The sequence below is a fragment of the Indicator indicator genome, chromosome 12 (genome assembly GCF_027791375.1).
Source record: "Indicator indicator isolate 239-I01 chromosome 12, UM_Iind_1.1, whole genome shotgun sequence".
Classification (NCBI taxonomy): domain Eukaryota; kingdom Metazoa; phylum Chordata; class Aves; order Piciformes; family Indicatoridae; genus Indicator; species Indicator indicator.
The window spans coordinates 23,332,008-23,402,672 of NC_072021.1; the positions used below are offsets into that span (position 1 = coordinate 23,332,008).

Sequence of the window (70,665 nt, forward strand, 5' to 3'; positions counted from 1 at the left end):
GAACAGGTCAGGAGAAGACTGTTTGCTATTGATAGCACAAGAAGAATGAAACTTGCAGCACAGATGGTGGCTTTCCTCTCTCTGTCTAATGTCATTCTCTTCAAGCCCACTCAAAAAGAGCAAGGTACCTGCGTGTTCCATCATTCCTTTCTGCAGGGCTGAGTTTCCCTAAGCTCATGAAGGGAAACAAAAAGCAAAGGCAGATTGATGTGGCTGAGCAAGCGCTCCAGAGCTAATATCATCCAACAATAATTTTGGCTGGCTCATCTAATTAGAAAGCAAAGAGATGCTTCCACTAATGGCAATCTACACACATGCCTATATATAAACATATATATCTGCCCATGAAAGGAAGCAGCTCTTAATTTTAATTAACAGCCTGGTTCTCCTGGCCGTGCTCCAGGTTGAACTGACAGATGGTGTCAAGCCACTTTCTTTCTATCCTCCCTTTAATAATGTCCTAACCAAGAGCAAATGCTTCCTCCCTTCAATGCAGAATTGCCTGAACTCATGGCCAGACCTTCTACTGGATTTTCATTAAGTCATGAGTATGTGGACTCTGGCTCATTAATGCACAGGTTGTTGAAGGCCTCTAGTGACATTAAGTCTTTGACTGGCAGCAGCTTTGTCTGGCAAAGCTAAATCAGGACTGACTCATGATGAAAGCTTGTGAAGAGTGAAATGAAAGGACAGCTGCAAAGTCCTCACTGACCATATTCACATCTCTACCTCAAGAAGGGTAGAGGACAAGAAGGAAATTCTTTCTCCCTCACTATTAGCTCCTTGGCTTCTCATCTTAGAGTAATTCTGCTTGCTTCCACTGGGCTGGCATGGAGATGCTCCCTGATTCAGTTCTGGTGGACTTCACATCTGAAGTACATTCAAGATGAGGAAGGCACACAGTGCATTGGGCTAAACATTTCCTCATGAACAGTCATGTGGATAAAAGTTTTGAAAGGATAAAAAGGCAGATTTCTACCTTGCTATGAAGCACAGATACCTGAGATAATGTGTCAAGTTGAGCCTAGTATTGGAACCAGTATGGCCTTACCTCTTACCTGCTGAAGGTATTCCAGAATGGTTCCTATATATATATGCCCTCACTGGATTTTTTTTCCCACTTTTTATTTGTTCTGTCAGTCTTTCTCCAGTTGGTTTGGGTGAGGCTAGGATGCTTCCCATCACAGAATCACAGAAATCCAGTTTTGGCCCCTGAAACATCATGAAGCCACAAAGCCACAGGTAGGCAAAATTAGGGAGATATTGTGAGAGAAAACAACCTTTTCTGGCTTTTTCTCTTAGAATCTTTCCCTGTACAACCACTAAAGGTCAATGTCAGAGGCAGCACATGAGCCAGATGGACGCTTTGGTCCGACTGGGGACAGCTGTTCTCCCCTTCCTAAGCAGCAGAAGCCCCACAACTTCCCTGGGTAGTTCTCTCTGATGCCTAATCAGTCCTGCTGCTAAAAATAGCCATTGCTTATTCATACTAAAATTATGCCAGTAATTAACAGAAAATTAATTCAAGCCAGGCTGCTATACCCCTGAGAGTATACGACCTTGATTTGTGCAGTGAAGAAGAATTAGCCAAGGTCCATCCAATGTGAACCATCAAAACAGGAGAAACAGACCATCCCAGGACTCACAACTCTTTTTTTTCTCTTCTGCACAAGGTTGGTGGACCACAAGGAAGGCACATCACCTGTTGTCTTTTCTATTATCTCTTTGTCTATTTCCTTGCCAGCAACGATTTTGCATCATCTTTAACATTTTCTTGAAATATTGGCATTTTCTTTGGTAATTTTGTCCCTTTTCTAGGAACATTTTTCATCTCTGGATGCTGTTTTACAACTCCACAAATCTTATCCTGGCCTGTGGAAATATGGCTGATGCAGTTGCATTGCTTGTCTGTCCCTCTAACTATCCACCTTGCTGCCCATGTACCTGACTATCATCTTAGGATCATAGAAATGTTTCAGTTGGAAAAGATCTCTTAGATGATTCAAGTCCAACCGTTACCTAACTCTACAAAGGTGATTTTTTTTTTATCTATAATCTGTAGTTGGTTATCCAAATCATAGAATCATTTTGGTTGGAAGACCATTGAGTCTAAACATCAACCTAGCAGAGCCATGTCCCTCAGCACCACATCTGCACAGCTTTTTAATACCTCCAGGGATGGTCACTCAATCATCCCCTTGGGCAGCCTGTTCCAGTGTGTCACAACACTTCCAGCAAAGAAATGTTCCCTAATATCCAATCTAAACCTCCCCTGGCACAAGTTGAGGCCATTTTCCCTGCTCCTATCACATGTCATTAGGGAGAAGAGATTAACACCCATCCTGCCTAAGTTCAAGCAAATTCAACAAGGATAAAGTTCTCAAAGGCCTAGACCCACTTGGTTTTGAGAAAATTGGTCAGAAACATCAAAATTAGTGATCCCATCAAAGGAATCTCAGCTCCTCAACCACTCTCAGAAGCAGCAACCAGAAGTGATCCAGAAAATCCATACCCTGACCATGATGCCTTTTGCACAGCAAAAAGGAAAGGGTAATGGGATGGACTCAAAGGGTAAGTGATGATAGACAAATGGAGAACTGGGAGCTTAGAGGACTCAGGGTACATGTACATGGGAAATAAAGCTTCCTGATAACCTTTGCAGCTCATCAGAAATCCTCCTTCATGAAAACTGCACCTTTTGGCTGTGCTCAAGCTGCAAAGGCTATAAATCTATTTTCTCTATTTGGGCCCCATCAGATCTGTGTCTTAATCCCAGGCACATTCCCATCTCTATCCTTTGACACCATAGCTTTTGCTGAAGAGACTGAGAAGACAAGTGTTAAGCACAGGGCTGTGTTATTGACTACAAAAAATCTATGCTTGGGGTCATTGGCACCTCTGAAAAGGTTATGATGAAGCAGGATGTGCAATTTCTAAAGGTCAAGTAGCAAAAGGGATCTCTGACTCCTGCCTCTGGATGTGTGAAGGATGTTTTCATCCCAGAGACAAAACCAAAAATGTAACTCCTGGAAGAGCTATGAGTCACACCACATGAACACAGTCAATGATCTCTAGAGGTCCCTTCCACCCTCTGACATTCTGTGACTCTGTAACCTTCTTTTTTGTCCTTTTAGTTGTGCATTTCTTGTTGAGCATCAGACAAAACATAGAATCACGGAATTGTTTTGGTTGGAAGAGATCTTTAAGATCATCAAGTCCAACCATTAACCCAACACTGCCAGATCACCACTGAACAATGTCCCTTAGCACCATATCTACATGGCTTCACAGGCCCTCCAGGGATGGGGGATGAAGTTTTTTTTCCTAATATCCAACCTAAAATCCCTCAGCACAACTTGAGGCTGTTTTCTCTTGTCTTATCTCTTGCCCCCTCTGAGTACTGGCAGGTGTCCCTGGAGCCTTCTCTTCTCCAGGCTGAACAACCCCAGCTCCCTCAGAGGAGATGCTCCAGCCCCCTGAAAATCTTCATGGCCTCTTCTGGACTCATTCCAACAGCTCCATGTCTTTCTTGTGTTGAAGACTCCAGAGCTGGACACAGCATTGCAGATGAAGTCTAAACAGAGAGGAGCAGAAGGTTGTAATCATCTCCCTTGACCTTCTGGCCATGCTGCTCTTTGCTTCCCAGGTTGCATCACCTATCGTGCATTACTGAAACAGTGGTCAGGCATTGGAACAGACTGCCCAGGGAGGTGGTGGAGTCACCATCTCTGGAGGTGTTAAAAAACATGTAGACATGGTAGTCTGGGACATGGTTTAGTGGCCATGGTGGTGTTGGGTTGACAGTTGGAATGAATGATCTTAGAGACCTTCTCCAACAGAAATAATTCTATGATTCCATGATTCTATGTACACGCATTCAGATAAAATCATAGAATCATATATACCCTTCTTAGCAAAATTACTTCTTTTTTTTTCACAATGACTCCAATTAACTGTGGGTTGATTTTTCATATCAGCTTAAACAGTTAAAACAGGAGGAAATGACTGATACTCATCAGAATTCCCATTATCTCTCCTGGTTTGCAACACTCCTCGTCTGCTGGCCTAAAAGCTTTGCAGCATTTGAGAAAGCAGGAAAAAACAAAACAAAACAAACAAAACAAAACAAAACTTTTTAAAATGAAATAGTTTTTGTCAGACTTTGCCAGTTCATCAAATCAAATTGCTTCACAACGCTGCATCTCTCCGGCCCAATTAGCTTATAATTAGTTAACACAAAGTAGAACAGTTCTAAGAGCAGGGATATAGACAGGCACAATCTGAATTCCAGCATCTGTGGGTAGAGCATCTGCTCAAGCAAAAGGAAATATGACTTCAAAGGACTGATCCTGTATCTCCTGCATCTTAATTGCATCTCCTAAGCAGCGGAGTTTGGTTATTCTGCATTGATCCTGAGTTTTCTACCTAGCTTTGATTGCAAAATCCATCCTGGAATTCACCTCGCTTTATTATTTCTGCAGAACGTTTCCTTATCAACAAAATAATATTTTCCAACCCAGAAAACAATTTGCCAAGAATTCACAAACAAGTCACAGAACAGAACTGAACAAATATGTTCTCTCAAGCAAATGTTTTCAGCCATATGTAAGGTGACCACATGAGCTGGGCTCCTGTGCTGAGTGCTGTGTTAAAGTGGAGTTAAGACAGGCCACCCATGAGTACTGGCTTCAGACTAGGGCCAGACTCTTTTCCATGGTGCCCACTGATAGGGCAAGGGGCAATGGGCACAAACTAGAAGACAGGAGGTTCCACCTAAACATAAGGAAAAATTTCTTCACTTCTTCACGCAAAACACTAGAGCAGACTGCCCGGAGAAGTTAGAGAGTCTCCTTCTCTGGAGGCTTTCAAAACCCACCTGGATGTGGTCAGAGGCAGCAGCACCTGCAAGGAGGAGCAGAGAGAGCAGGTGGCCCCAAACTGACCAACAAGGGATTCCATTCCAAATACAGCATATTCATTGTAAAACTGAGGGAACGTGAGGATTAAGTCATCTTCTCCAATGCCTGGCATATCAAGAGCATTCTGGCTATTCTGCTTTCAGTCACAATCCATGTGCTCCTGAATCCAGTTCTAGAATCCAGCTCCTGAATATGGTTCCCATCTGCTGCTGAGTCAGTCTGGGACTTCCCCAGTGACTTCCCACAGCATCAGTGGTGATGCTGATTGTCATTTGAGTTTGGCTCCATATTGGTTTGTATCCCTTTGTATCTATCTCATTTGCTTGTTCTTCTTTCCAGCCCAGCTGGTTTCATTTCTTTCCCAACCCATCAGTTTCTCTCTCTTATACCCTTTCTCTTCCCTTTGGGAACAGAGAGAGCTTAATAGAGAGTCTCTGTAATTGGTCTAGTGGCCAGCTCAGCCCTAACCCTTGGCATGAGGCCAAAATAATTAAATCATTTGCCTGGTGGAAGGAAAAGGACATAATCTAGGAAGCAGCTCAGGTGCTGGAGGCCCTGTTGTTCGATCTCAAGAGAGTCATATTTTCTGCCTGCATTTCGATGTAGCTTTTGCTTCATCTGTCCACAGGAAACCACCATGTCTGGTATGTTAGGGAGTCACAAAGTGTTTTGTGATGGAACAGAACTGCTTTGTGGTCCCAGGACAAAGCTACTCTCCCCACACTCCCCCCTCCCCAGCACTATAGCGTAGGCATAGGAAAATGCACCCCTTTCTTCCTGCAAACATCTCAGAGATGCACAAGGCATCACCAGCAGAAGCTGGCAGGGATCCCACACCCCGAGTCTTTCACAACTAAAAGAGCTCAGCAATTAGCAAAATAACAAAAAGAGGGGGGAAAAAAAAAAAAAGCCAAATGCATTTTCGATGCTCTGAAGTCGCTGGGGTTTTAAACAAACAGTCTGGGCTGCTCCCACACACCGAGAGGTTTGTCCACCAGCGACGTAGCAACAGCACCACCCTATGGGGATCTCCAACCCTACAGCCCTCAGAGCCTTGGCCGTCTGCGGTTTGCTCTGCTGAGATTAGCACCAGGGTGGGATTAATTTCCATCAATGCATTGATTTCATGGTTGTCAGCAATAGCGTGTGTGATGTGAAGGTGAAATTTTCTCCAAGGCTGGCCAGGCTAGCTTCTGAAATTTGAAATCATTGATGGGAATAGCTGGAGGTTTGGGTCTGTGCCTGAAACCTTGCAGAAATACTCAAGGTCAAACAGGCTCCTTGCTTGTTAAACCTTGGTAATGCTCACTGCTTGTACTTGTTTGCACTCTCAGACCTCGAAACATGCCCCTTTTAATGCAGGGGTCACAAGCCCTCCTTGCCATTAAGAGGAAGAAGAGGCACAAAGAAAATAAGGCATGTGCTAAAGGTCCCTCAGCAGCCCAGTGACAGAGAACTAAAGACCTTTCTGTCTTTACCCAATGCTTTGCTACTGGACTCTGTAAGGTGTCTCAGGCAGCCTAATCTTGCCTCCATGTGCTCTGAAGCTTACTGGACCAGTAAAGCTAAGTGTAAATCCCTGTAGTGTGAGCTAGACTGTGACATCCAAAAGGGTTAAGCATCTCTAGAGGTAGCACCTGGACCCTATCTCTACTGGCAGTCAAGGGCAGCCCTGGAGCATCAGGAATCTTGTTTCCTGTTGCTAGGCCAGTGTCATGCCTGTCCATCCCAAGGCAGGTGCATGGAAGAGTGGAATATAGTTGGGACCTTAGTAAAAACATTTTGGGCTGAGATAGGGGACATGGACTTCAGGACATCCCAAAAAGATGCTGCAAGCCACACTTTTGCTCAGCAAGTAATGCTGTGACCTTTGGAGTGACCTCTCTTCAGAGCTGGGCAGCCTTGGGCAGCAGGTCCTCTTGTTCTTACCATGAATTCTGGCTTGAATTTAGGCACCCAAGAAGGTGTCTCCAGAGGCTGGAGACTGCAGGATCCTCTGATGATCCAGCTCTTTCAAGAACTATTAATTCAATCAGGAGCTTGGATGAATATGTGGAACTCTGCCTTAGCTTCCTTTTTGCTGACTTGTTTTTTGTTTGGTTTGCTTTGGTTTTTCTCTTCTGCTCAGAAAAGACATCCCCACAAAAAATAGGAAAAACAAATACAGACAGTCCCCAACTGAAGCCCTCATACATCACCTCTGTGATCTTGCAGACTTCCCTAAAGCTTCTTCAGATCACAGATGGTTGGTACAGTACAGGAAATTGGACTAACTTTTTTTTTTTTTTTCTTTCAGAGACACTTGGTTTCTCTATTCAGATTTCCCAGGCATCACTTTACCTTTCTTGTCCTCAGATCTCCATCTCATGCCTACCACTGCTGCCCAGCTCCTCCTCAGTGTGATCTGTGACACCATGCTTTGTACCCATGATCCATCACCACTTTCCCAGCCTGACACAAGGCAGGTAGATCAGGATGCAGCAAATCAAGCCCTCTGCCCCTCCTTCCTCAACAGAAAGCTTAAGATCTGTGCATAGACCTGTATCTATCTTGCCCAGAAGGATGGAAGAAGCCCCATCCCTGGAAACATTCCAAGTCACACTGGACATGGCAACCTGATCTAGTTGGAGCCATCCCTGCTCGCTGCAGGGGGGTTGGATTAGATGACCTTTAAAGGTCACTTCCCACTCAAAGCATTCTATGATTCTGTGATCTACCAGGACTTTGCTTTGGCAACATAAAACAGTATTAAAAAAAAAAAATCTAAAGGATTGGTAGACATCCTTAGATTCCCAGGGGAAAGAGATGGTCTTCTTTGTGCAGTTAGATGATCTTGGGATTTTGTAACACCAGGAAAATTAAAAAATGCCATGAACACAGAATGCTATGGACAACTGCATGCTAAGGACTGTATAATACTTCCAACAGGACACGTTTGCCATCTTCAGGAGTGGAGCAGGAACTGCACACAAACCACCTTAAATCAGTGAGAAGCAACAACTGATGTGAGGATAGAGGAATTACCAGGTTCTCACACAGCCTTGGGCTACAGCCAGGCAGGGGCTGTGCTGGGGCACGGACAAGCTCTCAGCTGCGTTCATCTCTTTTACACCATCATGAGCCCCTGGGTTTCACTGGCAGCCCTGCTGAGGTTAAAAACAATAAACAAAACAAGAACAAAAAGAAATAAAAGTCCTAGGAAGACGTGACTGGCAGCAAGTCATGCTGCTGAGGATGAAAAGAGCACTGCCTCCTGCTTGTCGAGGACTTGCTTGAAGGAAGGAAGATGTCACTCAAGACCTGGGGTGGATTTGCTGGGGTGACCAGGTTAAGCTCTGCTTTTGGCTGTTATTCTTCCCTGTCACAAGGAACCAAACCCTGCAGGGACAATCAAAAAGGGTTGGGAAAAACAAAAAAGGAAAAAAAAAAAAGAAAAAGAGCTTTCAATATCTCTGAATAAGTAACACAAATCTGAGAACATGCTGCCATTATTTTATCCAGATAGTTCATAACAGCTGGCTATGAATCATAGAAATCATAGAATTCTTTTGGCCAGAAAAGACCTTTCAGATCATCAAGCCCAACCATGAACCCAGCACTTCCAAGCTGACCACTAAACCATGTCCCTCAGCACCACATCTGGGCAGCTTTTCAATCCCCTGAGGGATGGGGACTCTACCACCTCCTTGGGCAGCCTGGTCCAGGCCTTGACAACCCTTTCATGAAGAAATGTTTTCTAATATCCAACCTAAATCTCCCATGGTGCAACCTGAGGCCATTTCCTCTTGTTCTATCACTTATGCCTTGTGAGGAGAGACTGACTCCCACCTCACCACAGCCTCCTTTCAGGGAGTTGTAAAGAGCAAGGTCTACCCTCAGCCTTCTTTTTGTCCATGCTGAACAACCCCAGTTCCCTCAGTTGCTCCTCATAAGACTTGTCCTCTAGACCCTTCATCAGCTTTGTTGTTCTTCTCTGGAGACACTCCAGCCCCCCAATGTCCTTCTCAGAGTGAGGGGCCCAAAACTGAACCCAGTATTCAAGGTGTGACCTCACCAGTGCCTACTCCAGGGCTACAATCCCTGCCCTGCTCCACTGGCCACAGTCTTGCTGATCCAAGCCAGAATGCTGGTGGCCTTCTTGGACACCTGGACACACTACTGGCTCATGTTCAGACATGTGTCAACAAATACTCCCAGTCTTTCTCTGCTGGGCAGTTTTCCAGGCACTCTTCCCCAAGCCTGCAGCACTGCCTGGGGTTGCTGTGACCCAAGTGTTGGTCTTGTTGTAGCTCACCCTCTTGACTTCAGCCCTTGAATGAGAGAGTCTGCAAAAATACAATGAAGAAAAAGTCCACAGGCACAGAAACAAGGTGTTTGGTTGGCTTGCATGGTGCTTTTTTGTTTATATACAGAAGATCAGGAGTCCAAGGGAAATACTTAAGATCTCCACAGATGAGAGAGCATTTCCAAAATCCTTCCTTGTACTGTATTCTCCACTGGTGTAAATCAGGACGGTGCCATTAACTTCAGCAAGCTTAGGCTGGTTGACCTTCCATCACTCATCCCACACCAGAGATCTGCCAACGGTCCAGCACGTTTTCTTTCCATTAAAAAAAGTGCCTGGTGCCCTAAGAGCTCAGCTGCAGGAGAGCAAATCCTGGGGAGCTATTACTGCAAACCTTGAAGCTACTGAGACCTAAGAAAGCCCCTAAATAAAGTGAGAAACCATGACAAATTGAACTCAGCAGAAAGACCTTGTTTTCCTGTTACACCAAGAAGTGGTCAAAGGATGTGAAGGATGGGAGGGGCCTCCAAACAACCCACCAAAGCAAACATTTGCACTTCAGTTTGGAATGTAGCTGAACTGACTCTCCTCTCTGTTGAGAAGTGGCATTTTTTCCACAAGCCTGAATTGTTTGCAGTACACACTGACGAGTTCACAGGTCAAAACCGTATCCAGCCTATGCTAGACAGAGAGGCTGGCCAGCAAAAAGAAGCATGCCACAGAGCAGACGTGGCAGATGATGCCAAACAAAGCCATCACAAAGCCTCTTTGCTTTCAACACACATTACCAACTGACCAACCAAACAAAACATCTAAATTGGCTTTTGTCTTCTCCTTGACTCCAGACAACACATAGAAATAAGGGCATGTGGACAAAATCTTGAAATCTGAATTGGCCATTGTCTTCTCCTGGACTCCAGGCACTACATAGAAATAAGGACCTGAGCACTTGGACACCTGCAAGAGGCTGACACACTGCCCACATACCTTGCCACCACATGCCACGAGTGTCACAGACACACTCATACATGCAGATAAATAGCTGGAGGTCTTTCTTAAAAGAACATTTTATCCTTGATCTGAACACAATAACTCCACTCAGGAGGGTAATGAGGGTGGAGAGCCTTGTTCTCAGCCTCCTTGGCTCTGAGAAAATGCATAAGGCCAGCCTTGTTCTGAAAGAATTTGGGTGTTTTTCCACTTGTGTGAACACTTGGCCCAAGGGTAGGAGGAAAGTTGAGGGCGTAGCGGTGGAGAGGAGCTGCTGGTGGCTCCAAGAGTCACAGTGACAAAGGAGAGGCACCTAATGCAAATATCACCACCACAAACCAAACCCTCCCTTGGTCCAACGAGCAGCCTTGCTCAGGTGCCTCCACAAGGTAACCTTCTGGGCATGCCCAATTGCTGCTTTCCACAGTATATAAACTATCCCAGGAGGAAACAACCCACATTCAGCACAAGAAAGGCTATCCCAAAATGAAGGCTTTCCTTGTCCTCCTGCTGGGAGCAGTCCTGTGCTTGGACTCAGGTAAGACAACATGGACAATCTGTCCTGCATCACCTTCAGCAGAGCTTCAGTTAGGAGAAAAAGACTTGTGATGGGATTTGGCAGTGAGGGAAGAAATGTTGACACAGTTGTCAACCCATGCCTGGGTGTTGCATGGAAAAAGTGCTGATATTGTGATCCTAGTGCTGAGCACAGCAGCTTCCAAGAAAGAGAAATCCTGTGTAAAACTCCATTTAATAGAAGTCAAAGTTATTTAAGGAAGGCCATATATTTATGTATGTGGGAGGGTGGTTTATGTGGGGTGGGAAGATGATTTTTCTTCTTCCAGGGTTTTCAAACCCACAACATTTCTGCCAAAGTGAGTTTAGCCCCAACTTGTTTTCTGACTCATCATTTCAAGCATGGTCTCTGCTGCTGCAGAATTTTAATGGGACAGAAAAAGGGAGAAGGTCATGGTATGTTATTTTTATGAACTGGCTGGGTGAGATTTGGATGCTGACAGTTTTTTCCTAGCCTCACTGTGGGGAAAAGAAATGGCTTTAAACCAGTTTGTCCCTTTTCCCAAAGAACGGAAGTAGCAGATAAAAGCAGAAACATTTTTCAATCAGCTCAAGGAATAGGCTGAGATGGGACTTGGACAATGCTAGCCAGACATTCTCCTCTACCTCAGAGTTTCCCTCAGAGGGCTCTGAAATTGGACTTTCATTACATTAGAACTCAGATAAATGTAAGAGCACTGCAGGCAAACTGAGGTTTGGCTCTTTCCCCATATGGTTGCAAAAGTCATTTATACCAGGATGGTTTGGACAGAGGGAGACCCAGTGTCTGGAATCACATCTTATTCCTGACCTGAATAACACTTCTGTTTAAACTGGGCTTTTCTCTGTCCTAAAAGAGTATTTCAGGCATTGGGGTCTTGACTTGATGGACTATTCACAGAAGCTTGGTGGTCATGGGGTCACTGTATATATATCTATACCTATATCTATATCTCCATATCTCCATATATCTATATCTATATCTACATCTCCATATATCCATATATCTATATCTATATCTCCATATCTCCATATATCTATATCTATATATCTATATATCCATATACCTATATCTATATCTATATATCATATATCCATATACCTATATCCATATATCTATACAACTATATCTATACCTCCATATATCCATATACCTATATCTATATCTATATATCCATATATCCATATATCTATATCTGTATCTCCATATATCCATATACCTACATCTATATATCCATATATCTCTATATCTATATCTAAATCTAAATCTAAATCTATCCATACATCAACCCTCACACTTGCAAGGCTCCAGTGATGTCCTGAGGCACCAGAAGGTAATGGGAACAGGTAATTGCTCTGTTCACTCCCTCCTCTAGAGACTATTTTTCATCAGGGCTGGACACTTGTAAGCTGCACTGCTTGTTCTGCCTTTGCTTGATGCACAGACCAGCACTACAGATGTTAACATCACTGGCTTGCAGCCCCCCTGGAATGGAATGTCCATCAGGGGGTGGAAGCACATGCTGATACGGTTTTCAGAAGGAGGTGAAATCTGTGCTTGCACTTTGCTTTCTAAGAGATGGTGATGGAGAGGACATGTCACAAGTTGACTCAGTGGGTTGAAGGACACCTTGCAAATTGTTCCATCCCTCCCTCACTATCTCTTCCCTCTGGGCTTCCCCTTTTCCATCCAACCCTGGCAATGTCTCAGCTAAAGGTCATGAGCCCAGCTGGTAAAATGGTAGACAAATAATATTGACCTCTCCTTCTGGGGACTTCATAGAATTATTTTGGTTGGAAGAGACCTTTAAGATCATTTTGTCCATGAACCATGAACCCAGCACTGCCAGGTCCCCCACTAAACCGTGTTCTTCAGCACCACATCTACACAGCTTTTGAATCCCTTCAGGGGTGGTGACTTCACCACTTCCCTGTGTTATCTATTCCAGGTATTGATAAGCTTTTCAGAGAATTCCTAATATCCCACCCGAACCTTCTCTGGTGCAACTTGAGGCTGCTTCCTCTTGTCCTAGCACATGTTATTTGGACACCCACCTTGCTACACCCTCCAGTAGTCATAGAGAGCAAGGTCTCTCCTCAGCCTCCTTTGCTCCAGACCATAAGCAATCCCAATTTCCTCAACTCCTTCTTTTAAAACTTGTGCTTTAGACCCTTCACCTATTTCATTGTCCTTTGGACACATTCCAGCACCATAATATCCCTCTTGTAGTGAGGGGCTCATCCATCCCAGCTCAGGAGGTAGGAATATCATAAATATCCTGTTCCAGACAGGAACTGAGTTAGGCATCCCATATGCAGAGGAAGAAACATTTAGGAAGCACTTCCCATTAACTGATGAAATCAGACTTGAAAATCAAGATCAATGAGACTAGCTATCCACCTGGGTTTTTTTTTTTTTCTCCCTCATTGCACTGACTACAACTGAAACATCTTCAACACCTGCAAAACTTGACTTTCACTTCAGGTGTACAAAATATTCTGCACCACAAATGGGAAACAGATTGTTTTCCCAATAGCATACTTTCTGTCTTCCTTTGAGGACCCACTAGAATGCACTTAGTTGCATTCCCTGGAGAGCTTCAGATAGATTTGTCTTATAACCCCTCTTGGTCTCTTGCAGGTTCGTCACTGAAATGCTACAGCTGCAAGTCACAGCTCAGCAACTCCAACTGTAAGGTGGAAAAGGAATGCAAGAACAATGAAATGTGCAAGACAGATGTGATCAGTAAGGATAAATGGGGATGAGTATTGTCTTAGTTGAGATGTTGGAGCCAAGCATTATCCCAGCCTCAGATTGTCTGAGCCAACCTCATTTATTCTAGATACACCAGCTGGTGTAGACCAGCAAAGCTTAGTGAGCAACAGGGAGGGAAGGTAACTGGAGAGAAAAGGTGATATAAAAGCTTTCAGATGACATTTATGTAACATAGAAATGACAGAAGAAAAATATTTATTCCTTGGCAGATAACTGGTCCCTTGGTAGTGGTGCTGGTCCTCTCCCCACGCTGGCAGGTACATGCTGTACCCTATAAATCCCTTAGTGTTTGCCAATAAATGAGGATAAAAGCTGAGCAAGTATGGCCAGTACAATGCCAGTACCTGGAATGAAGGTTGAGTGCAGCTCAGGAGGGTGTAGCTGCACTGGACATTGTAAACACCTGCCAGTGTCTCTCAGCAGCACAGTACTGGCGTCATAAAATCATGGAACTGTTTCAGTTGGAAAAGACCTCTAAGATCATTGAGTCAAACTCTCAACCCAACACCACCATGGCCATTAAACCCTATCCCAATGTGCCATGTCTACAGGTTTTTTAACACCTCCAGGGATAGTGACTCCACTATCTAATCACAGAATTGCCTGGTTAGAAAAGACCTTAAGGTCATTTGGTCTATCCTAATGTCTCCCTGTCTGCCATCTCACTGGGCAGCCTGCTCCAATGACTGAGTACTCTTTCAGTAAAGAAATTTTTCTTAATATCCAACCTAAACCTCTCTTGGCAGAACTTGAGACAGTTTCCTCTTGTCCTATCATTTGCTACTAGGGAAAAGAGACCAACACTCATCTGCCTGCAACTTCCTTTCACAGAGCTGTAGAGTGCAGGAAAGTCTCCTCCAAGCCTCCTTTTCTCCAGACTAAACAACCCCAGTGCCTTCATCCACTCCTCAAGAGACTTCTTCTCCAGACCCTTCACCAGTTTCATTCCCCTTCTCTGAACCCCTCCTATAAGAGATTTATTTTTCTCTAATAACACCTAAAAATATTTGTTTAGTTGAAGTTATGGTTTCAAATAATTTTGAAGATTAATTAAAATGTGAGGATCAGAGTCTGGTGAAATTGAGTCACAAAGCTGGAAGAAGAACACAATGATAGAGCTGACTTTAGATGAATTCAGGGAAAACAATGGATTTTCAACTAGGTCCACCTACAGCCAGCTCTGAAGCAGCCCTCTGTGTGTAAGCTCCTTTGGCAGATGATGATTTAATTCTTCCACTCCAGGCCTGGCAAAAAAATCCCAACAGAACAACTTCCCAGTCTGTGGCAACATCTCAGTTACTCTTAGACCTGGAGCACAAATCCCCAGTTAGTGACATGTTCAGACTCATCTCTGTCAGGATGTAAATTTAATGCCTCTAGTAGGCATGGTCTTTGCAGTTAACATGCAAACCCATGGCCACACATTTAAATGCACGTTGCACACCCCACTATGTCAGCATATAGTGAAGATGTGGTTCCCAGAACAGATTGTGCAAGATCAGGAGATCTCATGCAGACCATAATCTACTGCTAACCAGCAGTGGCCATCTGTTAAATGGGAATAGATCTTGCTCCATAACTTCCCTAGGTGTTATAATCTCATAATCCCAGCAGGGTGGGTGTTGGATCATCTAGTCCAACTCCCCTCTTAATGCAGGCTCACCCAGGGCAGGTTGCCTAGGATCACAATGTCCAGGCAGGTTTGGAATCTTTCCAGAGAAGGAGACTCTGCAAAATATCTGGGCTGGAGCTCCAGGGCTCCAGCACCCTCCCAGGAAAGAAGTTCTTTCTTATGTTTAGATGAAAGTTCCTGTGTTACCATTTGTGCCCATTGTCCCTTGTCACTGGGCACCACTCAAGAGACTGGCCCCACCCTCTTTTAGATATTGATAAGCATTGAGAAGATCCCATGTTGAGAGGCAACAAAAATGAGTGGGGTGTGAGAAGAGATTTCCCCACATTCTTGTTCTCCTCAGCAGTGGTGTTTATGGTTACTTGCATTATTAATTACGTGATTAAAATTTCTGTAGTTGATGCTGGTTTAGAAACACCTGGGAACTCTCCTGTGGATTACACTGCCTTAAGCAAACACTTGGGGATTGAAACTCTTCCTTCCTCCTTGCTGACAAACTGACACCCCCAGGATATAACCTGCCACAGTAGAACATGAAGCAGTTTGAAAACTCATTTTTGTTTTCAAGAAGTGAGCTCAGACAGAGATAGCATCTTGTTTTCCAGTTCATAGAGTCACAGAATGGTTTGGGTTGGAAGGGATCTTTCAAGGTCATCTAGTACAACCCCCCTGCAGTCATCAGGGACATCTTCAACTAGAGTAGGATGCTCAGAGCCCTAAACAATCTGACTTGGAATGTTTCCAAGGATAGGACATCTACCACCTCCCAGGATAACCTGGGCCAACGTTTCACCTCCCTTATCATAACAAATTTCTTCCTTCTCTCTAGCCTGAACATCTCTTTTTTTAGTCTAAAAACATCACCCCTTGTCCTGCCACAACAGGCCATGCCAAAAGCCCTGTATCCATCTTTCTTATAGGCCCTCTTTAAGTACTGGAAGGCCACAAGAAGGTCTCCCAGAAGCCTTGTCTTCTCCAGGCTGAACAACCCCAGTGAGGTTGCATGAGGCTTGGCTTGGTTTGCCTTGTGGTAATGGTCCTGCTTTCCTTCCAGGGATCATAGGGCTCTTCAATGTCATCAGCAAGGACTGTGATGCATCATGTGCAGCAGACTATCAGGACTTCAGCGTGGGCAACAGGAATGTCTCCTGCTGCAGCAGCAATCTCTGCAACGTCAATGCAGCAGGCAATGTCAGGTCCAGCTATGGGCTGGCAGCAGGTCTAGCAGGCAGTGTGCTCTGGACCTTCCTGAACAGCAGACTGTGAGGAGAAAAGAGGACTTCCATGACCACACAAAGTCTTGGAGCAATCCTCTTATGACAAGAATTGTATCCAGGAGCAGTGTGGTGTGGGGGGTACACAGCATCCTTGGAGCTGATGGCTGACCTTTGCTGTATGACAGCTTCTTAATTTCTGTTGTTGTATTGCTGCAGTGCCACCAGATAAGAAAATGTGCCCAGGCTATCTCCATAACATCTAAAATATACTTATTTGTGATTTAAATATGAGTGTGTGACCTTTAATCACTTAGTCATGTATTTCTTTCTCCAGCAACTGCAAGGTGTTGCATATCTGGCCAACAGCCTTAGTCATTCCTGTGCTGCTTCCAGTAAGCTTTGTCCTCATTGGAAACATGCAAATCCAAGGCTGTGTATTCACATGCAAGAGAGCCAACACTTTGTATAAGCCACTGTCCTTATACACTAAATTTGTATATATATCAAAGATGTGGTGCCCAGAACAGGTTGTGCAAGATCAGGAGATGTCATGCAGACCATAACCTGCTGATAATCAAAAGTTACTATCCACTGGCCATCTGTGAAAAAATAGCCATTTTACTTCCCTGAGTATTACAAAATCACAGAAATATGGGGTTTGGAAGGGATCTCTGGGGCTCATCTAATCCATCTCCCTGCTAAAGCAGGGTCACCCAGGGCAGGTTGCACAGGAACACGTCCAGGTAGGTTTGGAATCTCCCCAGAGAAGGAGACACCACAGCCGCTCTCGGCAGCCTGATCCAGGAGTCTGGTACCCTCACAAAAAAGAATTTTCTCCCAGATAGAACCTTCTGGATTCTACTTTGTGCTTGTTGTGTCTTTTCCTGTCACTGGGCACCACTGAAAAGAGTCTGGGCCAAAATTCTTGTCCCATGCCCTTTAGCTCTTGCTGAGCACTGATCAGATCCCCTCTCAGGCTGCTCTTCTCCAGGCTAAACAGCCCCAGGGCTCTCAGCCTTTCCTCCTCACAGAGATGCTGCAGGTCCCTCAGCATCTTCATAGCCTCAGGACTCTCTCCAGTAGTTCCCTGTATCTCTTGAGCTGGGGAGCCAGAACTGGACCCAGGACTCCAGCTGTGTCCTGACTAGTGCAGAGTAGAGAGGGAGGATAACCTCCCTCAACCTTCTGGCTACACTCTTCTTCATGCACTCTGGTAGACCACTGGCTTTCTTGAACACAAGGGCACATTGCTGGCTCATGGTGAATTTGTCGTCCACCAGCAGAGGGTGAAGGACTGAAAGAAGAGGGAGATTGGCCAAGAGCCCAATTTTCCTCTCTCACACTCTAAGAACTCTTGGAGATGCAAAGATGTGTGGAGCCACAGGTTGAAATAACAAAGATGCATTTACCTGGTAGAGATAAGTCATCTGGATGATCCACAGCCATGGGACAAGGGCCAGCATCAAATTTTGGACGAAGTCAATGAGATATCAGAAGATAATGCCACTGTCTGCTGTTGTGAAAGAGGAAAATACATAAACCTTTGAAATTCAAGACATTAACAAGCTTCTAATTGCAGGAAGCATGGAAGGGGTTTCCCCTGAAGGGAAATCCAGAATGAACCACCCTCCTCATGAGTCATGTCTGGCTATTGGCAGAGGCAGGATATGGGACATGCAGGGTGATTTATTCTACCTTTTGGGAACCTTCTAGGTCTTAGTCACTGAAAATGTGGCTCATTCAGGTGTTCATCTCCCAGCCAGGTTGCTTTTGTCATGGGTGGCCAGCTCCATGCCCTCTCCAGTCCATCGACTCATCTTGCACTGTAAGAAGCAAACTGGATCACCTGTCTTATGACGGCAGGCTGAAAGACTTGTGGCTGTTCAGTCTGGAGAGGAGAAGGCTCTGGGGAGATCTTATTGCTGCCTTCTAGTACCTGAAAGGGGCCCACAGGAAAGCTGGAGAGGGACTATTTATAAGGGCCTGTGGTGACAGGATGAGGGGGAAGGTTTTTAAACTAGAGCAGGTAGCTTTAGATGGGACATTAGGAAGAAGTTCTTTACTGGGAGGAGACACTAGAATGGGTTGCCCAGAGAAGTTTTGGCCTCCTCATCTCTGGAAGTGTTTAAGACCAGGCTGGATGAGGCTTTGAGCAACCTGGTCTAGTGGGAGGTTGCCCTGTCCATGGCAGAGGTGTTGGAACTAGATATCTTTAAGGTCCTTTCCAGCTCAAGCCATTCTGTGACCCTGTGAAGAAGGTCCCCAACATGCCACTGCCCTGTGCCCACTTTCTGAAGCAATTCTCAGGCAGTCAGGCAGGTCTACATCCAATGATCTTTCTCAATCTGACTACAATGGTCTTTTCTGGACACTGGGTGTTTCTTCCATATGGAAATGGCCAAAACATGCTAACCAGCACCAAAGCCACCAGATATACTCTGGAGAGATCAAACACATTCAGCTCTGAGAATTCTGGTGTCAGAAGCCCTTAGCATGGATGTGAGCACTTTACCTGTGTTCTGGCATATTTGTCCCATGTGGCAATGACACTTCCTTGCTGGAGCACCATGTTTAGGAGTTTCTTACTGGTGCCAGGTAAGGACTTTCTCATACCCTGGTGCTGAAACCTGATGTCTAGATCCTCACAAGCTGAAGGAACAACTTCTCCTCCCAGGTTCTTCTCTGTACACTTGTGGAAGGAGTCCATGACCAAGCACTGCATGACTCTTCTCTGGATATATCTGAAGATACATCCTCTCTGTGGATATATCTGAAGGTTTTGCATGCAGTGAAGAGGTGCTGGGGATTAGACAGTTTTGAGAAGATGCAACTGGACCATGACTGGGACAGACATAGTAAAGAGCAGGGCAGGAAGGCCCTGTGGACATGATGTGAGACTAACTGGTGGAACTCACTGCTGCTTGATGGATGCTTGGCACTTGCAGTAACACAAAACCACATTCTCCATTCAGGTCACCTCCAAAACAACCCTCTAAATTCTGGGAAGGATTAAGAGGTGGCAAATTGGGGCAGATAAATTACTGCACCATGGGTCAGAACTTGGGCTGGGCCAGGGCAGGACCAGGAAGATGGCTGTTTTCCCAAGTACTGCAACCCCACATTGGCAGAAAGTCTGGATTCTCCTCCTGCCTTGCAACCACCTAACAACAAACACAAACAGCACTTAGTCCCTCCTGCTCTGCTCTGCATCTTCTGCCAGCAGCATTTTCTGTTGGTGCAGAAGATCTGGCATCAAGCTAGTAGGCAAGCCCTGGCTGAAGGTTGATTTATTCTCTGGATGCTGAGAAAAACGTGTAAGAGTCACCTTAGGAGTCACCTTGCTGGTGACAAACAAACATAACATTTATTTGAAAAACAAGGCTATTTTTTTATGCCCAAACAAGTTGCTTCTTGGCATTTTTGGCTGAGAGGCTTTATCAGCTCTTCTGCTACCTTTTCCACACTTATCAAAAGGCCTACAGTTGAAGAGAAGCTCTTTAAATGACTCAATCTATCTTGCATGGAAGAGATTTCTCTTTCTCCAGGATCAAACTGAGGCTCATTTATTTAAATAATAAATACGTGGACAATAAAATGGTCAGTTTCTTCTTTTCAAGGGCAGCAGCTGCACTTTTCCAAAGGCTGCATTGTGGGTTAGATGTCCACAGTTCTCCAGTGAGATTACTTCTTACAAAAGGAAAAAGTAAAGCAACATTGGTCTGAAGTAATTACTCCAATATGACTTGGGGTAGGAAACATTGCAGACATAGCTTCAGAGGAAAAGAAAATTGTGGTTTACATTATTGTTATGTTGTTGGATTTACTTCTGGTAGTATTAGCCTAGTGTCCATTATCTCTGTGGGTAGGTACCAGGATGTTCATTATTTCTTACAGTCCAGTAGAAGCTGAGTGATTGAGGGAGCTGGGATGTTTTAATCTGGAGAAAAGAAGGTTGAAGGGAGACTATCTTCCTCCTTACAACTACCTGGTTGGAGCCAGGTTAGTGTTGGTCTCTTCTCTCATGCAACTGGTGATAGGACAAGAGGAAATGGCCTCAAGCTGCACCAGGGGAAGTTTCTGTTGGACACGAGGATAAATGCCTTTACTGGAAGAGTGGTCAGGCATTGGAACAGGCTGGTGGTGGATTCACCATCCCTGGAGGGGTTCAAAAAATGTGTAGATATGGCACTTTGGGACATGGTTTAGTGCTCATCGTGGTGTTGGGTTGACAGTTGGACTTGAGGATCTTGGAGGTCTTTTTCAACCTTAATGATTCTATCACTGTACAAGTTACAGCCAGTACCTGTACCTGGTAGGAAAAATGTCCCCAGGGTCACCTGAGTTCTACACAATCTCTGGGAATTCGTTAAAAAGATTTGATAGCACTGGAGAAAGGCTCTGGGGTGGAGAGGTCAGATGAGCTGGCACCTAAGGACCAGCATCTCCTTGCTGTACTCCACATTTCTTTCATGTCCTGAGGCAAATTATGCAGCATCTCCATACCTCTGCCTTGTACAGATGTTATCAGGGCCAGTACATGGAAAGATGCTCAGATAGTGACTTTAATGGGGCCAGAAGAGAGACTTAGGCTAAAAATAAGCTTGAATAGCCAGTGAACATAACAGAGCTGGAGAAGGATTACCACTACCAACCCACCCTGCACAGCCACATTCCTGCCCTGAGTTACACACCTGCTGTTGTGCAACGAGGCTTTTTGTGGACCAAACAAACCACAGAGAGAACCTGCAGTAAGCTCTGCTCTGCCAGCTGCTAAGCTACTGGGTAGTCACTAAAAACAATCCAAAGACCTGCCCTTTGATTGCAGATCAACCCCAAAGTAATTGTACTAGCCACGTTGAGTAGACAAGGTGTGTGAAGACAAGCCTGGTCCTGTTGGGGATGGCCCTGCTGACTGCAGGGGGGATGGACTAGATGACCTCTGGAAGTGCCTTCTGCCCAGACCATTCTATGATTCTATAAAAGATGGTCCCATGCCACCTTGACTAACCCTCAGTCCCATCCTGCCACCTGAAAACTCTGTATGGCAGAAAAAGCCATCACTAGATCATTTCTGACCTTCCCTTGAGCCCTACTAGTGTCTTTCTGAGCTAAATCACAGGACTCCTCATGAAACAGGTGCTGCACCCATGGCTGCCCTGGTGATGCTTTCATTGAATCACAGAATTATAGAATGGTAGGAGACAGTAAGGACCTCTGGAGAGCATCCAGTCCAACAGCCTACTAAAGCAGGTCACAGGAACCCAAGCAGGTTTTGAAAGTCTCTAGAGAAGGAGACTCCAAGACTGGGCAGCCTCTTCCAGAGCACAATCAGCCCTACAAGTAAAGAAGTTTTCCTTCTTGTTGAGGTGGAACTTCCTGTGTTCCAGTTTGGATCTGTTGTCCCTTGTCCTATCACATAGCAGCATTGAAAAGGGACTGGCCCCTTCTTCTTGGCACCTACCCTTCAGATGTTTATAAACATTAATAAGATCTCCTCTCAGTCGTCTCTTTTCCAGACTAAACAGCCTGAGGTCTGTCAGCTTCTGACCCAAACTGTTCTTCTACATGTCAAATGAGCTTTAGAGAAACATATGAAGGGTAAACCTGACATAAGAATTTTGTTTGTTCTGAGTTTAAACATGAAAACTGAAAATTATGAAGAAAACAGCCTTCTCTGCTCTCTCCTGCATGTCCTAAAGGCAGAGACTGGCTACCCTGTGCCATGAGTGTGGTGCTCATGTGCAGGCACTTCTTTTGGCCCAGCTCCCATTGCCTTGTGGTGAAATGACTGAACATTTCATAACAGTTTTCATACCCATGAAAGAAAGCCATTTCCCCGCCCTTCATAATCTCATGCAATTCATTTCTCTTCCTTACTGGTTTAGCAGCAAATATTCTGCTACAAGGTGCTCTTCAGATGCAGAAGTTCTATCCTGCTTCTCCTCATCCTTCACCCAGGAGGATGGGGGGAAAAAAGTGTTTGCCTTTGCCACAGAGATCTACTGATGATCTTGCAGTGTTCATGGGAAGCCAGGACTCTGAAGCCAGCTACAGTCTGGAGTGCTACATGAGCCACTTTGCAAACTTGAAGTGATGATCTGAACAGCAGACACAAAGGCAATGAAATAGAACAATCCTGGCAGGAAGAAACACCCAACAAACAAAATCTATTCCTCCCAGAGAGCTGGGGGACTCACCAGGTGAATGGAAAATCATGCCAAATTCCCAGCTCTGGAAGTTTGAGGACATCCCTTATACAATGTGCTCTGAAAGTTTATTTATTTTTTATTTATTTTTATTTATTTCAAGAAGGCTGGAAGAGACCTCAAAGATCATCGAGTCCAACCTGTCACCCTAAACCTCATGACTATCTAAACCATGGCACCAAGTGCCACGTCCAATCCCCTCTGTTTGAGGACAACCCTTGCTCAGTGTGCCCTTGTGACCAAGAAGGCCAATGGTCTCGTGGGGTGCATGAAGAAGAGTGTGACCAGCAAGTTGAGGAAGGTTCTCCTTTCTCTCTACTCTGCCCTAGGGAAGCCATATCTGGAATACTGGATCCAGTTCTGGGCTCCCCAGTTGAAGAGAGACAGGGAACTACTGAAGACAGTCCAGTGAAGGACCATGAAGATTCTGAGGGGTTGGAAACATCTCTGACAGAAGGAAAGGCTCCTTGGAGTTGTTTAGCCTGGGGGCTCTTCTCCCTGGGATCTAGTGATAGGACACATGGGAATGGGTCACATCTGCAACAAGGGAGGCGTAGGCTGAGCTTTAGGAAGCATTTCTTTAATGAGAGGGTGGTCAAACACTGGAACAGGCTTCCAAGAGAGATGGTCGATGTCCCAAGTCTGTCAGTGTTTAAGAAGTGTTTGCCCTTAAGAACATGCTTTAATTTTTGGTCAACTCTGAAGTGGTCAGGCAGCTGGACTAGATGATGGTTGTAGGTCCCTTCTAAGTGAGAACTCAAATCCTCCTCTTCATCTTCTCTTCTCTTCTCTTCTCTTCTCTTCTCTTCTCTTCTCTTCTCTTCTCTTCTCTTCTCTTCTCTTCTCTTCTCTTCTCTTCTCTTCTCTTCTCTTCTCTTCTCTTCTCTCTTCTCTCCTCTTCTTTCTCTTCCTATGTTACTCCATTCCATTCCATTCCATTCCATTCCATTCCATTCCATTCCATTCCATTCCAATCCATCCCATCCCATCTAGATGTCCTGGCTGTTTTCCTGTACACATTTCACCATACTTTCCACGAAGAACTCTGAAATGTAAAGGGTGGAGTAGAAATACACAGGAAGAAAATCCACAACACTCTGTAGATACTTCAAGGTATATTTCTTATCCTCACCACTCTGGTGATTCACCATGATATAAAAAAAAAAAACAAACAGTGGACACTCCTGCATCGCAGAAATTACATGGAATCATTTGCTTCCATGCTTCTGTCTTGGGGATTAAAATATTGCCACAAACAAGGCCAAAGTCTTCAGGCTAAAGTAGAACATAGAGCTGCCTCTTTCCTGCTGAATGATGTGACAAGAAGCAGACACCATCCTGAAGACAGCCAAAGACACAGGAGGCAAAATGACTGTGTGGACAGTCTCTGAAGATGGTTGGTGAAGTGAGGCTGTGCTGATCTACCTCCCATATGATGCTGATTGCCCAAGAAGAGCCTAAGAGGAGGGTCTTATTTATTCAACATCTTCAGTAGGATACTAAAGCAAACACAGAGTTGAGGAACACCACTGTCCCAAAACAGACCTCACACATCACAACCAAATGGGCACACATTTCTTATTTACAGCCTTAATATTTTGTGGCCACCTAAGTGTCTGGTGTCGCCATCTTTCACCAGAGAGGCCTTCCCTTCTAAGTTGCCTGCTGATGAGTATGCCCTTAGTTGGGAATCTCTTCTCTTTCTGCTAAGAAATCCCAGCTCTTTTAGCCTGGTATAGGCTGTTCAGTCTGGAGGAAAGAAGGCTCCGAGGTGACCTTCTTGTGGCCTTCCAGTATCTGAAGGGGGCTACAAGAAAGCTGGGGAGGGACTTTTTAGGCTATCAGGTAGTGGTAGGACTAGGGGGAGTGGAATAAAGCTGGAAGTGGGGAGATTCAGGCTGGACATGAGGAAGAAGTTCTTCCCCATGAGAGTGGTGAGAGCCTGGAATGGGTTGTCCAGGGAGGTGGTTGAGGCCCCATCCCTGGAGGTGTTTAAGGCCAGGCTGGATGAGGCTCTGGCCAGCCTGATGTAGTGTGAGGTGTCCCTGCCCATGGCAGGGGGGTTGGAACTGGATGAGCCTTGTGGTCCCTTCCAACCCTGACTGATTCTATGATTCTATGATTGTCATCTTCATACTACCCTTTGTCTGGGTGGTGAGAAATGCACAGAGTGTTGCAAGTGTGGTCTTGTTGGTACCTTACACAACGACCTGAGCCATGCTGTGTCCTCACTGACACAGCCCCCAGTCATGACAGCTTTCTTCACGCTTCATCAGGTGTTTGACATTTACTCAGCCTGTGATCAACCGATACTCTGATGTCTTTCATCTCTCCAGTCATCTACAGGTGACCTCCTAGTTTACCATGTAACTTACTTATTACACTGTATGATCTTATTAATATCTGGCTTACATCCCAGCCACCTGGTTGTTTACAATATCCTGATCCTTCTTGGCCTGGCAGATGCTTCCCAAATTTATATCATCAGTTCATTTCATTGACACCATCCTATGTAGCATCTTTGAAAGTCTTTACATAAAATATTAATCAAGAAGATGCCAAGACATTATATTAATCAAGAGGACATCAAACTACTGGAGCAGCCCAGAGAAGGACCACAAAGATGATTGAAGGCTAGAGAACCACCCCTATGGTGACAGGCTGAGAGGGTTGAAGCTGTTCAGCCTGGAAAAGAGAAGGCTCTGAAGAGACCTTATAGCAACCTGCCAGCACCTGAAAGGCAATACAGGAGACCTGGGGAGGAACTTTTCACTAGGGCTTGTAGTGATAGGATGAGAAGAAATGGATTGAAGCTTGAAGAGTGCAGATTTAAACTGGATATTAGAAAGAAATTCTTTATAGTGAGGATGGTGAGACACTGGAACAGGTTGCCTAGGGAGGTCATGGATGTCTCCTCCCTGAAGGTGTTCAATGCCAGGTTGGATGAGGCCTTGAGCAGTCTGGTCTAGTGGAAGGTGTCCCTGCCCATGGCAGGGGTGAGGTGGACCTAGATGATCTTTAAGGTCCCTTCTAACTCAGGACATTCTCTGTTTCTATGAATCTATGAATCTATGAATCTATGAATCTATGAATCTATGAATCTATGAATCTATGAATCTATGAACAAGACCAGTTCCTAACTAAGTGCACTACTGACCTCCTCCATGCTCATAGCCTCCTCCTCCTCACACTTCAAAACACTTTCACCCCTTCTACTTCCAACCCTTTAAAAAGACCTCACCCAGATTAAAATGATTTAATTTTCCACCCATGTCATCTTAATAAATATTCTCATAGTCCATTGTTTTATTACTTTGAAGAACTCTTAAAAATCAGACTTTCTTAACATGAAATTAAGTCAGGTCATCATCTTGTTTTTTAATCTTTTTCATGTTTTTCATTATTGTCTCCTTCAAAAATGGTTCTTAATCCTGGCATGTTATCAAGGTGAGGAAAATTACTTCTGCTCCTCTCTTTCATTTGGGTGTTAAATTCTAACCACTTGATAATATCTAGAACTTCATCAATTTGTGACTCACATTTGGGAGTGGACCTGTTTTTCCATATGCCAATTCTCTAAGAGTTCTGGGATGGAAAAACGTCCTGTCCTACTTTGTCCCAACTTTAAAATATCATTCTTTCTTATTCCACCTCAGATGTGGTTTCTTCTATTTCTGGACACCTGTCTCTCCCCTCAAAGTCAAAAGTACTTCCTCTACTGAATATGTAAGTGGTTTCATTTAACATTCAGTTTTCATCCATCACACCTTCATGACTCTCAATAGAAGGTCTGAATAATTTTAGCATTTCATGTCTTTCCTGAGATCTAAGAGTATTGTAAATTTTCACTTTATATATTTCTTAGCTTTTGTCATGTAATGTTGTCTGCTCTTCAGTTTTGCTTCCATCCTTTTAGGCTTCCTTCTCATTCCTGTTATAATCTTTGAAGTGATTATTCATCCATTTCAGGCCACAGTCATCCTTCTGTAGATGGTTTTCCTCCACTTTTCCTCTCTGTTAGGGAAACAAATTCCAGACAGGTTCCTGAATCTTTGATTTCAAGGAACCACAATCTTCATGCCTTCCATCCACATCTTTGACCTCTCAGTTCCCTCACCCTTTCTACAGACACTCTTTATCAACATTTATTATGTCTAGAGCATTTCCAGAGAAGGGCAACAAAGCTGGTGAAGGATCTAGAGAATAAATCATGTGAGGACTGGGTAAGGGAACTAGGATTGTTCAGTCTGGAGAAGAAGACATTGAGGGGAGACCTCATTGCTCTCCACAAGTACCTAAAAGGAGGATGTAGTGAGGTGGGGATTGGTCTCTTCTCTCTACTATCTGGTAACAGAAAAAAGGAAATGGCCTGAAATTGTGCCAGGGGAGCTTTAGGTTGGATATTTGGAAAAAAATTCTTTCCTGCAAGAGTGGTCAGGCACTGGAACAGGCTGCCCAGGGAGGTGATGGAGTTACAGTCTCTGGAGGTGTTCAAGAAATGTGTGGACATGGCAGTGTGGGACGTGGTTTAGTGGGAATGGTGGTGTTGTTGGAGGTCTTTTCCACCTGAAACATTTCTGTGATTCCATGATTCATGCCTTCTATCCACATCCTTGAACTCACAGTTTACTCACCCTTTCTCCAGCCACCACACATCAAAATTCATCATTGATAGCTGTTCACCCTAAACTGAATCAATCCAAACCTCAGCTGTATCAGGGGCAAATAGTGTTCCAAGTGGGTTAGACACCAGAGCCCAACAAAGTCACAAAACAGCTCTGAAGAGAAGGGAGAGATGGGGAAATGGAAGAGCCATTTGGTCTCTGTTGTAGGTGGCTAAATGAAGCTGAAGCTAGATTAGATCAAAATTAATTTGAACAGCTAAATGCTGGCCAGGCAGCTGGGCTCTGGAAACATGCAGGATACTCAGAGGAAAACCACCTACTGAAGATAAACAAAGAGAGCAGGGGCATTTCAGCTGGACACATGGATGAATTGAAACAAGCTGTCCTATGGAAAAAAAAAAAACTGAGAGAGTTGGGGTTGTTCAGTGTGGAGAAGGCTCCAGGGAGACCTTATTGCAGCCTTTCAGAACTTAAAAGGGATCTATAACAAATATAGGAACAGATGTTTTAGCAGGACCTGTTGTGACAGGATGATTTTCAACTACAAGAGGGAAGACTTAGACTGGAGAGGAGGAAGAAATTTTTGACACTGAGGGTCCAGTCACCCAGGGAGGTGGTAGATGCCCCATCCCTGAAACCATTCTAGGTGAGATTGTTTGGGGCTCTGAGCAACCTGCTGTAATTGCAGATGTCCCTGCTGACTGCAGAGGGGTTGGACTAGAAGACCTTTAAAGGTCCCTTTCACCTCAAACCATTCTGTGAATGAGGAAGGAGCTTAGTCCTACTGGGAAGGATTGGCATAGTTCTGTATGAGCATGGAATCTTTTTCTCTAGTGTGAGCAAGAATCTCTTCTCAGTTGAGACACTGACTCAAATTCAGGGAATGGCAAAAAGGAGATTCATGAAAAAAACCTATTTGGGGAGCATTGTCCTGCTCAGCTGTCATTTGCAAGAATGTCCCAAAGGTACGTGCTCTTCATGAAGTGGGAGGGTGAAGAATATTAATGAGAAGGTTGGACACCATACATCAAAGCCATCCTCATTCTGCAACTCCAGGACCATCCCAAGCCTTACTCATAACCAGTGTAACAGATTTTTAATGGTCGACCCTTTGTTATTAAAATCACAACAGATGGATTAAGCTGCAAGTTTTCCACGTGCCAGGGTGAGAATTGGGGGCAGCCCATGAGTATTTTCTAATTGCTCACTGTTCTTCTTGGCAAAGAAGTCCTGGTGATGTCCCATCCAACTTATTCTGCAACCACATTCAGTCACTGTTATTCATGCAGTAGTACCTTCAAAATCCACCGTCCCTCAACTCTGCCTCCTCCTCCCCCTACCCCCCTTTTGTCTTTAGCAACTCTTTTTGTCTTCCAAACTATCCATGGAAGTACCCTCCTCAGGAAAACATGCAGCAGATACCCAACAGGTTTTTAGTTCAATATGGCACTCGTGAAGCCATACCTCGAATACTGGGTTCAGTTTTGGGCTCCTCACTCCAAGAAGGACATTGAGGTGCTGGAGCATGCCCAGAGGAGAACAATGAAGCTGGTGAAGTGTCTGGAGAACAAGTCTTGTGAGAAGCAGCTGAGGGAACTGGGGTTGTTCGGCCTGGATAAAAGGATGCTGAGGGGAGTCCTTCTCACTCTCTACAAAACCCTGGAAGGATGTTGTGGTGAGCTGGGGTTCAATCTCTTCTCCCTGCAATCAATAGAATGAGAGGAAATGTTCTGAAGTTGCACCAGGGGAGGTTTAAATTGGATGTTAGGAAAAATTTCCAAAGTGAAAAAGTGGTCAGACATTGGAACAGTCTGGCCAGGTGGGTGGTGGCATCACCACCCCTGGAGGTGTTCAAAAAACATGTAGACATGGCACTTTGGCTCATGGCTTAATAGCCATGGTGGTGTTAGGTCAACAGTTGGGCTGGGTGAGCTTAAGAGTTTTTCCCAACTGAAGTGATTCTGTGATTCTATGATTCTAAGATTCTAATGTCCGGATGTTAGGTGAAAGAAGGACACAGATTTGGAACACAGCCAGAAGTGCTGATCACTATGTCACATCAAAGAAAATGTGTTTGCTAGTGGGAAAACCTTTCTAGTGCTTGGGAAAGCAAAGCAGCATCTCCACATCTGTAGCCTGAACCTATCAGACCCAGCTTCTCCCTTCAGTCATTTACCTAGTAGAGCTCCACCCTATCAGCAATGATGAGAATGTGGGTAGAAAGAGGCCAGAGGAATGTTTCCATGACCATAACATGAGCTGTTGTTACTGCTCCACCAGCAAAATCCTCTCACAGTCCCACAAACCAGACCTCTCATGTATGACCTAACAATATCTATATCCATCCACCTCCTCAGAGGTTGTTGATCTGTTCTCACAACCTGAAGATACTTTTGAATGCAGCAGTCTCCAAAAAAACATGCAGCCCAACAGAAGTATCTGAGCCACTTCAGTGTCCTGCCAACATCTTGAGCATAATCTCAAAGACGTATGGAGTGAGCTGCTTACCTGAGACCTTCTTCTCTGTGTCCTTTTAAAACCCATCCCTGGAGGTGTTCAAGACCAGGTTGGATGATGCCTTGAACAATCCAATTTAGTTCAGAGGCAGCCCTGCCCATGGCATGGAGGCTGGAATAGATGATCTCTGAGGTGCCTTCCAACTTAAGCCATTCTCTGACAAGGGTTTGTGTACCTTTGCTATGAAGAACTGCAGGTGACCTAGCCCTCACTTTTGAAAGGTTCCTTTCAAAGCCAGTGAAGGGAAGCAGGTTCCATGGTGCCATTCATTTTTTGATGAGGCTTTTGTCTGAAGCAGTTGTGATGAATTGTGCATGTGCCTGCCTGACTGCAAAAAGAAAGGTGTGCGGTGATTCACCCAGGAGACATCTGTGTTCTGGAAGACAGGTTGTACTTAACTCTGATGACACCTGCTTGGGATTTTGTGGCTTGCTAAAGTCTGTTTGTGACTCAGCAAAATCTGGGGGGTTTCTGTGCTTCCACAACTTTTGTCCCTGGATCTGTGTGGCCAGAGAAGTTGTCAATGCACCATCGTTGGAAGTGTTCAAAGCCAGCTTGGATGGGGCTTTGATGAACCTGGTCTAGTGCAAGGTGTTCTTGCCCGTGGCAGGGGGGTTGGAACTAGGTGATCTTTAAGGTCCCTTCCAATCCAAACCAGTCTATAACTCTTTGATTCTATTAGCATTCTCAAACACTGGGGCTCCCCAGGGAGGTGGTTGAATCCTCATCCCTGGAGGTATGTAAAAGATGCAGAAGTGTGGTCCTGAGGGACATGGTTTAGCATCAGACTTCATAGAGTTAGATACTGAGTTGGACTCAATGATCTCAAAGGTCTTTTCCAACCACAGTGAATCTATGATCATATGCTTCTATTCTATTGTAAAGAGGAAAAATGTCCTTGCTAAGAGAGGGAGGAACCAGGGCCTTTAATTGGCAAGTCTTTGCATGTTCTCCAGTCCTGCAGAAGGTTACTCAGAGACCAACACTGCCATCAGCTGATTAAAGTATGGACCAAGACCTTAGAGACTCCCAGCCTACAGCAGCCCCCACAAATATTCCCAGCACCCCCTCAGTGTTCACTCTAAATCATCCAACTTTCAAATGGAAAACCACATGGTCACAGGAGACTCTGGATTTCTCTTTGATACTTCCCTATGAGGAGACACCTGTGTTTTACATCTTAGATAATGGTTGGACTCAAAGATCTTCAAGGTCTTCTCCAAAGAAAACAATTCAATGATTGTATGAAACAGCCCCAGGAAGAAAGACCTCAAGAGCTCCTAGGGGAAGGCTGCACACCAAGTCATGCTCACACTTTCACCCTTCTCCAGCCTAATGAAACCTGCATTCCTTTCTGCCCAGTGGCAGAGTTTCATCAGGAGGGTGGAGAGCAGCTCCACCCTGACAAGCTTATATTCTTGTTATTAGAGCACACCCGTGAGACGGGGAAGCTTCGGTTAGCTGAACACATCACCGAGCACCACTGCAGCGGGGTGCTGGATGGCATGGCTTCCTGCTCCTGAGTCACAGCTCAAGGTGGCAGAGCCCACACAGCCAGCCAAATGGTTTCCAGTAAAAACCTGCCCCCTTTGAATCACAGCAGCTGAACTTGGGCTGACTCAATGCCCTGATCGGTAGTCTCTGTTTTCCTCTACTGCGTCCATCACCATGGTATCTGGAAACCTGATAGCAGACTCCATCCTGCAAAGCAGCTCCCAAGAAAGACACTGACATCAAGTGGACTGATGCCATGGCTACAATGCCATGAGAGTGGTGAGAGCCTGGAATGGGTTGTCCAGGGAGGTGGTTGAGGCCCCGTCCCTGGAGGTGTTTAAGGCCAGGCTGGATGAGGCTCTGGCCAGCCTGATGTAGTGTGAGGTGTCCCTGCCCATGGCAGGGGAGTTGGAACTGGATGATCCTTGTGGTCCCTTCCAACCCTGACTCATTCTGTGATTCTATGATTCTAAATATAGTTGTTTGATACTCATCTCTTAGAGTCATCATAGAACACCAGGTTGGAAGGGACTAAAGGGATTAAAGCCCTGGAGGACAGACCTTGCAGAGAATCACAGAATGGTTTGGGATGGAAGGGAACTTTAAAACACATCTAGTCCAACCCCCCTGCAATGAGCACATACATCTTCAATTAGATCAGGTTGGTCACATCCCCATCTAACCTGACTTGGAAAGTTTCCAGGGATGGGAGCATCTACCACATCTCTGGGCAGCCTGGGACAGTATTTCACCACTCAGTGTGAAAAATGTCTTCCTTCTCTCTAGTCTTAACCTCCCTCTTTTAGTTTCAAACCAGCACCCCTTGTCCTATCACAAGCCCTGATAAAAAGTCTGTCCCCACCTGTCTTATCAGCCTCTTTAAGTACTGAAAGGCCACAAGGTCTCCCTGGAGCCTTCTCTTCTCTAGGATGTACAACCCCAGCTCTCTCAGCCTGACCTCACATCAGAGGAGCTCCAACTCTCACATCATCTTTGTGGCCTCCTCTGGCCCCATTCCAATGGGTCCATGTCTCTCCTGTGCTGAAGACTGCAGAGCTGACCCCATCACTGTAGGTGGAATCTCAGCAGAGCAGAGGGACAAAATTCCCTCTCTCCACCTTCTGTCCACACTGCTGTGGATCAGCACAGGATGCAGCTGGCTCTGGGGTGGGAGCATGCCATGCCAGCTCATATCCAGCTTTTCAGTCACCAGTATATCAAAGTCCTGCTCTCAATCCCATTACCCTCTATCCTGTATTGATATTCCCATGTGCAGAACCTTGACCTTGGTCTTGTTGAACCTCATGAGGTTCACCTGGGCCCACTTCTCCAGGCTGTCCACGTCCTTCTGGATGATAAGGGAGTTAAAGATCTCACCAAAGTCTGCTAAAGTGTTATCCTGGACAAAATGCATCTCCATGGGGGACAGGAAAAATCACAACTGCAAGCAATTAAGTTTAGTAGAGGAGTGCAATGAGAAGCACTGGTCAGAAGCTGCACAAATCAGAGCAGAAATTATTTACACAGAAATTATTTTACTGGTAACCAGTTACTGGAACAGCTTAGCAAAGCTTGGTCACAGGACATCTCTATAAAACTTGGTTTCTGTTTCATTCAAAGAAGAACCAACTGTAACAGAAGTCAGATCAGATATTTTATGAACCACGTGGACTTCTTGCCTGTGAACACTTCCTTTACGTCATCTGCCTTTCCTTATGGATGTGATAAGCAGGGAGAGATGATATCTGCTTAGGTGAACTTACAAAGAAGGCCAGTCTCTCAGGGACAGGCTGGGACTGCTTTGGGATTGATAGCACTGAAGATTCAGAGAGTCTTTTTGGCACACATATCTTCCTCCCTGCACACCACATCTCATTTATATTCTCAGATCTTCAGGCTGGAATGACATTTGGACTGAAGTCCCTTATGGCTCCTCTTAGGCAGAGTTCAAAACCTTGCTCAGGCTTTCTTCCACCACTGATACAGACAGATGGGAATTTAGGTCCTCTTGAGTCCTACAAGCTGTCTAAGGCTGTGTGAACTTTTGTCTCAAACCACTTCTTCCTCATATTTATCAAGCTCCATCTTAAAGCAAGTGGGATTTCTACCCTGCCTTTGTTTTTAGGAAGAACTCATTTCTAACTGATGTTTCCTCAGACTGCCAGCCTCATTTAACTCATAGAATCATTCAGGCTGGGAAAGACCTCTAAGATCATCAAGTCCAACCATCAACCTAGCACCACCACAGCTGCTAGACCATGTCTCACAGGGCCACATCTATACCATTTCTGAACACCTTCAGGGACTGGGATTCCACCACCTCTGTGGGCAGCCTGCTCTAAAGCTTGATCCCAATCACATTAATTCAGCTCTAGCCCAGAGTGATCTTCCAGCTCCCACTGTAGCTCTGTTTTCATGGTTTCTGGCATTTCTGGGAGGAAAAGAAAAAAAGGAAAAAGAAAAAAAGAAAAAAAGAAAAAAATCTGTTCTGAATCTGTTCTAAGCTAATATGGGACAATGATTTTCACTGATATCTTTGGGGTGGATCATGTTCCCCCAGTCTTCCCTTTTCTTTCTTTTTTTTTCCCCATCAGGACTCCATGTTTTCTCAATAGAAGCAGTAAAACTCCAGGTGAGGAGCCACCAGAGCTTCATGTCAGGGTTGACACTTCCATAGTTAGCCTTATAATAGCCTTTCTTGCACCCCAACATGTGTGATGATTTGGCATCAACCATGTTTGTGTGTGTTTGGGGTTTTTTCCGGGGTTTCATCTCACTGGAGCCTCCTCATTACCTTTAGTTTAACTAATATCAGTGGGTCTTCCCTTTCCTCCACAATTTTCCTGGCACAATCCCAGCTCCTCTCTCCCCATGAAGTCTGGCACTCCTGCACACTCAGCCCATCTGCAGGAGCTTTAACAACCTCAGCTCAGGTGGTTTCCCAAAGCTCTGCCTCATGGCAGATCTCAAAGCTTTCCAAGCCACTAGAGGGTAAAGTGACTTTACACTGGTCAGAACCAAACAATCATAGAACTGTTTAGGTTGCAAAAGGCCTTTAAGATCATCAAGTCCAGCTGTTAACCCAGCACTGCCAGGTCAGCACTGAGCCCTGTCCCTCAGCAACACATTCACAGCTATTCAATCCCACCAGGAATGGTGTCTCCACCACTTCCTTGGGCAGCCTGATCCAAGGCTGACAACCATTTTGGTGAAGAAATTGCTTCTAACATCCAACCTAACCCTTCCCTGGTACAGCCTGAGGCCATTTCCCTTGATGATCTTAGAGGTTTTTTCAAACCAAAACAATTCCATGCTTCTGTGATTCTCTGTCCCCAGTGGTGCATTGGTTTTCTCCGTGTATCTGGTTTCTGACAGCACAAGATAAAATATAGATGATGTTTTTCACTCTCACAGCAAAGCAAACATTAGGATTCACATCTCTCCCTCCCTTTCCCACAGCACAGTTCTGATCCTGCCATCCCAGCTCATTTGGCTTTGTGTCATGCATGACTGTGGAAATTTTCATTAGTAATGCTTCTCAAGTTACTGAGAACCCTTCAAGGAGCAGCACTTTCCCAAAAAGCCCCATTCCCACGTTAAGAAGAGTGTGACCAGCAGGTGGATGCTATAATGAGGCCACAGCTGCAGTACAGTTATGGGCTTAGGGGCCTGGAGCATCTCTGTGAGGAGGAAAGGCTGAGACAGCTGGAGCTGTTGAGCCTGGAGAAGAGCTTGAGAGGGGATCTGATCCATGTTCAGCAGAGTTAAAGTGCAGGGGACAAGAGGATGGGGCCAGACTCTTTTCAGTGGTGCCCAGTGAAAGGACAAAGGGCAATGGGCATAAAATAGAATATGTGAGATTCCACCTAAACAGAGAAAATCTTCTTTTTGTGAAGGTGCCAGAACACTGGACCTAGCTGCCCAGACAGGTTGTGGAGTCTCCCTCTCTAGAGAGCTTCCAAACTTGCCTAAACATTCTGATTCTGGGCAACCTGCTTTAGCAGAATTGATCTAGGTTATCTTCATAGGTCCTTTCCAGGTCCCACCATGTTGGGATTCTATGTTTTGGTGAGTCCATGCCCAGCAGCTCAGCCCCAGTGCTCAGTAATTAAGTCCCTGGTATCCAGACCTCCAGCTTTATTTTGCACCAGAGTTGGGAAAATGAACATGTTTGAGGCAATCACAGGCACAGCACCTTCCCACCCTCCAGTCCAGAGATCAGTCAGCAGGAAAACACTGCACAGGGTTTGCTGAGGCTGAGCAGACATCACACGTGGAAGCAGCCTGCTGCTGCTTGCATCTAGCTTGCTGTTGCCCAACGCAACACACATGACACAACCCAGCTCTCGGCTGATGGAGCCAGACTGGAAGCCACAAACACACCTTGTCACATTCCCCATCCCAGCAGCAGCGTGGGGCCACCCTTTGCAGTACAGGCTGTGTTTTGCATCTGCCATGGGACCAGCCCCAGGACACAAACCTGAGGAAGAGATGACGTATGGCCAGGAGGCTTCTCCTTCTGCTGATGTCACCTCCTCGGGGAACTTGTTCCTCTACACATCCCAATCCAGACTGGAGCTGAGCGTTTCCCTGATCACTCCGAGGGAATCCGCCCACCAGATCAACAGGAGGTGGAGGGTGGGAAAACATATAAAGCTCCCTGGGAGCAGCTCTCCTTGACTGTCCCTGCTGCACGGATCTGCTCTCAGCATGAAGACACTTCTGGTTGGGTTCCTCCTTGGCCTGGCATACGTGGAGTTGGGTAAGACCGCTGCATTCCCAACATTTCATGGACCCCTGGGAAATGCCTGGGAAGGGAGGGGAAAGGCATGAAAGCATAAAGACCTGGCAAGCACTAGGTAGGGGAAATAGAGACTTTATGTATTTAAGAGGGTCAGTGGAGAGGGTGAGTGGAGAAAAGGGACATGCATTCCTGGTGGGAGAGCCATGACGCCTGATGGAGAGCAAGGCATATTGTTTGGATGCACAGCTGGCCAGCTGTCACCCAACCCTGCTCACATCAAACCCTAGGATGGAGCTGACCACCACACTGCTAAGATGTCTAAGGTGTGAATGACAGCCACATGGCACAGGGTTCTCTAAGCATGGGCAAGAACTTGAGCCAACAGCCTCTACTTAAAGATGCCAGCTCATCCCCTCAGAGATGAAATATGTTCATCCTGAGCTCCTGCCATCCCTAAGACCTCCTGCCTGGCTGCTTGACACTTTGAAAACCAGAGAATGAGGCTTCAGTATAGGTGAGGATATGAAAAGTAGCATCAAGGAGTTGGAACTGTTCATTAAACCACCATCTCCAAGGCGTTCACTTATTTCTACAGATGAGGGGATAGGTGGAGATTCAGAATGTCTTGGGTCTGTTTGGGTTTGGTCTCTGATGGGTCTGGATCTTGGATAAGCTGGCAGCAGGAGCTGCGTTCTTATTCCATCTGTTTGTGACCCACTGCAAATACATCATTGGCTTGGAACAGAGTCATCCTTGGGGTGATACCAAACCCAAGGTTTTAACCTACAGCCCATGGGTCCCAGAGCCCCTCAGGCTGCTTTCATGGGATTCTAAAAGATCTCAGAGGAATGACAGCCTGGATAGGGGTCAAACACCTCCACCTGGAGGTATGGCTACTCGGTTGCAAGAAGGTGGCTGAAAGGTGTACACCGTTCAATTTCTTAGGCATGGAAGGGTTTTGGATCTCTTCTTCAGGCTGCATTGTGTTTTTTAATCCCCTTAATCTCATTCCTCCTTCCATCTACCAGACGGGCAGAGCTAGATAATGGTTGGACTTGGTGATCTTAAAGGTTTTTTTCAACCAAACTGATTTGATGATTCAATGACCTGTCCTGAAAGCAAACCCAACTGCTGGCTGAAGGAAATGCTCTGGGTCAAACCCATCACAGGACAGGTGCATTTACTTCCATCTAGTACCTGCTGGGGTTTTTTTCCCTTTCTTTCAAAATATTTCACAGGTGGTGTATTACCAGTTTCTTTTCCTCCTTCTGGATCCATTTCTCTGCAGGGTTGCTGAGGACCTGCCAGAGCAGGTTCTGGCTCACAGGTCTCAGAGCACTTTATGGAAACACAGATGTATCACCACCCTTTGCTTTGTAGATGAGATGGAGGCAGAAATTACTTTTCTGGGATGATCCAGTGGGAGGCATCTGGTCTAGGCACAATGCTTGTAGCTGAGAAATATTGGCTGTGACCATTCATCTTCCAGAGTTTTGATACCACAGGGTAGAAGATACCACTGGACAGTGATAAATGGCAAATGATTGGCCACAAATCAGCACATAGCACTGTTCTCTGTGGTCACTTCCTCTGTTGCAGTCCTTATGGTCCTGGGCTTTCCTCTTCCACTGCAACCTTTCTCCAAACCCAGTGTCCTCTAAGTGAAAGATAAGGAGGTTATGGATTTTCTTCTTTAAAGCTGCTCTTAACTGGAAGCAGCTCCCCCAGAGCCCACAACACTGCCCTGCTCACCCATTAAAATGGGGACATTTGGAAACCAGCTCAACCCAAAGGCTGCAAATCAGTTTCTCAGAGTCTTTAAGCTAGCACTGCTCCATCCATCCATCCATCCATCCACCTGGCAGTCCCACAGAGTCACAGACATGCTTGTCACATTGACTGTGTTGTTTCCTCTCTCACTGGACACTGAGTGTTAAAATGTCCAGGCTGGATGTGTCTTTGCACAACCTGGTCATAGTGGGAGGTGTGCCCTGCTCGTGACAGGTGGGTTGGAACTAGATGATCTTTAAGGTCCCTTCCAACCAAAACCATTTGATGATTCTATAATTACATGAAAATATAAAAAAACAACCTCTCATGAGGCATTTTGGAAGGGATCTGCTGAGGTCCTCAGCTTGAGGAAACAGAGATGACTTCACTGCCCCTGTTTACAAAGGAGATGGCCACAAGAACACCACCACTGCTCGCTTTGAAAAGTCCTTCTTAACTCTGCACAAAGTCCTTTTCAACTCCTGCTGCCAGGATAAATAACTCTGCAAATAAAGTGTTTTGCATCGTGTAGGCTCTTTTGACAGCTGAATTTTCCAAAGGAGGTGATAAGAGAAGTAGATGCCCTCAAAATTCTTCCTGGAGTCAGGCGCTCAGACAACTGCCCTTGAAAATATTTTTCCTTATCACAAAAGTCCCAGAAATTTCTCTCTACCAGCAGATCCTGCAGAACTGTGACAAAACAAACAAACAAACAAAAAAATAGCACCACTGTCTCTCTCCAACGTTACCAGTAGATGGCAGTGGACACATTTGGGTGGTTCTTAGCTGGCAGAAGGCTGGAAAAGAAACAAACCAAGCTGGTTTCTGTCATCGAGCCACAGCAGCACGACTCCAAAAAAATATGCACACTCGGTATCTGCTCCCTGTGGACAGAAAGCTCTCACACCACTGCTTTGGAGCAACTGCTGTGTTCAATGCTTGCATATGCAAAGGTGTCCCTCCATCAACAGGCAGCCAGCAACAGCTTGAGAGCATCAACTCCTTTAAAAAGCAGCAGTAGCCCCTGAGGAAAGTGGGTTTGAGGCCACGTTCAGCCCTTAGGATCGCTGGCACAGCTCTGAAATTGACATTCTGCTCCTGGTTGCTAAGTTCTGCAGGTATCACTCTAAAGAAGCAGGAAGAGGCTGTCACTGTGGGTGGAGGGATGGGGGAGCTGCCAGTCTTTCAGTGCTGCTCTCAGCAGAAGGAGCTGTTTTGCTCTGTGACAGCATTTCTTCAAAGATCTTATCAAAGCTGCCCAAGAGATCCCTCTAGATCCCTCTTCTTTTGGCCTACTGACCCCACAAGGTAGCAATCACACTCAATTCCCTGCAAAGCCCCCATCATCTGTTGCTGCTGGGGTTTAGTCTTTCCCTCCTGTCAGATCCAAGCTTTGCCATTGCCTCCAGATGCTCTTAATAGCTGAGATCACTGGATCTTGGTCAAGGAGGGATGAAGCACTGACCATCACACAGTTCCCACCACAGAGCAGAGAAGCTGCAGAGCTGCTGTCTTGTCTTTGCTGTTGTAGCCACCTCAGACTCATTCTGTTCCTCTCTGCAGCCCAGTCCTTACGATGTTACACCTGCAAGGAGCCAACAGACATTGCAAAGTGCAGAACACCCACCCTGTGCCCCCCAAAAGCCACTGTGTGCACCACAACGCTGCACTCTGTAGACTCAGGTAAGTTTGGTTGATGGCTGTGAGTGCCCATGTGGAGAGATCATAGGATCATAGACTGGTTTGGTTTGGAAGGGACCTTAAAGATCATCTAGTTCCACACCTGCTGTCATGGACAGGAACACCTTCTACTAGAGCAGGTTGTTCAGAGCCCCAAACAACCTTGGACACTTCCAGGAATGGGGCATCCACCACCCTGGGCAACCTGGGCCAGTGTTTCAGCAACTTTGCCATGAAAGATTTCTTCCCAATATCTAATCTAAATCCCCCTCTTTTAGTTTAAAACCATCACCTCTCATTCTATCACAGCATTCCCTGATAAAAAGTCCATCCCTATCAATCTGATAAGCCCCTTTAAATATTGGAAGGCCACTGTAAGATCTCCTTAGAGCCTTTCTTCTCCAGGCTGAACAACCCCAACTCTCTCAGTCTGTCCACACAGCAGAGGGGCTCCAGCCCTTGTATCATTTTTGTGGCCTCCTCTGGACCTTTCCAACAGTTCTGCGTCTTTCTGAGCCAAACAGGGATTTGTGTCTCTTTTTGATGCTGAAATACATATAGAAGGAGCAGGATGGAGAGAGGGAGTCATCCTCTCCATCACAGGAGAAGTGGTGGACCTGTTCCTACAAAGAGTAGTCTTGATGCCAGGCCTCTACACCTTCCTTTATGATTTCTTTCTCTTATGTTTCTCCCCCTCTCCAATCTGCCTCTTCCAGGTTACCCCTTTTTTGGCAACATCACTGTGACCAGAGGCTGTGAGGAGGAATGTCTTGCCTATAATGGGATAGGATCAAACAAACCCAAGTCATGTTGCTACACCGACCTCTGCACCGATGACACCAAGAGCAGCAATGGGATAGGAAGCAGCTCTCCAGCACTAGGTCTGATGGCCATGGTTGTTGGCACAGTCCTCCAGTGTGCTCTGTAATGTCACAGGTGTCCATGCTGCAGCCAAAGCATTCTCACCTTTTCCCCAAGCTCCTTCGCCTTGGGAATAATCTTTGCTGATGTGCAGCATCACCCATCTTCAGCTGTCAATTCAAGTGAATTCAAGCCAAGAGTTTGGGCACCTGGACCTAAACCCCTCCAATTACTACTCGTTTTCAGCTGCTAATCAGATGTGCTCCTGGTCCTCAGGATCCACAGCTCCCCCTACAGCTTCCTTTCGTGGGGAGCAGCAGTGAATGAAGCTCTTCGGCTCTCTGCAGCAGGATGACCTAAGCAATGCCATCAAGGCTGATGTTTTGGCATCATCCTTGGCAAGAGTAAAGGCTGTATGTACACTGGATATGGACAATGCTTTTTTCCAGGTCTCCTCAAGCTTTCACACAACTTGTGGCTGTGTGCATGTATTAAATTCCTGTGCACAACCTCTCTCCCTTCCCCCCCCCCACCCCCCCCAAAAAAAAAAAAATCCTGCAACCCTCTGTTAGAAACTTAGTTTATTTTCTTTCCACTTTTTGGAGTCATCTCAAGTCAGAGCAGCAGATGGATGTTGATCCCCTCTCACTATCTGCTCAGCAATTGCAGAGAGCTGGCACTTAATTCTATCTAGAGCAAGGTATAGAATGAGTTCAGAAGGGCTCAGCCTTCATGTGTTGAGATGGGATGTATTTCTGGAAGTTTCAAAACAGGTTGGACCCACAATAGTGAATTTGGGAGTTTGGCTAAGCCAAACCCTTCCTCAGCCTTATTTTCTGAGCTCAGGTTGCAGGCAGAGCTCTTGGATTTCCCTTCCCAGATGTTTTACAGATCCTTTCAAGTAACTTCTGTTACTCTTCCCTCCCCCTTTCCTTCACAGCAGGGACTGCAGGAGGAGAAAAGTGATGGTTATCCCAGACCTTCCACTCTGAGATGAGTCAATGGGCTCCACTCACACCTCTCTTGAAGCTCTGTCTTGGAGCAACTGTAAGACTGATTTTCATCCTCTTATCTGCTGCAAAGCAAGATGGAATGGAAGTGGGGAAAAGTAAGGCAAGAGTGCCCAGCACTCAGCCTTCTCTGGTGGAGGAGAGCTGGATGCCTTGCCGTTTACTCTGTTCCTATTGTCAGGGCTCATCCAGGGAACAACCTGCAAAAGTAAGGGTAGAGTACAGCCCATGCACCATCCTTGGGTGTTCATGAAATCCCTGAAACCTCCTCCTGGGCAAAGTATATTTTTTTTTTCACCATTTTTTTCCTCCATTTTTTTTCCCATTTTCCACTCTATTTCCAGACAGGAAACCACAGGAACAATCAGAGGAGCTCTTATTTTTCATTGCACAGAGGTAATTGTTTCTCAAGGTCTGTCTCATCACCACTTCCAAGCAAACTTTGACAAGGCATTGCACTCCTTGGCAGAGGGTCCTGTGCAAGCCTGGGGTTCAGGAGGATGATGAGTCCCTTTGTTCTGGAGATGAACTGCTCCTTGCTTCACTAAAACAGTGACAGCTTCCCTGAAATACCCTTTCAATGCTGAGATCTACAGGGAGAAAAATTCCATTGAGAGGACAATGATTGGGAGCTACTTAGTCACCAATATCACACCCACCCTTGCAGACACAGAGCATCAGCTTCTGCTTCCTACTCCTCTGTTTCCCAGCTTAAAAAACAGTCTGATGTGTCAGGCCAGAAGGAAACCCCTAGGACTTTCATCCTTAGACCAATTCCTCTTTCCAGTCCTCTTTTCTACTCTGGGTTCAAGCTCTGGAGTAAGTCACTACCCCCACTGGAGTTTCCATGCTGGCTGCAAGGTCCTCTGCTGGTGGGCTGAACTTTTCTCCATCTATTGCACGTGCAGATGGGGCAGGGTCTGGATACAGAAGGACTGGGAGGGTGAGGGTTCCATTCTGGGTGAGAATCTAGTAAATAAAGTTGGATTCTCCGGTTTTCAGCCTGTAGCATCTTTTTTTTTTGTGTGCCCAGGGAGAGAGGATGGGGCAGCACAGACTGCAGGGGGAAGTTGTCTTTGGATGGTTGTGCAGCTTCCAAACTGCCCTGTGCCAGAAAGAGGGAAAGCTACAGGTAGGAACAAGCAATGGACTGTAAAAGTATTCCTTAGAAGAGGTAGATGTAAGGCTATCCCTGCTGAAAGAAGAGGAGGAGAGGGTGGCAGGAGGGTAAAATGCCGTCCAGTGGCTACAGGAACATGTACTGGAGGAAATGGTGGGGGTTTTTTTTTGTATGAAAGAGTAACTGAGAAAGGAGAGCAAGAGGCCAGGAGCAACCCCTCAGGGTCCATTCAGCACTGCAAAGATGCTGTGGATGGAGGTCACTGCTGCTGGCTGTCAGCATCCTGCACACTGCAGGACCTGCTTGTTCTGGTGACTCCATCACCAGAGCAGGAAGCTTCTGCTGTAACTAAAACAGAGCCAAAGGCAGGATTTAGCTTTAAGGGATTTTTAATATGTTCCTAAATTAGGCAAGGTGAGAAACCCTTCACAGAGAGTGTCAGGGGTATAAAAATCTCCCTCTTTTTTTTTTTTTTTTGGATTAATATTTTTCTCTTCAAATGGCCACAGAATGAACAATGATCACTGGGAGCCCTTATTGCTGCTTTTATTTAGTCTTGTTATTTTAGAGTTAAACCCAGGCAAACCCTACTGCCCCAGCAAATGCAGGACAATGCCAGGGGATTCAAAGGACTTGGCAGACTTCTTTTGCGTCACAGGGTCGAGTGGACATGCAGAGGAAGAAGGTTAAATATAGGCTGAATAAAATAGAACAGAGAAAGATGTGTCTCTAAAGGGTCCTAAAAAGACTTGCAGCCTCTCAGCCCTGCAAGACAAGGCTTTGCAGCAGGCAGCATCCAGAGCTGCTGTTGTGTTGAAGGATTTCAGCTGACCCTCTGGGAGCTGCTTCTTCCCAGTAGCCATTCTGTGCAGGTCCAGAAGATTTATCTCCAGAGTTGAGGACACTCCTGGGAGCTTTATGCTTTACCAAGCCAAGAAGTTGCCTTTTCCATCACCTTTCAGCCCTTCTACAAATGCACAGCCCTACAGATGTGCAGCCCTACAGGTCAGAGAATCATATGAATCACAGCATGACAGAATGCACGGGGCTGGAAGTGACCTCTAGAGGTCATCTAGTCCAACACCACTGCAGCAAGCAGGGACAACCCTGACTAGATCAGGTTCCTCAGAGCCCCATCAAGGCTGGCTTTGCATATCTTCAGGGATGGGACATCTACCACCTCCCTGGGCAACCTGTTAGAGCCTTCTGCCACCCTCATAGTAAAGAACTTCCTCCTAATGTCAGATCTAAATCTGCCCTTCTCTAGCTTCAAACCACTGCCCCTTGTCCTATTGCTACATAGCTTTAGAGAATGCAGCCCTGATCTGCATTCCCCATCTCCAGTTGTAAACATGAAAAGCTTTCATCCACCTGAAAGTTAAATAATAAAGCACAACAGAAACCAAACTTTCAGGGAGGTGTTTGCAGACCCACACTGATGAGGAAATTCAAACCAGTATGCCTTGCTGAGTCCCACATCCAGGCAACCTTCAGGGTGATAGATCTGCCTTGTGAGACCTTTCCTCATGAGCTCCATGAGTCTTGAAGGTGGAATGGGTATTTCAAAGGATAGTTCATCCTCTGGAAAAAACATGGAAAAGCAACCTTGGCTTGGGATGGATCAGAACAAGGCTCAAATCTACTGCTTTGATTTCAGCAGGTTTTGGGCCTCTCACGTCAAGAAGGACATTGAGGTTCTGGAGCATGTCCAGAGAAGAGCAATTAAGCTTCTGAAGGGTCTAGATCACAAGTCTTGTGTGAAGCAGCTGAGGGAACTGGGCTTGTTAGCTTGGAGAAAAGTAAGCTCAAAATAGAACTTCTCAGCCTCTACAACCACCTGAAAGGACGTTGGAGCCAAGTGGGAGTCAATCTCTTCTCCCAGGTCACAAGCAACAGAAAAAGAGGAAATGGCCTCAAGTTGTGCCACAGGAGGTTTAGGTTGGACTTTGGGAAAATTTTCTTCCCCTTGAGGGTTGGCAAGCCCTGGACCAAGCTGTCAAGGGCAGTGGTGGAGTCCCCATCCCTGGAGGGGTTCCAAAGCCATGTAGATGTAGTGCTGAGGGACATGGATGGTTAAGTGGTGACCTATCAGTGTTGAGTTAACAACTGGATTTGATGACATTAAAGTTATCTTCCAACCAAAACAATTCTATGATCCTAAGATTCCCACAAAGACATCTCTGGTGCTGTGGAGGAATCGAAGCTACACAAACACCAGGATTAATACTTAGAGGACTGGAGTTTCCAGCAGGTTCTTTCCAAAGCAGGCCAATGATTATCATGTGGAGCCATGAGTGGTGGTAGTTATCCTGGCATGACCTGATTGCAGGTTGGCTCAAACTGCAAGGTTGGTGTTTTGAATTAAGGGATTAACATCAGCAGCTGTGTGGTTGCTTGATTTCTTTTAGGTTTATATATTTTGCTTTCTTTGGGAGGGAGAGGAGTGAAAAAAAGAAAGAAAAAGAAAGAAAGAAAGAAAGAAAGAAAGAAAGAAAGAAAGAAAGAAAGAAAGAAAGAAAGAAAGAAAGAAAGAAAGAAAGAAAGAAAGAAAGAAAGAAAGAAAGAAAGAAAGAAAGAAAGAAAGAAAGAAAGAGAAAGAAAGAAAGAGAAAGAGAGAAAGAAAGAAAGAAAGAAAGAAAGAAAGAAAGAAAGAGAGAAAGAAAGAAAGAAAGAAAGAGAAAGAGAGAAAGAAAGAAAGAAAGAAAGAGAAAGAGAGAAAGAAAGAAAGAGAGAAAGAAAGAAAGAGAGAATGAAAGAGAGAATGAAAGAGAGAAAGAAAGAAAGAAAGAAAGAAAGAAAGAAAGAAAGAAAGAAAGAAAGAAAGAAAGAAAGAAAGAAAGAAAGAAAGAAAGAAAGAAAGAAAGAAAGAAAGAAAGAAAGAAAGAAAGAAAGAAAGAAAGAAAGAAAGAAAGAAAGAAAGAAAGAAAGAAAGAAAGAAAGAAAGAAAGAAAGAAAGAAAGAAAGAGAAAAAAAAAAAATAATCCAGGTGAACATGAAAGATAAAGAGATGAGACAAGGGCAGAAATTATTACAGAACTCCAAGAGAAGAAAAAAAGCCAAAACTATTAAGGGGATATTTTTACAGCCCAGACATTTAATGTGAAACAGAGCTCTGATGAAATCAAATACAGAAAGAACTTGCAGTTCCTGCTAAAAATACCTATCTGGATATATAAATATACATTAGCATGGAGTTGCAAGGCTCATGGAGATATCTGCCACCGTCTCATATTTACAGAGAAGGACCTAAATGTTTAATATTGCAGACTCAGAAGAAAGTCCCTTCATCTGAAGTAATTAATGATAGAACATGCATGGCAGGGCTGAAGTGCAGCAAGAGTGATATCACTTGCAATATCACTCCCAAATTATTTCTCATCTAAAACCTATTATGTGCTCTTTTTTTTTCCTCCTTCTTCTTCTTAAAATAGATTATTTCTTCCATATTAGGCCATGGATGACTTGGAACAGCTGTTTCTGACACACTGGCATATCCTCTCCTGGATATATTCATTGCTCTCCTGTACAACTCTCACATCCCTAATTCCAGGAGAACATAAATCTGAAGCCTCTTTATTCAGTACAGTCCCAGGTCTGAGAAGATGTCAAATCCCTTAAAAATGAGATGAATGAGGGACCTTAAAGGCCATCTAGTTCCCAACCCCCTGCAATGGACAGGGACACCTTCCACTAGACCAGGCTGCTTAAAGCTTCATTCAGGACCTCCAGACAAGGTCCTGCAATATGTCTTTAGTGCCAACTGAGCTTTAAGTTTCTGAACACACTTAGGAAATGCAGATAAGGACATTATGCCTTGGGGTGAGCCAGTTTTACACTAGTCCTTCAGGGTTTTATCACTGAAATCCATGCAGATCCATGGTGTTAAAGGCAACTGAATGCCATAGCAGATGAAAGCCTTGGGTCAGAGTGTCAAAAGCCTAACCTGGACAGCTGAACAAAAACACTTCTGGCTTCCTTTGGCCACATCTCTTAAGACAAGGGATGAATATGTTTCTTGAGTCTGCAGGCCATTCCTCCTCATTACAAGGGAAAGTTGATGCCCCTCAGTCACACCAGTGGTGACCAGTGCTGAAGTATTGTTGAACTCTTGTTCTAACGCACAGACTCACCTTGGACTCATCAGTGTTTGGAGCAGTAGAGCTCACCTCCTACCTTGTTGATAGCTGTAGATGGAGTGGCATGAACAGCCCTTCATCTCTTTGCAAAACAAAGTGCTTTTCCCCACCAATCTGTGAGTAAGATTCAAAAGACAACATGCAAGAGGAGATGGAGTAGTGTGAAGGTGCTCATGATGGTGAGTTTGTTTTTGCAGTACCTTTGGATTTGCAAGGAGCAAAAGGAGGAGCACCCCAATGCTTGAGAGCAGTCTTGCACCTTCTTTGATCCCTGCTGCTGTGCCCACACCTTGGATGCCTGGCTGGTTCCCCAGAGAAGGCACAAACACAGGCTGTGCCACAGCGTTTTTCCACTTGCCTGTGTGAAATCCTGGAGGCGGATGGCACTTCGCCAGTCGAAACTCTGCCCCGGACAGTGGAAGGATTTCAGAGGGTGGCTGTGAGACAGCACTGATGGCAGATGTCTGCAGAAGGATGTTCTACCACTCCTAACAAGAAGCATGGATACATGACAGACAGCAGGCTCTGGATTCCTGGTGACACCAGGGCACACTCACCATGAGTGGCAGTACAGCAAAGCCTGATTAACAATCTGCTTTGATGCAGCTCTTCCTCATGGGTCCTCTGAAGCCTTAATAAAAAGCTGAGCTGTCTTCAGCCTGCAGCTGAGTCTCTTCCAGCTGAATATACGTGTTTCTGATGCCCACAGGGACTTCCCAAGCTCTTGCCATATAACGAATGCAAACCAGCAACTCTATGTTGTCACCTGTGCACACACAAATCCATGATCAAAGGAGCTATGTTCCTATAAAGCTGGGATGAAAACAATCCAGGATTTGGGTTTAATCTTTCTTGGCTGCTGCTGATCTCCTGGCTCTGGGGAAAGAGAGGAAACAGGAAAATGTGGTTTTAGCTTGAAGACAGCTGTGTTTGGTCATGACATCCAAATGTGGAAAAAAACCCAAACAGGGTAAGGCAAGAGAAGGGAAAAGAAGGGGAGAGAAGGAAACCTGTAAGCCTCAACCATCCTCCATCCTACCATCAGGGAGATGGGTCCCACCCCCTCTAGTGCTGAGTGAAGGGCAAGGATGCTCTCTTCAAGCTGAGAATCATAGAATCAAAGAATCATTTTGGTTGGAAAAGACCTTTATGGTCAGGGAGTCCTACCATTATCTAACTCTGCCAAGTCTGGTGCTAAACCATGTTCCTTAGCACCACATCACAGAAAAGTCACCAAGACCTTCCTTCACTGTAGAAGGACATGGACCTGATGGAGCAGGTCCAGAGGAGGGCCATGAAAATGATCAGGGGGTTGGAGCACCTCTGCTACAAGGACAGGCTGAGGGAGCTGAGGGTGTTCAGCCTGGAGAAGAGGAGGTTCTGGGGAAGACCTAATAGCAGCCTGCCAGTACCTGAAGGGGCTACAGGAAGCATGGGGAGAGACTGCTTACAAAGGCTTGCAGTGACAGGACAAGGAATAATGGCTTCAAACTAGAGAAAAGCAGACTTAGATTGGATGTTAGGAACAAGTTCTTCACTATGAGGGTGGTGGAACACTGGGACAGGTTGCCCAGGGAGGTGGTTGAGGCCCCTTCCCTGGAGATATTCAAGGTGAGGCTCAATGAGGCCCTGGGCAGCCTGATCTAGTTGGGGACATCCCTGCTGACTGTGGGGAGGTCAGACTGGATTACCTCGGGAGGTCCCTTCCAGCCTGGACCATTCTATGATTCTATGACATGAGCTAGGGTGGTGAGATCCATCTTGCAGAGGGCACAGCTGTCTTCCAACCTCTGAACCACAGTGGCACTGATGTTTGGACTAGGATCTCTGGGAGGGGTGGTGCTGTGTGTTTTGCAGAGACCAGGGCAACAAAGACACGTGCATGTGGAACTCTACACATGGGTGGAAGGATGTGCCCATGTTGTTTCTCTCTAGTTGCTCAGTAATCTCACTTGTTTACCTTGGCATCATCTCAATAGCCCTGGATGCCAAGGGAGAGTTAATGGGCTTTATGGGATCCTGTAATGATGCAAACCTTGAAATAACATGTGACAACAGGAGTGTTTCATGAAGGAGTAGGTGCATCTACGATTAATGAGGCTTTTAGTAGAGGCTTTGGTTGTAGTTGGGCACCAGCTAGCTGCCAAGCACTGCCTACACCCCCTCACAAGTTTGCAGGTGATTGTCATCAAGGTCTTCAGGCTTTCTTTTGGGGGAGAAGGAGTGACACAGTCACCTCCTCTTGGCCCCAGCACTCAGGTAGAAAGAGCCATGGGAAACAACTCTGTCATGTCCTGCATGCACACAGTTCAAAAGGACTGACTAAGCCAGAGGGATTGGTGGTGGCAGGTTCCTGCATGGATGCACTAACTAACATATTTGCACCCCAGGCAGCTCCAGCATGGAGTAGGATCATACAACCACAGAATCATAGAATGGTAGGGGTTGGAAGGGATCTCTAGAAATCACCTGGTCCACCCCATTGTTAATGCAGGTTTGCCTAGATAAGGTTGCCCAGGATCACAATGTCCAGGTGGGTGTTAAATGTCTCCAGAGAAAGAGACTCTACACCATCTCTGGGCAGCCTACTCCAGGGCTCCAGCACTCTCAAAGGAAAGAATTTTCTTCTGAAGTCCAAGCCAAACCTTCTGCGTTATAGTTTGTACCCATTGCCCCTTGTCCTATCACCAGGCACCACTGAAAAGACCCCAGCTGTGTCCTCTTGCCCCCCCACCCTTTAGCTCTTGCTGAGCATTGAGCAGATCCCCTCTCAGGCTGCTCTTCTCCAGGCTAAACAGCCCCAGGTCTCTCAGCCTTTCCTCCTCACAGAGATGTTCCAGTCACCTAAGCATCTTCATGGTCTCCATTGGACTCTCTCCAGTAGTTCCCTGTCTCTCTTGAATTGGGGAACATCCTTTTCCTGATCACAGGAGGAGGCATAGGGTCAGACTTTATCTATTCCTCATTTCACAGTATCACTTTTCTCCTTGAAGCTCGGTATCTATCCAAATCCTGGGCCAAATCCTACCATGAGTATTGGTCTGGAAAGATGCCAAGGACTTAGTCACCACTGAAGTAAACAGCTTTTAAAGAAAACCAGGTCCATGGCATACCTGCAGCACTGTTATTTCTAATGTTTTTTTTAATTCCTCAGGAGGTTTGATTCCACTCTATTTTTGGTACTGGGATGTAGGTTTCCATTATAAATAGCTGCTTATTCTAATTCAGCCTGAGAACTAGGACAAGGATGCATCCAGACCTTGATTTGGAGTGGGATGGAGATTGCAATATCTCCAGCCAAGCTTTAGGCTTTCTGTGAGATCCTCCTCTCTGGAAAACCAGTACCTTTACACCTGGAAAGCATCCTGTACTGCCAGGACATAAAACAAATGGGAGCATTGCTAAAGACTCATTGTCAAGCTAACAAATCACTGAAACAAAGCTTTGAAGCTCTGTAGCATCTTTACCTCTGAGGAGCTGAATTTGGGAGTGGAGCATCAAAGCTGGGTGATAAATATTCTTCCCATTTTATAGTCAGAGATGTCAGGTTGTGAGCCTGCACATCTTTGTATGCGACACTGATCCAGAGGCCTTTGGAACAATAAAGAACAAAGACCCTGGGTGGTATGTGAGCACTTTACAATGACTAATTACTCCAAAGAAAATCAGGGGCAGGTTGCAAACACTTCCCAACAAATAGAAACTGTTCTATAAGGAAAAAATGGGGAGGCTTAGGTTGGAGATGAAAAACAATTTCTTCCCAAAAAGGGTTGTCAAGCCCTGGAACAGGCTGCCCAGGGCAGAGAGAGGGGATCCTGACATTCTGCTCCTCTGTGCTGAGACCCCAGACTCTCAGCACAGGGGAGACCTGGACCTGTTGGCGTGGGGCCAGAGAAGGCCACAAAAATGACCAGAGGGCTGGAAGCCCTCTGCTGTGAGAAACAGGCTGAGACAGTTGGGATCGGTCAGCCTGGAGAAGAGAAGGCTCCAGGGTGACCTGAGACCTTCCATTCTACAAGAGAGATGGGGACAGATTTTTTGTCTGGCCCTGGTGTGACAAGTCAAGGGGTGATGGTTTGAAACCAGGAGAAGGAGATTTAGACTGGAGGAGAGGAAGACATCTTTTACACTGAGGGTGGTGAGACCCTGGCCCAGGTTGCCCAGAGAGGTGATAGTTGTCCTATCCTTGGAATCATTCCAGGTCAGCTTGTCTGGGGCTCTGAACAACCTAATCTAGTGCAGAATGTCCCTGCTGACTGCAGGGGGTTGGACCAGGTGATCTTTAAGTTCCCTTCCAACCTAAACCCTTTGATGATTCAATGATTCTAAGATCTTTTCAGTTGTCAGCAGCAACCACAGTTCTCCCTCTTCAAAAGTTTACAGAGCATTGCTGGTGCTATAACCAAGTCCTTCAGAGCTTGTTAGCAAAGAAGAAGGTAAAGAAACACAGATTTACAAGGGCTTAGCCACAACACAGCCTTACCTTCAAGGGCATGAATCATATTTGCACAGCCATTAAGTGAAAGATAATCTTCTCATTTTATAACCATGGCTATTCTTCTTTGATTGAAATGTGATCTAGATCTGTTGGGAAAATAAGTTTTCAAGGATCTTCCTGGATTGTAGAAGTCTGCATAACTCCTTCTCTGTCTACACATGCACACAACTCTTCTTGCAAACTGTGACACTCACTATGGGTACAACTGTCCAGGGGTTCTTCCAGAAGAGTAACAAAGCTGGGTGTCCTGCTTTGAGATAGAGCAGAAGTGATTCTGCTCAGTGATGTCACCTCTCAGCTCAGCCTCTGCTCAGTGTTGGCACTTTCTGAAGCTCAGGGCAGGTTTGCACAGCCATTGTCTGGCTGCTTCTAGCACTGAGAACACTGATGGAGAGAGTTCCTGCCAAGGGCTGGGCTGCAGAAAGGCTCTGGATTAGACTTGCTCCTGTGCTGACCAAGGGCACTGCTAAATCTTGTGCACGACCTCATAGTTCAGTAAGTGAGAGGTGGCACCTGTGGGGAGCAGTGGACAGGACAGGGGACCCTCAACTGATTCCACACAGGGATAAAGCTTCTTCATGGGGTCGTGCTTCTTCAATAGCTGGCATCTGAGGAGAACTCTGTGCATTCTGCCTTTGATCTCAACCCATGTGTTCCCGAGTCCAGTTCCAAAAGCCAGCTCCCATCTGCTGCTGAGTCCAGTCTGGGACTTCACCAGCTCCTACCCACTGTCAGTGGTGATGGTGACATCATTGCCATTTGGGGTTGGGTTCAATATTGGGTTTGTATCTATTTGTGTCTATTTCATGTTATTGTTATTGTTTTCATTAAAGCTGGTTGAGTTTTCTTTCCCAATCCAGGAAAGATGATGAGGAGGTTGGAGCATTTCTCTTATGAGGAGAGACTCGGATACCTGGGATTCTTTAGCTTGGAGAAGGGCAGACAGAGAGAGGATCTTCTCAGTGCTGGTCAATATCTAAAGAGTGGAGGGCATAAGGATGGGGCTGGGCTCTTTTCAGTGGTGCTCAGTGATAGGACAAAGGGAAAAGACCACAAATTGGAACCTAGGAGGTCTAACTTGAACTTAAGGAGAAATTTACTTCCTTCGAGGGTGCTGGAACTGTGGAGCAGGCTGCCCAAAGAGGTCGTGGAGTCTCTTTCTCTGGAGACTTTCAAAACCCACCTGTACACATTCCTGGGCAACCTGCCCTAGCTGAACCTGCTTTGGCAGGGGGAATGATGTGGATGATCTCCAGAGGTCCTTTCCAACCCCCACCATTCTGTGATTCTGTGAATGACTGTTTTAGCAAAAATGAACCAAAGAAAAAAAAAAAAGAAAATAAAAACAAACCAAACAGCTTGGACACAAACAGCTTCTCTACCAGGTCAGTGGAAATGGAGCAAAAGGCTGCAGAATTTTGCGTGCCATGCTACCTGGTCCTTGCCAGAGAGGCTCAGGATCAGGTTTCACCAGAGAGCATTGCCCCAATGTTTCAGAGCTCAGTTGTGGTCTAGGGGTGCAGTTACAAAACACAATGCCTCACCCATATGGATTTTATGCTTTTCAGACTAGATCTCATCCAGGAGCTCTGATCCACGCCATTAACAGATGAAATGCTGGAAACATGCTGCCAAACTGGCCAGAGATGAAAGAGGTGAAGCATCCATGGCCAATGAAGGGAGGAGAAGATTAGCCTCCTCTGCTTGTGGCTTGTCAAAGCAATGACAGCACAAGCTGAAGTCATGGAGCATGAGCAGCTCAGCAGAAGTGGCTGCAATCAGCTGTGTCTAATGCTTCTTAGTGGGTAGGGATCTCAAAAACTCTCCCTGGTTCAAGAGCATTGTAAAAGGGTGGACTGAAGCATGCAGCTGTGTGAAGAATTCTCACTGCTCACCTCTAATGAAATCACAGGACAGTCAAAATGCTGGGACTTTATGATTCTCTCTCAGGTGTCACCTTCTGTGCTCATCCACATTTGTGACCCCTGTGGCCTTGGTGTAGCTGGGGAAATTGCCACGGAGGATTGCTCTGAAGTCACAGTTTGCTTTTTTCATGGAATCATCAAACATTGTGTGTTGGAAGGGACCTTAAAGGTCATCTGGTCTAACCCCTCTGCAGTCAGCAGGGACATCTTCAGCCAGAGCAGGTTTCTCAGAACCCCAAGCCATTTGACCTGCAATGATTCTAGGGACAGGGCATCTATCGTCTCTCTGAGCAACCTGGGTCAGGGTCTCACAACCTTCATTTTGAAAAATGTCTTCTGTCTTTCTAGTCTGAATCTCCCTCTTTTAGTTTCAAACCATCACCCATTGTGCTGTCACAACTGTTAAGATGAGGGTGGTGAAACACTGGCCCAGGTTGCCCAGAGGGGTGGTAGAAGCTCCAACCACAGAAACATTCCGGGTCAGGTTGGTTGGGGCTCTGAGCAACCATTTCTAGTTAAAAATGTCCCTGCTGACTGCAGGGGGTTGAAGTAGCTGACTTTAAAAGTTCCCTTTCAACCCAAACCACTCTATAGTTCTATGATCATCTAGCAGCTGGGAGTCAGCAGTCTTTCTTCTGTGCACCTTTTGGGTGACATAACTTCAGCTGCAGCAGCCAGATGTGCTCCCTGCACCTTCTCAAGCCCAGCAGTGGTTTGTTTTCATCTATTTTCAGGATCTTTTCCCATGATTTATACCCTCAGTTTCCCTGACCGTGGTGGTATTTTTAGTGCTCTTCTCCAAGCTGATGGAGTTGGTCAAGGGTCTAGAGAAAAAGTCTTATGACTAATGGCTGAGGGAACTGGGATTGTTTAGTCTGGAGAAGAGGAGGATGAGGGAAGACCTCATTGACTTCTACTACTCCTTGGCAGGAAGTTGGGGTGAGGTGGGCTTTGGTATCTTCTCCCTGTTATCAGGTGATAGAAAAGGAGGAAATGGCCTGAAATCGCAGAAGGGGAGGTTTAGGTTGGGAGATAGGAAAAATTTCTTCCCTGAAAGAGTGGCCAGGTGTTGGAACAGGCTGTCCAAGGAGGTGGTAGGGTCACTGTCCCTGGAGATGGTCAAGAAATGTGTGGACATGGCACCTGGATCATGGTTTGATGTCCATGGTGGTGTTAGGTTGATGGTTGGACTCGATGATCTTAGAGGGCTTTTCCAACCAAAACCATTCTATGATTCTGTAAAACTCTGCCTCCTGATGTGTTTGTTTTGAAATGCTCTTAGGCATCCCAATCCTGTGATGTTCTGGGCCATGACCACTCTGCTTATCAAACAATACAAGGTGAGGACAGGGTAGTCTGAGCCAAGTAACTCCCGTCTGAGAAAGAGCAGTGCTGTGCAGAGAAAAATCTGTGACATTTGCATTTCTGTCTGAGTTTTGTGAGCATGTAATCAATGTTGGTTTCATGTGCAGAAGTTCTGATGTATATTCCTGAATGGTGACTAGGGAAATGTCTCATTTTTTTTTCCTGTCCCTCAAAAATGAGTGAGTAGATGGGCATTTTGACCACATGCCCATAAATCCTCTCTTTGTGACACTGCAAAACAAATGGGGCTGTCTTCAGCTTTGTTTGGAGAATGAAGATAAACTAGAGTTTGTCACAAGTGCCTACAGACACTTGTCCATAAAAGCTTATCCAAGTATCTGGGCTCCAGCTTTGCTTTCAGGGAAACATCACTTTCTTCAAGTTCAAAAAAATTATCAGCTACAGGAAAGTGATATTTTTGCTGTAACTTGAAAAAAAAAATCATTATAGGAAAATGCAGAACCAGACCAGTGTGGATAACAGCAAAATGCAGGAGCTCTTACCAATACACAAGGAACTGCAGATGATGCTCTGCAAGATCGAAGAAAGGGGGAAAGTTATTCCAGTGAATTCCAGATACAGGGTGGAATCACAGAATCATGATGGGATCCTCAGCAACCTGATCTTGTTAAAGAAGTCCCTGCCCACTGTAAGGGGAGTGGAGTAGATGAGGTCCCTTCCAATCGAGTGCATTGTGTGATTCTAAGATAAAATAAAAAAAAAAAAAAATAATGAAGTAAAATAAAAGTAAAATAAAAAAATAAAATAAAGTAAAATAAAAAACATAAACTAAAGTAAGATAGAAAGAATAAAAAAATAAAATAAAAGTAAAATAAAAAACCATAAAATAAAGTAAAATAAAATAAAAGTAAAATAAAAAACATAAACTAAAGTAAAATAAAAATAATAAAATAAAATAAAGTAAAAGAAAAGTAAAATTAAAAAGCATAAAATAAAGTAAAATAAAATAAAAGTAAAATAAAAAATAAAATAAAGTAAAATAAAAAGAATAAAATAAAATAAAATAAAATAAAATAAAAGTAAAATAAAAAATAAAATAAAGTAAAATAAAAAGAATAAAATAAAATAAAATAAAATAAAATAAAAGTAAAATAAAAAGCATAAAATAAAATAAAATAAATAAAATAAAGTAAAATAAAAGTAAAATAAACAACATAAAATAAAATAAAATAAAATAAGTAAATAAAATAAAAACCATAAAATAAAATAAAAATGTAAAATAAAGTAAAATAAAAACATAAAATAAAGTAAAATAAAATAAATAAAATAAAACAAAACAATTACTCAGAGATCAGGTGCACTATAAAGAACTTCAGTGATCACTACATGTTTTTTACACAATAATCTTTTTATTCTGCTCAAAAAGGTACAGGAAAGAAGAAATTTTCTCCTCCTTGGATCAGATCACTGGCATGAGAAGCTGAATCTCCTGCCTCATATTTTGGACACAGAAGCGTGTCCTTCATTTCTTGCTTACAAGAAGGAGATCTAGACAGAACAAAGAAGCAGCACAAGAATATAGGGTAGAGAAGACCTGCCACATAACAGAAGAGCAACCCATTCAGCTATTCTGCTGGGTAACACCTGGAAAACCAATGCTCCACGAAGCATGGAAGACATTTAATACAAAGTTTCTCTTCTTAAAATACACTTTTTACAGTGTGTTACCTTTCAATTCAAACCAACCAGACCAGCACAGCAGAGACTCCAAAGTGAAGTTTGAGGGAGCTGCTGAAAAGTCAGTTCAAAAATTTGTGTTGGGACTTCTTGAGTTTTGCTTCTCTCTTGGTCGTGGAAATAGGACAGCAACTAAACCAGGAACTGCTAGGAGCTGTTGAGGGTTGTCTGTGAGGCAACCGAACAGAAAGTTGGACTGGTAGAGGATTATTCTCTTCTTCTTCTGGTTCTTCAGCATGAAAGACCTCCTCCATCAGCATCTCAGAGTCTTGTCCAGAAGAAGGCACAAATGGAGCTTGCTAGCATCCCAAGTGGCACAGAACTGGTCCTCAAACTCGCTGCACCATCACTGTCGACGTTGCACAAGTTCGAGTAGCAGCAGGAGACAGGGCGCGTCATGCCAATCCCGTCCACGTCGGATGGGAGGCAGACAGAGGAGCACATCTTGGTGACTGTGGAGATTCCCACGAAGGGATAAACTACAGCAAAGAAAGAAAGAAAGAACGAAGAAACAGTTAGGAATGGGAGGAATGGAGGATTCTCCTTGTCCCTCATGAAATATGAGCTGCCTTCACCACCAAAGTCTTAGCACCAGTTCAAACACACCTGTAGGGTCACCAGTCAGACTGAGGTTGCATTCCTGAGAGCTCCACTAAACTCAAGGTCATTTCTGGTTTGCCTCCAGATGACCAGAAACTGAACTACCTTACTGAATTTGGCTCACCTTTGCTAAAGGAGTGCTTGCTCCTCTCTATTGGTTGCTGGTGAGGCCACACCTCAAATCCTAGTTCAGCTTTCAGGCCCTTCATTCCAAGAAGGACATTGATGTGCTGGAGAGTGTTCAGAACAGGGCAACAAAGTTGGTGAAGGGTGTGGAGAACAAGTCTCATGAGGAGCAGCTGAGGGAAGTGGGGTTGTTCAGTCTGGAGAAAAGGAGGTTGAGGGCAGACCTTCTGGCTCTCTACAACTTCCTGAAAGGAGGTTGGATCCAGGTGGATGTTGGTCTCTTCCCCCAAGGAACAAGCAAAATGAAACAAGGAAGCAGCCTCAAATTCCACCAGTTGAGGTTTAGCTTGGATATTAGGAAAAATTTCTTCACCAAGAGGGTTGCCAACCCCAGGAACAGGCTGCCCAGGGCAGTGGTGGAGTCCCCACCCCTGGAGGGCTTTCAAACCCATGTAGCTGTGGTGCTGAGGGACATGGTTTAGTGGCAACCTGGAAGTGCTGGGTTATAATGGTTGGATTCAGTGATCTTAAAGGTCTCTTCCAACCAAAACAATTTTATGCTTCTGTGATTCTAGAAGCCCTCCCAGTTCAACCAGCTTTCATAAACACTTCTTGAGTCAGGGGAGCACTGTTTAAACTACACCCATTGGTCAAGTCATGCAAACTTCCTGGAGAGCCAGAATTCTTTAGCTCCATGTCTCAAACATGGTTTTTTCTGACTGTACTCAACATGGAGCATTCAACTACGAGACTGGATTCAACAAGTATTCACTCACATGAAGTCTGCTCCCCACAACAGTAGTCTTCAGTGTAGAAACACTGACAAATGTCAAAAAGTCAGGTTAAAGAAGTAATTGTCCTTACCATCCTCCAAGGAATACATGGTAGTCTTGCAAATGGTTTCATTCTTCTTGCAGGTCTGAATTTTCATGCACTTATCACTAGTGGTGGGTTCATGGCAACTGTAACACTTCAAGGAGTGTACTGCAAGGAGGAAGAATGTGAGGTTTGCCTTTGTGTAAACCATAAGACCCTGTCCATGCCCCTCCAGGTATCTCTGAGGAGGGGATCTTTCCAAAATACTCATACTGGGAACAGGAATGGGATAGTAAAAGAAATACAGTAGTTTGGTGGTCAATGCAGAGGTGGGTTCAGACCCCTTGTAACAAGTCAAGCAAGACAGTCAGACACACAGAAGATCACATAATACATGAAAGACCTTGTAGTTGGTTTTCCTCAGCTCTCTTCTTACTCTGCATTGCATCTGCTTTTCTGACAGACTGGCATCCACTTAGCTCCAACCTCCTTTGAGGGAGTTGGAGGGAGTGAGAAGGTCTCCCCTCAGCCTCCTTTTCTCCAGAATGAAAAACCCCATGCTCCCTACAGGACCTATTCTCTAAACCCTTGACCAGCTTAAAGGTTGCCCTTCTCTGGACATGCTCAAAGACCTCAATGTCCTTCTTGGAGTGAGAGGCCCAAAAATTAACCCAATACGCAAAGTGTGGCCTCACCACTGCCCAATGCAAGAGGGCAATCTCTTCCTTGGTTCTACTGGCCACACTACATCTTATACAAGCCAAGCCAGGACAGAGTTGGCATTTCCTCTCAAGATCAAGTCCAACCATTATCTAACTCTACCAGGGCCACTACTACACCATATCTTTGAGCACCATCTGTAGATGGCTTTTAAATATATCCAGGGACAATTCAATCAATTCCCTGGGCAGTTTGTTCCAGTCTTTGATGCAAAACACAATTAAATAGAGCTGGAGAAAATCAGCCTTGCAGTATCTGGTCACCAGCTTTGTGTCCCATCCCAGCTTTCCCACTTCTGATAGCTTGTAATGCAATATCTAATTGGAAAGAGCCACCACACACATTGCATTAAGCTGCCTAGATGTCTTTAGGGTTAAGTATCAAAAGAGGAATAGAAAGTTAAATACATAAATAGAGAAACAAGAGTGAGATTGAGCAAGAACATGTAAAATCTGAGAGCTGAAATTTGCATTAAAGAAGTGACACCTATGTGACACTTCATAAAGAGCCTGAACTAACAACCTCAACAAGACCGTGATGGCCCTCAACATCTGACAAGGATGGAAATATTCCAAAATCTTCCAACTGCTCCACGTTGAAAGACGTGGAGTTTGGAGGGAACAGGATGCACCACCATCCCATCCTGTAGCATCTCACTTCTGCAAAATCTCCTGCAGAAGTTTGGATAAATCAAAATAGGAACTTACCAAACTCCATGCAAGTGATGGCAACCAACAGAAGAGACAGAAACCCCTTCATCTTGCACAGAACTGGTCACTGGGCTACCACTGTTCTTCACCACTGTCTTCAATGGTACACCTCCTGGTGGCTTTCCATGTACCAATTCTGAGCTCAGACCCAATTCTACTAGAAAAACAAGTTTGAATGAGATATAAATGAATTGAATAAGCTAGAAAGCAGGCCCCACCTCCTGCCCTATCATCATCATGTCTTTTCATGTTCCTCCAAGAAGAAAATGAAGGTTCACAAGGTGGACAATAGAGATTACTTAGGGTGGGTGCTTTGTGTCTGGTCATGATGTGTAAAGCCAGGGGTATTAAATAATCCCAGTGCCTGTGTTTGACCTGGCAGCTTGGTGACATTTCTTCTTCTCTGTAGTGGTTAGGAAGTCCTGGGTGGTTTCCACAGATCCTGGTTAGAAAAAAAAAGAAAGCATCTGTAGCTGTGAACAGTAAAGCTTTGAAGCTCATAAGCTTTTATAGAATCATAGACTGGTTTGGATTGGAAACTTTATAGTCCAACCCACCTGCAGTAAGTAGGAACATCTTCAACTAGAGCAGGTTGCTCAGAACCCACTCCAACCTGACCTTGAATGTATCCAGAGATGGAGCTTCTACCACCTCTCTGGACATCTTGGGCCAGTATTTCACCACCCTTATTGTAAATAATGTCTTCCTTCCATCCCCTGTAAATCTTCCCTCTTTTAGGTTAAAACCATTACTCCTTGTCCTATCACAACAGGCCCTCTGGGTTTTTCCCCTCAACAGAGTTTATGGAATCACAGCATAATTTTGGTCAGAAGAGATCTTTAAGATCATCAAGTCCAACCATTAACACAGCACTGCCAGGTCTCCACTAAACCATGTCCCTATCACCATGAGGAGAAGAGAAAAGCTGACTTGCAATCCCTTACTCACTGGAAACAGCATGGTTGGGGTTTGGGAACTGTAATACCTCTCCCCAGGCTATGAGCAGGATTGCAGGGGACTGTGGGTGGGAGTAAGCTGTCTCCATGTCCTCTTCCTGTGTTGGGAGCACTGGGAAGATAATAGGGCCCAAATAGTCTCTTAACGTCACTGTCCCTGCCCATGGCAGGGGGGTTGGAACAGGATGATCCTTGTGGTCCCTTCCAACCCTGACTGATTCTATGATTCTATGACTATCCCAAGTTGTTCAGAGAGGATGGAGCATGGAAAAGTGCCTGTGCTCTGAGCCAACCCTCTCCAAGCCTGGTGGCAAGTCCATGACTTCTTTGCTTCAAACTCCTCAAACTGTGCTGCCCCAGGCATTTGCTTGCCTTTGCTGTACCTTAGCCCACCCCATTCTGGTAAAAACCTCCTACAAAGTGTGATAGGTGAGTTTGATAATGAAATTCCAAAAAACTTGTGAAGAAGAGTCTTTCAGTGGTTGTACCAGGTGTCCACCCACCACTCACTTTTAGTTAGGAAACCAAGGAGAGAAAACTGACACAAAGATGCTCTTAGAGATGCTTCTGCTACCTTTGCTGTCACATCATCAAAGGAACTTTATTCAAGGTTAGTGTTAAAAGGTCTTCTGCTATTCCAAATTAAACAACCCAACCATCACCTCTCCAATCATAAAGCTCCAGTGATGGCCTCATCATGTTAGCAAGTTCTGCTTCATTTACTAACATCACTTCTGGGTGATCTACACCCTCAGGAATTGAAAGCCATTGTTTTCATGGTTGCCTCCATAATGCAGTCATTACTGTTGACTATGAAAATTTTAGCAGTTTTTCCAGCCCAAAATTATCCAGGGAAAGGCATTTTGTTCTAGTCCTGGTTTGGCATTCCTCACGTTCAGCAGAGGATTTCATAAGCCCTTTAAGATTGTGCTGATCATGTTTGCTTTGTTCTTAGGAAGAAAAAAAAATATAGCAAACAAACTTCAGGTGGAAAGGGGTGTGGTTTCTGGTTTCTGGTATCAAATGGCCTCCAACAATGTGTCCTAGATGATTGGTTTCAGATGCACATCTGAAATGTGATCTTCATTACATTGTAAGACTCTGGATGGAAAAGTGTGTCTCAACACCCTGCTTAAATCCTGTGTCCTCCCTGTAGTATGGAGGGTTGATTTCTCAGGGGGGTGACAACATACCTCACTTGTTTATAGTTTCAGTTGATCTTATCTGAATCTTTAAGCATGGCCTGAAACGTTTCCTCTTTATTCACACCTTGTGCAATTGCCCTGTGCTGTTGGCAAGTCACCAAATATAACAAGAACTAATAGGAATATCCAAAGTGTTTCCAGAGAATCCCAGCATGGTGGGGTTTGGAAGGGACCTCTGGAGACCATCTAGTTGAATGCCCTTGCTAAAGCAGGGTCACCTACAGCAGGTTATCGAAGGTCATGTCCAGGGAAGGTTTGGAATCTCTCCAGAGAAGGAGACTTCACAACCTCTCTGGGCAGCCTGCTCCAGGGCTCCAGCACCCTCAACGTTAAGAATTTTTTCCTTTTATTTCAGCAGAACCTCCTGGGCTTCAGTTTGTGCCCATTGCCCCTTGTCTTATCACTGGGCACTACTGAAAAGATCCCTTCCCATCCTCTTGCCCCCAGCCCGTTAGCTCTTAGTGAGCACTCATCAGATCCCCTCTCAGGCTGCTCTTCTCCAGGCTCAACAGCCCCAGGGCTCTCAGCCTTTCCTTCTCACAGAGTTGCTCCAGGCCCCTCAACAGCTTTGCAGCTTGCACTGTTTCCTGTCTCTCTCCTGAACCCAGAACTCCAGATGTGACCTCAACAGGGCAGAGTAGAGGGGGAGGAGAACCTCCCTTGACCTCCTAGCCACACTTGTCATGCACCCCAGGAGACCCTTTGCCTTTTTAGCCATAAGGGCATATTGCTGGCTCATGGTGAACTTGTCATGCACCAGCACTCCCAGGTGCTTTTCCATAAAGCTGCTTTCCAGCAGGTCAACACCTCACCTGTGCAGGTGCTTTGCTGAATTCTTGTGTTGGGATTTTCCATTGACTACAGAGAAGAAAAAGAAAACATCACAAGCTCTATGAATCTGCCCCAAGATCCTCCAGGGTTGATCAGGAAAAGAAGGCAAACCAGTACAAGAACTCTCTGTACTTCAGAGGAGTTTGTTATCACAAACAAAAGTTCAGAGTCAGATGTTTACTCCCAGTCTCAGAAACCTGTCCCAAATACCTTTCCAGTCCTACCTGTCCAGCTGAGACAGTCTCTGGGTGGAGGCATCTTCATCTGATGTGAGCAGTCCTGCAACAGTTGCATCTAGGCTGGAAATAATCTCCAGATCCTGTATCCTTGTAAAGGATGGGTTCAAACCACTTAAGTACCAGGCTTAGGAGGTCCAGCTGGGAAGTCCTAAGACACATCTCCACCCACTTCCAGTGCAGAGCCTCATGGACCATGAGCTATGTATACACACAGACAAGCACAGGCACTGGTTTCAGTTGAGAGCCTTCTTGACTTGATCATTGTAAACTCTCCATTTTCTTGATTCTTGTCAGCTCTTTAGATATCTCCTAGAGGAATCCCACAGCTTTCCAGAGCAGGTGCATGTAGCAGGAAAAGTTCTGACTGAACCCAAAGGTAGATGTGGAAGGCTGCTGACATGACAGTGTTGTACACTAGTGCTTAGACTTTTGCTGCACACCTATGAGTGTGCACATCTACCCCTCGCTCCAAGAAGGACATTGAGGTGCTGAAGAGTGTCCAAAGAAGAGCAATGAAGCTGGTGAAGAGTCTGGAGCACAAGTCTTGTAAGGAGCAGCTGAGGGAGCTGGGGTTGTTTAGCCTGGAGAAAAGAAGGCTAAGGGGAGAACTCCTCACTCTTTACAAATCCCTGAGAGGAGGTTGGAGCAAGATAGGAATTGGTTACTTCTTAGAAGTGATAGCACAATAGGAAAGAGCCTTAATTAGCACCAGGGGAGGTTTAGGCTGGAACAATTCTTCACTGAGAGGGTTGTCAAGCCCTGGAACGGGCTGCCCAGGGAAATAGCAAAGTCACCATTCCTGGAGGATTTAGAAGCCACGTAGATGTGGTGCTGAAGGACGTGGTTTAGTGACAGATTTGGCAGTGCTGGGTGAATGGTTGGACTTGATGATCTGAAAGGTCTCTTCCAACCAAAACAATTCTGTGATTTTATGATTCTAAGTAGGTTAAATCCCAAAACACCCCAGTAAGATGAGTAAATATCATTATTTCCAAATCAGGTATAAAGAAGCTGGGATGCTGGAAGGTTAATTAGACTCATGGAGCAAGATAGCAGTGACTCCAGAAATAGAGCCAGCTTTGTATTCCACATGGTTTAACCACCAGTTAATGCTCCTTTTTCATCAGGGCGGCTTCTGCTATTTTTGTGCAATCTTGACAAGATGTGCATGAACTACTAGAAGCAACAGGAGTGAGAGGTGACCTGAAAGCCATACACTTAGAGATTTCTTCTAAGCTTTGCCAATGATTTTCTAGCTGGCATTGTAAAATTACCACATTGTAGAGTTTAATGGGGATGTAGACATGGTGCCAAGGGACATGGTTCAATGCTCACCTGGCAGAGTTGGGTTAAGGTTTGACTTGATGATCTTAAAAGTCTCCTCCAACCCAAGATTCTGTAAATTAATGCATGTTGTGGAGCTGCTCATAATTGCAATATGAGCTCTGTATTAGACGTGAGATTTGTCCAAACAAATCACAGTTTCCTCCTAGTAGCTTCAAAATAATGTCTGTGGTGATGAAAGCCTCTTAAGGGAGCCAGCAGCAGAGGTGGGTGAGGCTAATCAGCAAATCTGCTGGGGTGCAGAGTGCCAAGGGATTAAATTGCCAGGAACTTCACCTCTGATGCATCATGTCCCCTGTCTATCTCTGATAGAAACCACAGTTCTGCAGAGCTGCTTTGCACCTAGAGGAGAGGAATTCAACAGACACTGTTACCTCCCTTTTCTCCACTGATAAGTAGTGCCCTTAAAATTGAAGGGGAAACCTGGAAAAGCAAAGGAAAAATAAACAATGCCAAGCCTGAATCTGTCCAGTCCCCATGAGTAATGCATCAGGAATCCAACCCTGCAGCTCTCTTAGAGTTGTTTCCACTCAGGCATCACTCATTAGCTCATTAGTCACAGCAGCCTTATTCCTACTAATTGATTTTAGTACAGCTCCCTACAATGTATGGCCAAGATCCAATATATCTCTGCCTAGTTTTAAATCATTACATTGGCACAGCTTTACAAGGCACTTCAGCCTCTCTCAAGCCTATTGAACCTCAAAAGGTTGAGTGATTCCTGGAATGGAGTTGTTGGAAGGTGCTCTTGGGGAAATGCAATGTGTTCCCCCAAATGGACAAGATGTAGGGTCAAAGTGTCCTGCTGAGCAGTGAGTTGTGACTTTCACACCTGGTAGCAGGTCAGTCTGCTGGAGCCTCAGAAAGCTTGCCAGCTCTTTTCACACTGGTTTCCACCTTGATACTGGACCAGGACAAGGGTTGCTGGTTTTAGTGCAGGACCTGGAGCAAACTGATCAGACCAGATTGCAATTGCAAAGGGTTTCCTTAATGCTTCTGCTCTTCCCATATTCCCACCAGACCTCACTGTAGCTATTACTTCTTCCTCATGCATGTGATGTGTGCTCTGCCTGAGAATTAGTGATGATTTGTATGCTCACCAGGAGAGCAAGGTCAGGAAAAGATGATTTATTTGTATGAGTCCTCTGCTCTGTGTATAATGATTCACCTGCCTTATTTTTCCAGCTTTTTTTTTCCCCTTTAAATTCCCTTGGAGATAAAGTCCCTCCTATCTACAGATTATTATTTGGACTAACCTCTGTGTGACACTTAATTCTTTCTGGGTGGGACCTTCATATTTATCACTTCCCTAGCAAGTGGCCAAAAATGCTGGTGAAGGGTCTAGAGAACAACTCTTATGAGGAGCAGCTAAGGGAACTGGAGTTGTTTAGTCTGGAGAAGATGAGGTTGAGGGGAGACCTTCTGGCTCTCTATAACTCCTTGAAAGTTTGTAGTGAGGTGGGGGTCTGGGCTCTTCTCCCTGGTATCAGGTGAGACAATGAGAGGAAATGGCCTGAAATTGTGCCAGGGGGGGTTTAGGATGGAGATTAGGAAAAATGTCTTTCCTGAAAGAGTTTTCAGGCATTGGAACAGGCTGCCCAAGGAGTTGGTGGAGTCACCATCCCTGGAGGTGTTCAAGAAATGTGTGGCCATGGCACTTTAGGACAGGGTTTAATGGCCATGGTGGTCTTAGGTTGATGGTTGGATGCAGTGATCTTACAAGTCTTTTCCAACTGAAACAATTCCATGATTCTAGAAGTGGATACAGTGGTCACAGATTCACAGAATCAATAAGGTTGGAAAAGACCTCTAAGATCATTAAATTCAGCATCAACCTAAGACCATTAAACCCTGTCCCAAAGTGCCACGTCCCCACATTTCTTGAACACCTCCAGGGATGGTGACTCCACCACCTCCTTGGGCAGCCTGTTCCAATGCCTGAAAACTCTTTCAGGAAAGACATTTTTCCTAATCTCCAGCCTAAACCCCCCCTGGCACAATTTCAGGCCATTTCCTCTCATTGTCTCACTAGCTACTATGGTCCCATGGGGGAATCATACTGGAGTTAATAAATACTGAAGTGTGTTCTCCTTCTCTGTTCATGATGTGCATAGAAAGGCTTGATCATATATTTATAACCACTGGGAATTTGTCTTCCTTCCTTATCAAATCTTTTTTCTAGTTTCCCTTTATTATTTTTTCTTTTCTTCTTGCTTTCAAGGCAGAATCTTTCCCCTTCCCATCAGCCCCTGACTCTCTGAGGCAGCAATCACTTGTTTCAAGATTATTTTCTCCATCCAGCTTTCCAGGGCATTCTTAACAATGCGGGAATGTAAATCACTTGCTCAGCTTTAGCTGTCACCTGCTTTAATTATCCCCTACATCCCTTCAAGTCTTAATCCAATGAACAAGAGATACTTTCCTATCTGAATCACTCCTCATTGACCCAGGAGGGAAGAACAAGGGTAACACATGTAAAACATTAAATGACCTGACCTGGCTTTGCCTCCAGGCCCCTTTCATCTTCCTCTAATGCTGCACTGTTTAGCATTAAAGCTGGGAAGATCCACATGGCTTTGGCTGAGGACTGGTAGGAGCATGTTCTCAGGTTCAGTCTGTCCAAACCAGCCAGAAAACCTGTGTGTCCTGAAGGTATCCCCACTACACAGGTGGCAGTGGGCAGTGTCTCCCATCTTGCTGCAAGAAATATCCCAGGTTTGGCCTCCAAATGCTTGAAGATTTCAAGAAGATGCTTCTGCCCCAAAAGCTTCTGGCTCCCAGAGCACTGAGGTGAGTGAAGCAGCCCTGTGGTGATGTTTCCCAGAGAGGTGAGCAACTCAGCCTGTCTGATAGAATCATAGAACTGTTTTGGTTGGAAAAGACCTCTAAGATCACCATGTCCAACCACCAATTTAACATCACCACGGCCATTAAACCATGTCCTGAAGTACCAAGTCTATACATTTTTTGATCACCTCCAGGAATGGTGGCTCCCTCACCTCCCTGGTCAATCTGTTCCAATACCTGACCAGTCTTTCAGTAGCAAAATTGTCCCTAATAGCCAATCTAAACCTCCCCTGCTGCAAAATGAGGCCGTGATGGTCCTCACAAACAGACAAAGGAAGGTCTGTGGGAGACAAGACCAATTCATGGGCACTTGTCACAAAGCAGAAAAGCACAAATCCCCCTGCCTGTACCACCAACAGAATTCATACAAAGCTTGAAATGATTGAGTTGGGAACCTCTGGAGATGTTCTAGTCCAACCCTTCTGATCCAGGTAGGTTCAACAGGGATGCATCCACTTGAGTTGAGTATCATTAAAGATGAAAACTCCATGACACAGAATCACAGAATACATCCATTGGAAGAGACCTCAAAGATCATCCAGTCCAACCTTCAACCCAGCACTGAAGAGCCAACATTAAACCATGTCCTTGAGCATCAGCTCCACACACTGCTTAAACACCTCCAGGGACAGCAACTCCACCACTGCCCTGGGCAGACCATTCCAATGTTTGAGAACCCTTTCAGTGAAGAAATATTTCCTAGCATCTACCCTGAACCTCCCCTGGAGCAGCTTGAAACCATTTCCTCCAGTCCTGCCTCTTGCCACCAAGGAGAAGAGGCTGCCTCTCCTCACTGCAACCTCCCTTCAGGTAGTTGTAGAGAGCAATGAGGTCTCCCCTCCTTTTCTCCAGGCTGAACAACCCCAGCTCCCTCAGATGCTCCTTGTAGGCCATGTGCTCCATGACATTCACAAGCCTTAGTGCCCTTCTCTGGACACACTCCAGCACCTCCATGTCCTTCTTGTAGTGAGCAGAACTGAACACAATACCAGAGGTGACTGTTGTACTCTAGAAACCTCGTGGGCTGCTGCTGCCGTACTGTATTGCTCCTCCAGCAGATCTTGGTGAAAGCCCAGTATGAGGATGAGCACTTTCAAATGGGAGGCTTATTCCAGCTGTCTGAAGAAGACCTTATCTAGTTCTTCCTTATCAGGTATCCCAAATCAGGAGACCCACTAAAACACCTCCTATGCTGATCTGCCTGGTCATCCTGATCCATTACCTCTCAGCTGATTCATCCCCCATCCCTAGGCAGAGCTCTATGGACCTCAGCTGCTGTCTCACATAGAAACAACTCCCCTTCCTCACCTACCTGGGCTGCCCTTCCCAAACACCTTGTGTCCAGCCATGGTAGCACTCCATGATGAGCTATCCCACCATGCCTTTGTGATCCCAAGATTTCATGTGGTTTGGCCAGGGACTTGGAGGACTTACGAGACAGCTGGGTTTGATCACCCTGAAAAACAGGCTGAGAAGAGAGAGTTGAGGGGCTCTAACAGCATCTGACATAGAAGAGTCAAAGAGAAGGCTGAATTGGTCTCCTCTTTGATGTGTTCAAAACCTGGAGACCAGGAAGGTTCTGGTGTCTCCATGCTTGGGGTGTAGTGAAGAGCATGCGGAGCTAGCACAGTTCTTCCTCACCTCCAGGCTTCAGATGAAGATCTTTCTGCATCAGGTTCCTTTATAGAAGGGGTTTGTGGTGGTGGTACATCAACACAATACCAGGACATCCTACTGAGACTGCACTGGGAGATCTGGAACCTGCCACTGCCACCTTCTGACAGGAGAATAAAATGCAAATTCCTGGCCCTAGCTCATTTCTCAAGGAAGGAAGGGAGGAATTTTTTAGGATTATTTTGATAGGTTTTTTATTCCACTGTTTCCAAAATGTAGGTTTCATAATCACTTGGTTCCAACCAGCTTTAGGATGAGATACCTCCATGTAAAAATAAAAAGGGGAGAGAAGTTCAGTCTACCTAAATCATCTTGAACAAACCAGAAATGGAATTCCAACACGAGTAGAGCTACACTCTTAGAAAGAACCTGAGCACTGCAAAGCCTTCACATCCAAGGTGCAACTGTCTCGTAGCTGCTGAGCGCTCCTGTTTGGTTTTTTGTCATCTTTCCTCTAATAGTCTGGACCATGATACTAAATGGTTCTGGAACTAGCAGGTTTAAGCAGTCTAAGCTCAGGAAGAGGTCACAGAATCACAGAATGGTGGGGACTGGAAGGGACTTCTGGAGATCATCTAGCCCAAACCTTCTCCTAAAGAAGGGTCACCCACAGCAGATTACACAGGAAAAGTGTCAAAGTGGTTTTGGAATGTCTCCTGAGAAGGAGATTCTACAACCTCTCTGGGTAGCCTGGTCCAGTGCATGTTCAACTCAAATGAAAGAATCATAGAATGGCTTGAATTGGAAGGGATTTTAAAGATCAGCTACCTGAGGGGAGGTTGTAGCCCGGTGGGAGTTGGTCTCTTCTCCCAGGCAACCCGCAGCAGAACAAGAGGACACAGTCTCAAGTTGTGCCAGGGGAGGTATAGGCTGAATATGAGGAGGAAGTTCTTCACAGAGAGGGTGATTGCCCATTGGAATGGGCTGCCCGGGGAGGTGGTGGAGTCACCATCACTGGAGATGTTCAAGAGGAGACTGGATGAGGCACTTAGTGCCATGGTCTAGTTGATTGCTTAGGCCTGGATGATCAGTTGGACTGGATGATCTTGGCAGTCTCTTCCAACCTGGTTGATTCTATGATTCTGTGATTCTATAATCATGTAGTTCCAACCCTCCTGCCATGGGCAGGGACACCTCCCACTAGATCAGGTTGCTCAAAGCCTCATCCAGACTGGTCTTAAGCATTTGCAGGGATGAGGTGTCCACAGCTTCTTTGGGCAACCTGTTCCAGCGTCTCACCACCCTCATAGTAAAGTACTTCTAAATCTGCCCTGCTCTAGTTTAAAACCATTGCCCCTTGTACTATCACAACAGCTCTGATAAAAAAAAAAAATCCCTCTCCAGTTTTCTTGTGGCCCCCTTCAGGTACTGGAAGGCTACTATCAGGTCTTGCTGGATCCTTCTCTTCTCCAGGCTGAACAACCCCGATCCTTCAGCCTGCCCTCACAGAAGAGGTGCTCCAGACCTCTGATAATCTTTGTAGCCCTCCTCTGGACCCTCTCCAACAGACCCAAGTCTTTCTTGTGTTAGGGGCTCCAGGGGTAGACGCAGTACTCTGGGTGGGGTCTCACCAGAGTAGAGCAGAGGGGCACAATCACCTCCCTTGACCTGCTGGCCCCTCGTCCTCTGATGCAGCTGAGGATACATTTTTTCCTTATGTTTAGGTGGAAGTTCCTGTGTTCTAGTTTGTGCTCATTGCCCCTTGTCCTAAGTCCTGGTTTGAAACTCAGGACTCTCAGGTGAGCAGAGGTGACTGCATCTCCACAACTGCAGTGATGAGAAGACAGGACCCGAGCCAGGAGCAGCTGGTGCCTGGGGACAGCAACGTGACGCCGCTCTCGGTATGACAAGAATCCGTGTGAAATAAAACACACCCAGCTGCTGTTTGTGCTAACTGGTGTGGAGAAGGAGACTGAGGCAGCCACTCACACCTCTTCCTCCATGGGTTTGATGCTGGTACATTTAAGTCGTGCTAGCTGAACCCCTTCTACACGAAGAACAACAATTATTAACTCAATGGCAGCCTTGGTGGGCAGGTGTCCCAGGAAGGGACAGATGGGACAGCCCCAAGGAGGCCATGGTATACTGTACATCATTTGAAATCTCTTTGACTTGGATGCCTGATAAGCAAGAAGATGGGAACATGCCTCCCCTCTGGAGCTGTTCAAGGCCAGGTTGGATGAGGCCTTGAGCAATCTGGTCTAGTGGAAAGTGTCACTGCAGGGGGCTTGGACTAGATAACCATTTAGGTCCCTTCCAACCCAAATACTGGATGAATTTATCAGTCTCTGTTGCCACAGTCATGCAAAGCTCCACCTACCTTTTTAGCCTCCTCCCACCTCAGATCAATATTGCAGCAACCTGAAGGAGCCATCTTCCCCCTTGCTCCCCATGGCCTTTCATGTGGACTCATCTACCCAGGAACTGGGGAGGAAAGGAACCAGGCGGAAGGAAAGTGGAGTTGGTGAGCACTGGCAGGAAGGTGGAGCTCTTGATTCAATTATTTTTCCTCCTTCAGAATTTTCACTTGCAAATCATCCACCTCCACACTTTCCTTGACTCCTCCACAGCAA

General features: G+C 45.4%; 3 protein-coding genes across 3 annotated transcripts; 2 read left to right on the forward strand and 1 right to left on the reverse strand.

Annotated features, from left to right (window-relative positions):
• Positions 1–10,674: 10,674 nt before the first annotated feature.
• Positions 10,675–16,439, forward strand: PSCA (prostate stem cell antigen). Its single transcript, XM_054385605.1, has 3 exons — positions 10,675–10,732; positions 13,391–13,495; positions 16,213–16,439. The coding sequence occupies exons 1-3, from the start codon at positions 10,681–10,683 to the stop codon at positions 16,422–16,424; spliced, it is 369 nt and encodes a 122-aa protein (XP_054241580.1). The 5' UTR covers positions 10,675–10,680; the 3' UTR covers positions 16,425–16,439.
• A 19,488-nt stretch (positions 16,440–35,927) lies between these two features.
• Positions 35,928–40,339, forward strand: LOC128970448 (secreted Ly-6/uPAR-related protein 1-like). The gene is made up of 3 exons (XM_054385632.1): positions 35,928–35,979; positions 39,295–39,414; positions 40,128–40,339. Exons 1-3 carry the CDS (start codon positions 35,928–35,930, stop codon positions 40,337–40,339), a joined length of 384 nt encoding a protein of 127 aa, XP_054241607.1.
• A 15,946-nt stretch (positions 40,340–56,285) lies between these two features.
• LOC128970434 (ly6/PLAUR domain-containing protein 2-like) lies at positions 56,286–59,045 on the reverse strand. The gene is made up of 3 exons (XM_054385609.1): positions 58,994–59,045; positions 57,615–57,734; positions 56,286–56,503 (listed from the first exon to the last, which is right to left on the reverse strand). Exons 1-3 carry the CDS (start codon positions 59,043–59,045, stop codon positions 56,286–56,288), a joined length of 390 nt encoding a protein of 129 aa, XP_054241584.1.
• Between the last annotated feature and the right edge of the window lie 11,620 nt (positions 59,046–70,665).

What these genes read in the sequence shown, in the direction of transcription:
- PSCA (XM_054385605.1), top strand. Translation starts at nt 10,681, where the DNA reads ATGAAGGCTTTCCTTGTCCTCCTGCTGGGAGCAGTCCTGTGCTTGGAC. An exon ending in AGTCCTGTGCTTGGACTCAG is followed by an intron (nt 10,733 to 13,390) that starts GTAAGACAACAT and finishes GGTCTCTTGCAG; the next exon opens with GTTCGTCACTGAAATGCTAC. An exon ending in GTGCAAGACAGATGTGATCA is followed by an intron (nt 13,496 to 16,212) that starts GTAAGGATAAAT and finishes CTTTCCTTCCAG; the next exon opens with GGATCATAGGGCTCTTCAAT.
- LOC128970448 (XM_054385632.1), top strand. Translation starts at nt 35,928, where the DNA reads ATGAAGACACTTCTGGTTGGGTTCCTCCTTGGCCTGGCATACGTGGAG. An exon ending in CCTGGCATACGTGGAGTTGG is followed by an intron (nt 35,980 to 39,294) that starts GTAAGACCGCTG and finishes TCCTCTCTGCAG; the next exon opens with CCCAGTCCTTACGATGTTAC. An exon ending in GCTGCACTCTGTAGACTCAG is followed by an intron (nt 39,415 to 40,127) that starts GTAAGTTTGGTT and finishes TGCCTCTTCCAG; the next exon opens with GTTACCCCTTTTTTGGCAAC.
- LOC128970434 (XM_054385609.1), bottom strand. Translation starts at nt 59,045, where the DNA reads ATGAAGGGGTTTCTGTCTCTTCTGTTGGTTGCCATCACTTGCATGGAG. An exon ending in CATCACTTGCATGGAGTTTG is followed by an intron (nt 57,735 to 58,993) that starts GTAAGTTCCTAT and finishes TCCTCCTTGCAG; the next exon opens with TACACTCCTTGAAGTGTTAC. An exon ending in CATGTATTCCTTGGAGGATG is followed by an intron (nt 56,504 to 57,614) that starts GTAAGGACAATT and finishes TCTTTGCTGTAG; the next exon opens with TTTATCCCTTCGTGGGAATC.